We start from the raw sequence: 70073 nt of genomic DNA on the forward strand, positions 1-70073 counted from the left end.
GGAAAACAAGTGAAAAATGTGTTTTCTAAATGCGATTTCATTGGCATCAGTATTATATCTGCTACCTATACTAAACTTAAATTTAAACTTTAAAATCTACTTCCTGAAGGTTCTCCAGCAGTACTAATCGTCCCCATACCCGGAGTGACGTCCCAGACGTGAAGACAGTCTGTCCTCTCTGTCCCTGGCTTGTTTCAGGTTTTAAAAAGTGTGTTGCTCCAACCAGCCAATCAGAAATCAAACCCTATATAGTGTCATCGGGGGTTCAGCCAATCCCAATCAAGGTAGGCCCTCACTTTGACTCTTCCCACAATTAGACAGCTCTGCTCTGGCACATGGCACCACGAGAGGAAGTACTTCCTCCTCTTCCCAAGATGGGCATGTGTGGGCGGAGCCAGTCCAGCTCACACAGACACAGCAGATTCTGAATGCAGCTCCTATGATTCAATATTCAAATAGAAACTAGGTTAGAAAGCTAGAGTTACTAAGATAGAAACTTTGAAAGGACCAACTGGAGCAAGAGGAGGAGATAAAACTGGAGAATATGACTCCTTTAAAGTTTTTCTTTATTGTGGCACAGAGTATACGTGATGGAAATCTCAATATTTTCACAGAACCAAACAAATACGAGATAAAATGACTACAATCTCAATATGAAGGTAACTTTAGTGAAACTTGGTTCAAAATACAGTCCAACTGTCCCAGAAAAGTTCTATAACTGTGGCATTATGGGTGTTTTTACAAACGTGCGTGGCTTTGAGGCTACTTTCTGTAGAGATAGGTCGCCCGTGTGGTAGGAACTATGTACCGAGGTGTTCGGGGGACCCATAATAACGGACGGACGTGCTATAAGAATGGCTGGTCTCCTGACTGTTTATCTTTGTACCTAAACAATAGAACAGTTTCAGTCTGACATGAACAAGGGGCGAGCGCTAAAGACGAGCGTGAACGGTCGCCAAAGTGGCCATACACGGGCTTTGTAGTGAGAACGATATGCGTCCCGGACGGTGACGTGGCAGAATACAGAGTGTACACGTCATCAGTACGCGCCGTGTTTACATTTCAGAGAATGCTCCGGTCTGAGTTTCAGGTGTACCCGCAAAAGTTTCTTCACTTTTGGGGGTCTGTTTACACGACATCCGTGACTTTTTAATTCCGAATCCCAAAATGGGACTTCTGCAGGCGACGGAGCGCTGTTAATGCGCAAGCGCATCCCCCCCCCCCCCCGCGCCGTCGTAAATAATTCCTTCTGCTCATGCGCGTGTAAACAAACATGGCGACCTCGTATCGGTTTGACGCGCTGGTTTTATCGTCCATATCGTTAGTTTAATAGTTAAGACTCACCCCTGATAGCATACGAGTCGTTATCAGCCCATACGAATGTCGGCTTTCCTCCATTTTGTTCACCTGTTTTGTTCTCTGCACACGTCTGGGTGGTTTCATTAGAAAAACAAGCAACAGCGCCCTCCTGTGTCTCGACAGACTAACTACATCATTGTCAGTGTGTCTACTGCTGCAGACGCAACTCTTTATTATTTTTTAACGGATTAGGTGTTGTCACATAAAACGTTGTTGTGTAAACGGGGCCTGTGTTTCCAACCTGAGCGTTCGTCCCGGAGGTCTGCAGAGACACGGTGGATTATCACGGCCTGATCAGAGGATCCAGTCTCACTTGTACGGAATGACTTCCACTTGTTTATTCCATGAATCAAATCCAAATGAGGATTTACCCAATTAACTCCGCATGCCTGAGGCTCTCAGTGGCATTATTATCGATTGTTGACTGTGAGATCGGCAAGAACAATTGAAACATCACGACTTAACAAAAGCAGCTTCTGAAGAACGCGGCAGTCGTGTGATTTGATTGGTTTCTCCTCCAAAATTTTAATTGAACATCATCCTGAGAGGTTTATAGAAGCTTGTAACCTCGAGGGTACACACTGAAAGAAATGTCAAAAATCAAAGCAGGCAAGGAAGAAGTGCAGTTTGAGGTGAAGTCGGCGGGAAAACATGATTAATGCGTTAACATTGCTTTCAAACTTGATGAAGAAAAGTACAAAATTATTAGAAAATACTCAAGTACAGATACCTGAAACAAATAATAACCTTTTCCTCATATTTTATTCGCTTGGGAGGAAATTTGATCATTCTGATGTGGTTTCATTGAAGACAATCTGTATTAAATCTGATAATACAACAGAAAACATAAATACACTGATGGACCACGGATCACAAATGTTTGTAAGAATAAAAAATACACTTCAAAGATCATTTATAAGAAAAACATGTAGGAACGTAGAAATTAAACACAAAACTATTGTAATATAATAAATTATAACGGAGAGGAAGATGGGAACAGTTGAAAATAGCTTCAGACATCATTATCATCAATAAAAATTTTTTTTAAAAAAAGTATGGAGTTGAACTAAACATGTCAGGATTGGAATAACAATCTTATTGATTCATCAATCCAAGTTCATAAACTCACTGTTGTGCCGTGTTGTGCTGCCCTCTGGTGGCCACGCTCAGGTATGACAGGTGTATCATATACACATACTGTATGTTCACTCATTTAAAACAACGTTTTGTGGAGAAACAACAACAAAACTGGACATAAGCTGATGAAAATTCTTAATAGAGGCATTTATTAAATATCAAAAAACACATTATAGTTACAAATCAAAACTGACCTTTACTTGTTTAAACATTCCGTTGAAGTGGTGAGATCAGAGTTCAGTGGAAACGATGAAAACACCGAGACGTTTCATGTGTGAACAACCCTGAGAACGAGTTTGAACCGATTCACAAACATCTGCACAGCAGGACACACGTTAAAATCCACAGTGCAAAAAGTACAAAAAGAAGTGAGTTTAAAAAGCGTCTGCTCCGGTGGAGAACCGGAGAAAGACTCGCGGCGGCGATTGTGACGCTGTAGAAGTGTAGTGCTTTGTGACTTCAGTGCAAACGGATCGAAGGCGACTGATGGTTAAAAAGAAAAGTCTTAAACGTTTAGTAAAAGTGTCGTTCATCGTCGTCCCGGGTTCTCAGAGCAGCAGCGGCGTGTGTTCGCCCACCGGCTCGGCCCGCCGGGTCAGCTGCCGCGCCCGGGCCAGCACGCGGCCGGGCAGCGAGGGGAAGTGGTGGCTCGGGTCCAGGACGTTGGTCTTGCGGCGCTCGCGCTCCTGCAGCCACATGAGGTACGGGCTGGGCGGGAAGAACGGCCGCGAGCGCTCGCGGTACAGCTGCAGCACCACGCCGCACACGCCCAGCACCACCCACACCGTGATCAGGGCGTAGTCTGGGGGGGGGGGGGGGGGGGTTAGTAAGTGTGTGTTTAAACCTTCACTTAATGATACACTTTGACTTTATTCACTGTAATGACTTTCTTAAAGTGGTTAAAGGATATTTCAGGTCATTAATATACAACAAAATCAGTTTTTAAGTGTAAATCTGACAAAAAAAACACAAATTTTAAACATTTATAGGTGAAAAATGAGATCAAATTGACACAAAGTTCAACAATTTAACCTGATTGAACATTTTATAAATCGTTTTCATTATTTTTCATATTTTAAAGCAATTTTAAAACACATTAGTCAGAGAAAATGAGCAAAATACAGCAGTGTCTGTGTGTAACGGGTATGTAAGAGAAATTGTCTTCAGAATATTTGTACATACAGGATAAATTCTTTCTTTATTTTTTTTTTTACATATTTATTGTATTTAAAATATATTTTTCTAATTTAATTTAATAACTAAATAATCAAATTATATTTCTTTTACATATTTATTGTATTTAAAAATAGATTTTATAATTTAATTTGATAACTAAATAATTTAATTATTAATTTAAATTACTTAAATTGTTTTTAATTATTACCTAATTTAATTTAACAATGAAATAATTTTAAAATAACTGAAGTTTTATCATATCTAGCAGCTTCAATGTTAATCTAATGTGTTTACATGAACTTTTAAAGTCCAGTTCTCAATGTGTGGATGTATGTTTAACTTCTAAAAACTTCCTCACACTGTAAAGTATTTGTTTCAGGCTTCGGCTGGCTGAATCCCGGGAGCAGTGCAGTTCATTTCTCACCGATGGCTTGGAAGGGCACGTCGGTGAACACCAGGCTGAAGTTGTCGTTGAGTAATCGCTTGAGGACGTTGAGCGTGATGTAGGAGAGGCTGGTGTAAACGTAGGCGTTGACGGCCAGGATGAAGGCGTACGCTCCGACCACGCCGCACGTGATGATGTTCCCCTAAGACACAAACGGCACATGGACATCTTTTTAATGTCGTTAAGGGAGCAGAGGTGTTTTATATAAATAATAATACATCAAGAAAGCATCGTTTGAATGTGTCTTGGTGTGTATGGAGAGTAAAAACCAGCCTTTAATGTGATTTAGTGGCCTAAACGTCACTGCTTTTATATTTCTGTGTTGGAACGAGCATTTAACTTTAAACCACCAGAGGGCGCCACTATTATTCATTAAACTGGCTAAAAACCAAGAAGAAAAGTAGACTTCTTTCTGCATTTAGAGAGACGGGAGTAATGTGAACTAATGGCATTAACAGAGGAGGTAGTACTAATATATTCATATAGATTATATTTATTGAGTTGATATTGAGAAATACACACAAATAGAGGCAGGTAGATGTTGTTAAACGCTTTACAACAGCGCCCCCCGAGGCTACTGGTGGTACTTCAATTCATCAGTATCTGTCAGCTTCCAGGAGAAAGAATAAACACTCATGATACTGAGGACCGATCCCTTTTCTGGTCCCCCATCTCACCTGGTGTCAAAGTGACGCTCACAGTGTGAAAAACAAATGAAGTGTTTCTTCCTAGATTGTAGAAGATTCTACAAGTTCTCCCTGTGCCTGTCGGGCTTTGTTGAGTTCCGTCCCACAGGTCAGACACATTTCTACTCGTTAAAAGAGTGTGTGGTACGTCGTCACCTCTCTGGGCCAGCGAACAAACAGCAGCGGCACGACGACCATGATGCAGCAGAACGTCACCCAGAAAACGACGTTGGAGCGCCGGAGGAGGTCGAGTTCTCCTGCAGAAACACACCGGCTCGTCTCAGAACAGTGACGGGGAGCGAGAAGTTCTACAGCCCGTTCACACCACAACGCTGAAAACAAACACGCTGACCGAAACGCTGAAAACGACGGAGCTGGCATGTTGTTTTAACGGAACCACACACACACACACACACACACACACACACACACACACACACACACACACACACACACACACACACACACACACACACACACACACACACACACACACGCACACAGAGAAAAATGCGCTTGAAAATTTGCCCCCGTTTCCAGAGATGGACTGTTTTTCAAAAAGCTTCCCCCCGTTTCCACGGAGACAGAGTCCTACCATTTTTTAAAAACTTGTGTTTCCACGGAGACGGAGTGTTTCCACCTTAGGAGGCGTTTTCAAAAAGTTTCGTTTTCAGTGACTCTAAGCACCGTTGCTGTGGAAACGGACCCTCGGAACCTGACGAGTGTTTTGCCGTTTGACTTGAAACGAAAAAGGGAAAAAACAAAAACAAAAAGGAAAAAGAAGAAAAAAAGAAGAAAAAGATAAAAGATTTAAAAACGGGAAAAAAGTAGAAAAGATAAAAGAATAGAAAGTGAAGCTGGACTGACCGAGAGGCGTGAAGAGGACGGTGGAGGCGATCAGGAAGCCGAGCATCAGGCCGATCACGACCACGCAGGCCATGACGGAGCCGAAGCGCCACCAGCTCAGCACCAGGAAGACTCCGCCCACCACGCCCACCACGCCCGACACCGCCAGGCGCACTGCGGAGCAGAGCGAGGCGTCACTCAGACGCCACCGCACGGCGGAGGTCAGAGCGCCGCACGCTACTCACCATTATAGTCCAGCTCCGTGGTTCTGGTGACGAGGACGAAGAAGAAGAACATGGTGAAACTAAATCCCATGCAGAACAGCTCTGGTGACACAGAGAGAGAGAAGAAGAAGAAGAAGACGAAGGTCAGCTGGTGACATCACGGCGAGTCAGGGTTCAGTCCCACTGTGGCTCCTCCCATCAGAACCAGACGACACCAGCTGCTCACCACATTTGAAGAATCGATGTCCGAAGAAGCAGACGAAGAGTCCCGCCAGTCCGGCGACGGTGAAGAAGACCTTGGTGGAAATCTTCCCTGTAATCACAAGGAGCACCAAACTGTCAGTGGCGCGTTTCCATGACAACCGGAGAAGACGCCACGGGGAGGAACCGGTGTAGTTTATGTCAGGGGTGGTTAAACGGAGCGGTTGAAGTTCATGATGTTGTCAGACCAGATGTCTGAGAGGCGGTGAGTCTGGACCGTGTGTTTAAACGCTCTGCTGGTTTCCCACAATGCATTGCTCGCCGGGCAGCAGGAGCCTCGTCTGCTCCCCAACGCAGCGCTTCCACCGTCTCGCTTCAGAAAAGTTTCACGGTTTTCAAAACGACTCACACAGAAAGAAACCCTGGAAGTGAAGCCGCCAGCGTGTAGGAACCCTGGTTCTGTCAGTGTTTATCCATCTGAAACATAAATTCCCGCTCTGCTCTCACGCCGGCGCCGACGTGAAGCAGGAGCCGACATGGCGCTCTCCCTCACCGAGCGTCCGGCAGCCGTCCAGCGTGGAGGCGAAGCTGCAGGCGTACGTGTGAACTGGAACGTAGGAGGCCGACGTGTTGAGCAGCGGGTCTCTGACCACCACCGAGTAGACCACGCCCCGGCCGGGGGCGGAGCTAAACACCACCGTGCCGAGGTCTGACGACTGCTGAGTCATCACCTGAAACACCAAGTCACTGTCATCAGTCTCATTACACACACACACACACACACACACACACACACACACACACACACACACACACACACACACATATATATACACATGTATTCACATGTATTCACATATATACTATAAGTTTTTTTGCTCTTGTAGACAGTTTGAGTCATTTCTTTTTCCAGCTTGAGCCATTTTAAATAGTTTTGATATTTCAGATATTTATAGCTGCCGTGTATTTACTAGATCTATTTTAGTCAAATTAACAATTTTAACTTTTCCTGAATGTTTAAAATTTCACTGTTGCAATATTTAGCAGGTATTTTTCGGTTTGTTTTAGAGTATAGTAAAGTGTTTTAGAGTAGTTTTAGCTGTTTTATCACATTTTTTTAAGCGATTCAGGCTGTTTTTAGATCATTATGTAGAAATATAGTGTCGGGTGCACATAAAAAAACTACTTACATTGCATTTTCTAAACGCGTCATATATAATACATATATGTATGCATACAAACACACACACAATGCTTTTGTCTGGAACTGAAATCAACACAATAAAGACTTTCCGAGTGGCATCTTCTCTACACTCCTGATGTTTTTCATTTTAATTTTTATTTATTTTAACTTTTATTTAACCAGAAAAACCTCGAGGAGATTAAAAATCTCTTTTTCAAGAGCGTCCTGGCAGCAGAACATTAAGCTTCCAGATTTGCTTAAAGAAATGTAACTTGAGTTACAATCCAGGTTGATTTGATTCCAGCCGCTCGGCTGCAGTTTCCCACTAAACACGCCGGTTCCTTCCTGTTCCCACCGGTCTGCCGTGCTGCGTCACGCCGCGGGCGTCCGCCACCGTCTGGATGGCGAGGAAGAGGCTGCGCTCTGACAGGTCGCTCTCGGGCAGGAAGTACCGGTAGACGTCGTACTGCAGCCGCCAGCGCGAGGCGGCGCCCGTCGACTGGTCACAAGGGGGAGGAGCTTCTCCTCTGGGAAGACAAGAGATCAGTGTTTGGATCTGAACTGGGAAAAACAATCTTGTGTCATTTGTTAGTAACTTCTTCTGAAGTCAGGAGCTTCTATGTTTTCATGTTTTCTTCCTCATTTTCATTCGACTGAACTGATTCAACCTCTGATCTTATTTCTTCTGATGCTTTGCTGAGTTCCATGTGACCTCAGGCTGATCAGACCAAACTCACGTTGCTTTTCACAGTTTGAACTCTCGTTCATTATCCATCAGGCAGCAGTAGAACTATTTCCTCTCTGTTATCTGGGCCTGTTTCGTCTCACTTTGATTTCAGTGGAGCCACAGTCTTTAGATGGACGCTGAGATTTGTGATTAAAATAAAATAAAAAAAATAAAAAAACACTCTCTCTCGCTCTACTTGCATAAAATGTTAGAAGAGGTTTGACCTGGAAAGATCTGTCCCACATTGTTAAAATTCCCCGAGAAGCCTGATAATGATCTTTTTATTAGAATCAGACGAGGTAAAGCGGCGAGGCTTCAACAACAAGATGGGTTAGTTAAGGACCTGGAGAGAGAGAGAGAGAGAGAGAGAGAGAGAGAGAGAGAGAGAGAGAGAGAGAGAGAGAGAGAGAGAGGGCTTCCATTCATGATCTAATATAGAAATGAGTGAGTGAGTGAGGTCTGATTTCCCACTGTGTCTCCCAGAGCAGAGCAGAGCAGCTCAGTCCAGCTTCCCTCCTGATAAAAAGGCAGAATCTACTTTTCTCTCTCGACGCCGATCAGACGAGCGAAACCCGATCGATGGATAATTAAATGTGAAGGTGGTTTCGGGTCGCTGCCTCACCTCTCATGTCCCAGGTTGGCCGGCGCAAAGCGGAGGGTGGTCTGGTACAGGTTGTAGTGGAGGTAAATGTTGGGGTCTGTCTCCAGGGTGAACTCGGTGTTGCAGGCTCCGGGAAGCGGGTCTGAAACCACAAGGGGGCGATATCAGGGGGCGCCTCGGGACACGGCGCTGTGGCGACACTCACATGCAGTTCCACCCAATCAGTGCCAGCGCTCAGTCATTCTGCACGGGTTTCCTCCTGACAAACATCCCCACGCCTTCACACCGTCAGGCTGTGGTGAGAGTTTGCAGAACCCGTCTCAAAGGGTGCGTGACTTCCCCTTTTGGGATTCCTCAAGCAAGCAAGAAGGGAGAGGTTGTGTAACGGCGAGTGAGGGGAGGTACCGGTGCTGGAGTAGGGGAGGATGACGGCGGTGCCCGCCACCGTCTCGTTGTCGGGGGCGGACAGGTAGAGGGCGAGGGAGGTCTGCTCCGGGAGGAGAGCCGAGAGGAGACCAGAGTCCACCGCCGTCAGAGACAGACCCGGGCCCGGATCCTGAGCAGAACACAGCTTCCATTTAATGTTCCTTTAGTTCACATACTGATGCAGTTTATCGATACCTTCCCTCTGAAACACCGATCTGAACCTTTTTATATGAAGCAATTGTTACTCGTCCTTTTGGCTGTGAGGCCAGAGTGCGAACCAGTGCGAACCACTGCTCCACTGTGCCGCCTTTTTCATATCCAACAGCTGAAGGTGGTTTAACTCTTTTTCAACATCTACTGCTTCTTCTTCCACCAATACAGAGACTTTATTACGGTCAACTGCTTAGATATCCCCAATATCTATACTTCTACTCTAAGTGTAATATATTTAGTCTATTATTACATATATTCCAATAAATGTCAATAAATTCAACCATATATAGTGAAGTGCAATATATTAGGTATATCTTTACATATATTCCAATCTCTGTCAATATATTCATCCATATATATTCTGAAGTGTATTAAATACATTATTACATATAGTAATTAATTGCGATTAATCGTATTGATTTATGGTGAAATGTTGACTCTAAGTTGCCTTGAAATTAAAATCCAGCTCCCTTTGACCGTGAGGTGCCAAAACCAGAAACGTTTTAAAAGAATTGGATTGAACTTTTGTTGTTTTCCTGGATATTTTTCCCCCCAAAACAATGAATATCTGTGGAAAATGAACCGGAATGATGAAGAGACACACCAGAGGAGCCAAGCAAACATTTGCTCTTGTTAAAAGTGTCTCAGAACAAAACACTGGCTCCTTTGTTTCACGGCGGAGCGGCTCACTGACGTGCTGCAGATTAAGATGTGAAAATAAATCAATAGAGATTATAAGAAACTGTATTTCACTTATGCTGTGTCATGAGCTTAATTACATTTGTTTTGTAGTGAGTTGGAGGGTCGTCTAAGTTTACGAGGATAAATATTTGAGTCCCTGAAGAAAGAATGTGGGAAACTACTGACATAGAAGAAGTATGGAACCATCATCATCATCATCATCATCATATCTGCAGTGATAAACAGCTTCTCGTTATCTGGACTCATAAATATTCTTTCTAGAAACATCTGAATTCTTCCATTTCTCACCATGAATAAGTCCAGAACGACCCCCCCAGCTCCCCCTGAGCCTCACCACAGTTTGAAATGGGTATTGTGTGCTACATGACGGAGGAAGACCATGAAAAGAAATCCCGTCCTGATGACGACAGGATGTGTTGATGTGACTCAGACAGACTGAAGACAGCAGAAAACCTTCTCAAGCTGCATTTATAGATTCATAGTAGATTCACCACCATGTAGGAGGGCTCCGACGCCACCCACACTTCTTTTATCACATTATTTGGACATTTGACTGTATTTTGCACCGGAAGGTTTCATTAGAATTAACTTTATGCTGAAATTATACTTATTTTTAGTAGTAATTGTTTTGGTTTTTGTGAAAACTACGTAAACTCTTCCTCACAACAGAGAAAAACTTTAAATCTAAAGGTTATTATGGCGCTATTTAACTATTTAACCCGTCCAGCCCAGTCAAGATGAACCTGGATCGCATGTGGCCCCTGAAGTAAAGTGACTTTGACACCGCCGGTGTAAAGGAATCGATATGTAGGACAGACGACGGTTGCTGGTTGCATATTCACTTTTCATTTTCCTCCAAGTTTCAGCAGGAAAGCCCACTTCCTCTTTTCCTCTGAACTTCTTTTGCAGATCGGTTTCTCACCGGTGCTCTGCCACATTTAACCTTTGCTTCCTCGCGTCAACGAGCAGGAATATTTCCTGATGTCAAAAAAAAAAAAAAAAAAAAGCCTTATGATGTTTCTTTAACCCTGAACTGAACGGTCGTGTGCGGCGCTCAGACCCAAACCGGACCGACCGCCTGAGACTGCTGGGACCGACGCCAGAAGATTTTTTCCCCCGTCTGCCGCTCATGACCGGCGAATCAGCTGACTGCGACTTCTCTCAGAGGGTCAGACGACCTCGCTCACAAAGCCTCATTCATTACCCCGAAGCAGAAGCAAGTTCTTGTTCATACACTGTGAAACATGCCTGTAATATCAGGTTTTAGTTTGCAGCTTTACTGCTTCACGCAGCTCGATCACAGAAAAACTCTCAATTACAGAGACCAAGGGAATCCCACAAAGTCATTTAAACCATCTGATTTCCTAGAACAGACTCTCGTTCCTCTTTGATGCAAACGGAGGCCACTTACATGCTCAGTGTGAACCGTGACTGACGCCGCAAAGCAGCGGTGAAATCAATGTGTGTATTAAAAACCGCGACATTCCTGTAGTTTGTTCAGCGAGTTTAAACGCAGCGGCAGAACGACGACACTGGATCACTGCTTAAAAACAACAAAGTGCACTTATTGACGCTGTTCCAGTTACATCAGACACTGAAACCCTGAGATCCTCCAGAAAACCCTCCAGGTCTCGTTTACACGACAACGTTTCAAGTGGAAATGCTTCGTTTTGAAAGCGACGTCAGTCTATAACAGCAGAAACACTGAACGCCGTGTAGTTAGCATGTTTCACCACTAGTGGGAGTGGTTGGTTGTTTTTTGTAATGAAACCACAAACACATGAACGCAGAGAACCAAATCCTATAAACATTAACAACGTTCGTACACCGACATTCTAGTGGACAGACAAACCAAGTAGGATTGTTACTACGGTGACTGTCAAAATAAAAGTCCAGGAGCACATGGACTGGGAGTCATGACATCACAGAGGAAACTTTGTTTACTGTTTATCTACTGAGCATGTGCAGAAGAACAATTTCAAAGGGCCGTGGTGCACATGCCCAGTAGAAGCGTTTCAACCCATTTACACGGAGACGAAGCCCAAGCGTATTCATAAAGTTGCGTAAAGTAGAGTTTTGCGTTTTCACTTGAAGAGGTTGTTGTGTAAACGGGGCCTCAGCGGCGTCACGCTCTTGCATCATAGGAAGCACGTCCTTGGTTCTGTGTTGGACTTTGAGTGTTTTCATTGGAACAGCAGCTTCAAACGACAGCAAAACAGTTGGAACACAAATATAAACAGACGAGTCGGGAATCAAAAGGGTTAAATGGCTCCAGCTCAGTTCCATAAAAAAATTTTTTTTTAAAAGTTTGAATCTATTAGAAATAAACACGACCAGCCGTTCAGTCAGCGTGCCATCGCACCATGATTCAGTTTTCTTTCTGTACGAGACGTGACTGTGAGGCCAGTCGGTGTCTTTAAATAGTCCGTAGGTGTGAATATGTGTGTAACCTGCTTTCACCCATAGTCATCCGACATCAGAGACCCTGAGCAGGTCTTCTCTCTATCCCCTCTGACCGTGGTGGCATGAACCAGTTCTGAACAGCTTTTTCCAAGTATTTCCCTTTGGCTTTGGTACAAGGAAGCTCTGAGAAACTCAAGTTCTGCCAGATGAAGGTCCTCACAAACAAAGAAAAAGCTTCGTCCTGCCTTCCTGCACGATTTCAGAAACCACGTTAAACTGTGTAAATCTTGGACAAAGTTTCCTAACTTCACCTCCAACCTCGGTTTGTGCAGCTCGAGAACTGTGGCATAACAAGAGAGGAGAAGTTCTGCCGTCTCAAACGCTGCCTCACACCTTGTTTTTAACGCAGAGGAAACTAACATCAACAGTTTAGAGCAGAGCAGCGTGGAAAACAGACGAGTCGGCGGAGCGGCTCTCATTACGGATCGCTTCAATTCTGACTTAAGTGAGAATCCAGTTTGTCTTCCACATGACAGGAACAACAAAATGTGATGCTGAAGTACAAAGCGCCTTTCAGCAGCGGGATGAGCGTGAAAAGTGTGAAAATTACTGGAATTTTTCCATAAAAGTAACTCCCAAGGCGAATGGATTTACTGGAGATTAAAGTGTTTGAGTAACACAAGAGTGAAACCGTGAAAACATTTGCTCCTTATTACCAGCGAAGCATCATGAGCTTCAGAGCCACACTGACTTCATACAAACAGGATTAAGACTGAGGAACGTTGCATATTGAATTTCACAGTTTCTTCCCCCCGTGAAGCTTCTTTTAAAATAACTGCTATTAAAAATGATGTTAGTTTTCTTTCAAATGTGTTCAGGGTGATTAAAGATATTTAATTAAATAGAAAGGTGGTTTCATTAATACAAAAATAACTTTGGCAATGTCCCAAAATTTTAATAAAATGTTTATTTCTGCACTTTTCCCTAAATATTTACAGCGTTCAGTTATAGTTTTTAAGTGTAACACGGAGGTGAAGTGCAGTATTAATAAAGAGGGTGGGGTTCAACAGGTTAGGGTTTCCTCCATTCATTTTTGAAAATGTTCATATTTCATTTTCATGTTTATATTCAAATTAATATCTGTTTGTGACTGTCTCCATTATCAAATTGTGGGCGAGGGTGGGCGGACGCGTTCTCGCTCACCCTGGTGTACGACAGCGTGGCGTTGCGGTGCTGCGTGTGGAACTGCAGCGTGATGAAGGCCACGGCGGCGGGGATCCTGGACACCACGGCCTGAACCGTCTCATTCTGCCAGACGCTCACGTTCTGGAACGTCCCCGGCAGAAAAATCACCCGGTCTGAGACAGAAAAGTACGAGTGTGACCCGCTGTGGTCTGCTGCTGAGGTCCAGACAAACATTAATATCCGTTTCCTGCAACGTGGCCTGACACAGTCGTAAAAAAACAGGAAAACCACACAAAGATAATTTTGCTCTCCAGAGTGTCATCATCCTAGATGACTGATAGTTGATATACAGCAGCTGTTACATGAAACACTGAAGATTGTCTGCAGCGTGAAAATGCACAAGCAATAGTGCAACTGTCCTCACAGACAGTAAAAGGAGTCAGACGACCTGATTAAATGGTTTGAATACATGTATTTGAGTGAAATGTAATATTTCCAGGTATGAGAGTAAATTCTGTGTAAATCTGTTACATCTGTTGTGTTGATCCTCGCAGCAGGTTGCAGGTCAGATTCCAGCCCAGACGACCTGCTGCCGGGGTTTTTACTGATAAAGCAGCTCTTGTACAAAGGTGAACCAGTGGAAACCAGAACCTGAGACTTTATTCAGTGGTGTATTGATTTATAGCACTCACATTGGCACCCTGCTGAACCTTGATGGATGGTTACTGATAGTGTAGGGTGGGGAGATCTGTCTGGATATCAGTAGATTGGCACAGTAAATTTTAATTCCATTATAATCTGTCAAATAAGCTTGAGCTTTTCCATTTAACTTTCCTCAAATAGTTCAACTGAAAATCAATGCAAACAATTAATGACGTCAATAGAACAAGGTCCTACCACAAATTGAAAATAACGTATGAGTTTGTATAATAATTTAAAGAGATTAAATATAATGAGTAAACTGGCCGAAGCAACACAAAAGAACCTAACTTCAATATCTGATGATCATAAGCCTATAATTAACAAACATGCTCCAGTAACAGCCACTATACACTGTGTATGTATTAATCTGATAGTTTCAGTTTAGTAACAATAACCCAGATTAAATTAAAAAGGGGCAAATGCTTCAATAATAAAGTAAAGTACTCACTTTCCTCCTGAGCTTTGGCTTGATGCCCGGAGCCGAGCAGCAGCAGCAGCGGACACCAAACCCAACCAGACATCCTCAATGAGCTACGACTCGCTTCTCTCTTCAGCTGATAAAATCATCGTTAACCTCGAAAACTTCCGTTTCTGAGCAAGAGCAGTGACATCAGGAGAGAAAACGACATGCTGGACTGAAGTGAAGTTCTCCCTCTCTCTCTTTCCCCTCCTCCTCCTCCTCCTCCTCCTCCTCCGCTCAAATCTCGTCATAAATCTCGCGATACTTCCTATCGCGCCTCAAATCAAAGCTCCGTATCCGAGCAACAGCAGAGACTCTGACTCCGCCCCCTTATTTGTTCTGACAACTCATAATTAAATGTTTGTTATGGTGAAATAAGATAACTCTAACACAGATTATTGATTGATTGATTGATTGATTGATTGATTGTTTGCTTGATTGATTGATGAACATGTTCCAAAAAAAAGAAATAAACTGAAGAATTAAAATAAAAAAGTGTTTTGTGATAAGAGAAATGTAAAATTCCACCTTTTTCTTTTTTTACCTTTACCAACCAAAGTTGGTTGGTTATGTGTTCGTCTGCTTGTATTCATTTATTGACTGGTTGTCTTTTACTTTGATTAAAAACTACTCCCTCGAATTACATGAAATTGTCAGGGATGATTTGTCATCATCCAAGGACCAGTCGATTAGATTTTGGGACGTCAAAGACAATCTGTTTTCGAATAAATCCCAAAAAACTGTGAAAACATGTCTAAGTATAACTTATCAAAAACAATGCATGATTCATTCACTGACTTCACATATTCTGATAATTCTACAGCCAAAAAAATCTAAATAATCTCATTTAATTTTGTACAAAAGTGGTTGATCTGAAGAGTTCCTCCAGGACTGGCTGCAGCAGAAGGCCGTGGCTGGTGAAACAGATCCTCTGTGTTGAAAGCTGCTCACTTCCTGCTTTGCGAACTTGGAGCAACAACATAAACAGTGAAACCGAGAAAATAGGAAGTTCCTGCACACAGGCCGCCCAGACAGAAGTGAAAGACGCCACTGGAGTGGGTGTAGGTGTATTTATTATTTCATCTGGAGCCCTTCTTTTCACTCATTCACACACTTCAAAATCTTTGCAGGCACCGCAGGCTCTCATGCACGCTGGTAAAATAAGCAAACATTACATTTACACCAGCGAACCAAAAACCAAAGACGAGAGAGAGAGAGAGAGAGAGAGAGAGAGAGAGAGAGAGACACACACACACACACACACACAGCTCTGGAGAGGTGGTGAGTGGCAACAGACTGAACAGGCTGTAAACTATAGTGGCAGCAGTCGGGACAGTAGTGGGGCCGGGGGGGTCCGGGGGGGTCCAGGTTTAACTCTTTCGCAAACTGACGTCGGCGCTGGTGAGGAGGGGCGACAGCGACGTGCTCTCTGATGGGTCGTCTCTCTTCAGGACCAGGAACGCCTCTCGGCTGATTCCCAGCAGCTCTCGGAGGCCGCTGTTCTCCAGCTGGAAAACACAAACAGAAAGAGTTCAGTCTTCACTAGAATCTAGAAACATTTCAAGATGCAAGATGCTAGAACGACACTGACAGGATGAGTATTACAATAGCAGATATATGATGGAAGTAAAGGATGAAATCAAAACAAAGCACCGATATGAACCAGTTTAAAAAGCTTTTAAAATCATATATCATTAGTAAGTATAAGGATGGCAATAATATATAATATATTATTACTTAATATATTAATAAAAGGTATATATTGTGATAGCACGGAAGCGTATTGCATTCACATGAAAACATTTGGAATAACACACCACTGTCCCATTAATGCAGAACAACAGAGCCATGTTTTATTAATTTATTTCTTCTCATAATTCTGAGATCATTAACCCTTCGGTATGACAGAGAATAATATTATTGATTTAAACATTGCCACCCTGTATTTTGTATTTAAAATGTAATTGATGAAATTTTAATAGTATAAAATAAAATTATTATTATTAATATTATGTACATGTCGTGTTTGTGTATATGTGTGTACGTCTGTTCATATGTTTGATGTGCATGTAGAAACTGTATATATAAAACTTGTGTACAGTATATCTTGAATGTGTATAGTAAAAATAGTAATACTGGTTAAAAAACTGTAATTTGTGTGACATTATCTAGAGATCTTGTTTATTTTTTTGTGACGGGGTGAAGGTGTGAAGGTGCTTCTGCTTCAACCGACCCTTTTGGCTGATTAGTTGGACAATTGAGTGTTTGTTCGGTTTTGTTTTCTAAAGACCGCCAAAATAAAAATTCTAATTCAAATTCAACTACCAAATAGAATTTTGTTGAGTCAATTGACTCTATTTTTACCTCGAGTTGCTTGATCCTCTCCTCGTCTTCACATATCCGCCCCTCGTCCACCTCGATCGCCTTCCTCATCACAGACGCCATCTCGTTGATCTTGTCTATGTGCGCTTGCATTTCCTGCCACGAGAACAACGAAAGAGTCAGAACAAAGCAGTTTTGAGTCTTTTAAAGAAAAAGAGTCTGACGGACCGTGGTGTGCTGCTCCTTCAGCTGGGTGACGATGGCCGGGTCGTCCCTCTTGCTGGTCATGAGGAGTCTGAACACCTGCTCCCTGTATTTGGTCATGATGAGCTCTAACGCAGACTGATGCTCCTCCAGCGACGTTCGTAACTCTGCAGAGGGAAACAAGAAAGACACTCTGGACCCTCAATTTTATTTATTTCAGTTGTTTTGTTCATGTATGTTTTATTTACCGCTCTGTCTCTTAGCTGTTACTCCCCTGTTTTTTATTAATATATAGACTTATTGATTTAATTTTTTCTGCTTTTGTTGATGTAAACCACTTAATAATAATAACAACAACAACAAGAATAATAATAATAATAATAATAATAATAATAATAATAATAATAATAATAATAATAATAATAATAATAATAATAATAATAATAATAACATAATTTATTTATAATGCACTTTACATTTTAAACAATCTCAAAATGCTACAAAAAAACAGATAAAATTTAAAAGGTCAGTAAAATAACTGTAAAACATTTAAGGGTTATTGGGTTCAAAAGAAACACCATAAAATGATAATTCATAAAAAGCTTTTTTAAATAAGGTAGGTGATCGTGGTGCTCTTTACCTGCAAGAGGTGCTCTATATATTAACTTCACTTATTTATTGCACACTTCAGTTTAACTTCTACTTTAAATTCTAGTTGCACTCTTTTTCTTGCCTATATATTTTTTCTTATTTTTATTCTAATTTGGGTGATATATTTTCTCAATGATCTCTATCTTTTAATTTTGGATGATATATGTTGGCACCAGAGATGAACTTTAGATTCCAATGTGCGTCTTGTATGTAGAGCAGAACTGAGACTGGGTCTGTGGTGGAGCAGCTACATTTCTGGTGAAAATCACGTGGGATTATTCTGTGCTGCTGTCGTGTTCCGTAATGTCTGATTCTACTTGGTACTGTTGTGTTATGTCTTCCTGTAGAATCTATAGAGTGTTATTCCATCCTGTTTGTTTATTTTCACACCTTATCCACTTCTAGAATAAAAAGTAAAAGAAAATAGTGACGATCACTTGTAACTCTCAATTATTTACATGCATATTTAATAATAAACCCCCAAAAGGATAGACTAGTATACCTTTGTTTTCCTGCTGCAGCTCTCTGATCTGACGGTTCTCCTGCTGGATTCCCAGGACCAGACTGGACCGCGGCCGATGCCTCGCCACCTGGTTTAACGTGTCGATCTCCTCTTGGTACTGCAGAGAAGAAATGATTCACCATCTTTAAAGGAAACACCTCAATCTGAGATGTAACAGGCAGAAACTGGAGTCTGTACTCAACCTGTGACGAGGCTTTTTGTGAATTTCAAATTCACTCAAACGATGATAAATCTGTGTTGTTGTTTTTTAATTAAATCTCTATTACTGCCTTATATTTCTAACTTCAACTTCCAAGTTGATGTGATGATACAGTACCTGTTTCATGGCATCCACCCGTTTGTTGAGAGACGTCGTCTGCTCGATCAACATCTCGGCTGCGTTGTCATGGTTACGCAGCCTCTCCACTAAAGACTTGGCGTCTGCCAGGACCTTCTCAAGGGTGCAGTTCATACCTGAAACAAAATGCAAGTTGTTATTAGGGGAAACTACAAAAACATTTGAAAACTATGCGTGCAACGTCAGCCCTAAAATGATGCATCAGCAAGTCTGAAACTAGATTTCTATTAATATGACAAAGTATTAAAATTATGTTTTATTAATATGCTTATTCTACTTAAAGTGAAACATGAGGTTCTCAGCTATTGACTAAACAAAATTGAAATTTAATAATATGTCAAATCAGCAATCAGCGGCAACATTCAATAAATACTAGATGATGCAAACGACTAAGTGGCAAGTTAGTCCATTAGGAAATGCATAATGCCAATGCTGTACAAAGGTTAGTCTCCTGTCTCTCTAGATAAACTTATGGCAGATCACATAATGAAGAAAGTAACTAGCAACATCAATATAGAAAAGAAATCCATCCATCCTTCCATCTTCTCCTTCAATTTTGCATAGCCAATTAACCTCAAACTCGTGTTTTTTAGACTATGGGGGGAAACCAGGCAGAGAAATGCAAACTCCACATAGAAAGGACCCCAAACCCAAACTGGGAGGAGCGAGTTCTAACCACTACACCACCCACATGGTGATGTTTCTCATCAGCCTCGACTCCTGCTATCAGGTCCGTTACATATTTTGATTATATTGTGATCAGTTAGCCGCACGGTGGCACAGTGGTTAGCGTGCTCACCTCACGGCGAGAAGTCCAGGTTCAAAATCCCGACCAGCGCCTTTCTGTGTGGCGCTTACATGTTCTTTTTACTTCTGAGTACTTCGCTTTTCTTCATGGTCCCAAAACATGCATGTGAGGTTAATTGGTGATGATTAATTATCCCTTGGTGTGAATGTGAGAGGTTGTCTGTCTCTCTGTGTTTGTCCTGTGATGGACTGATGATATATATCCCTTTATCCTGGTGTGAACAGAATGAAGGGGTATAGAAGATGGATAGACTTAATCAGTTAATTGAAAGAAGAATATTCCTCACCGAAGTCGTCACCTCCCCACTTTTTGACCTCGAACGAAGGGTGATTTTCCCCTGGATGGAGACAAAGGTTAAAAAAAACAAAACATGGTTTATTAGACCATTAACCAAAAGAAATCACACATTTAACCTGTTAGACAATAAACTAGACTGGGTGAAAAACACTGAAGCTTTTCACAGGAAGAGCCAAACTGTATATTGTTTCATAGGGCCGAGGTCCTTTAACATCTGCTGCACTATGCTGAAGGTCTTTTAAGAGTCTGTGGTGTCCAGCGCTGTCCTCTTTGGAGGACCGCCTTCAGCAAGAGATTCACTCCACCAACATGCAGCAGAGTCACAGGAAATCCTTCATTACTGTGGCCATTAGACCTTATAAGTCCTCATAAAGAGTGCTTGTTGTGTTTTTAACTAATTTTGTTCTTCTATGCTTACATGAGTCATTGTATAGCCTGTACATATTATTACCTATTCAATGTTTTACCGTGTCTCATTATGTGAATGCTGCAAGACATTCATACATAATGATCAAAATCTTGATAATTATTATTAAAGGTGATCCCTTCTCACTTTCTTCATTTAATCAGTATTAGAGTTCAGCTTTATTCAGCTTCAGCATTCACACTGTAATTTTCTTCTGGAAATCTCCAGTTTGATATTTAACTTTCCATTCTGTTTATTCTGTGTGAAGCAACGCTGTGAAAGACTTTCTCTCTGGGATTAATGAAGTACTTCTATTCTATTACTAATAACTCTCTTCATAAATCTGGATGACAGGGGCTGTGTCAGTAAACATGGGGGCAATAAATAACAACCACATCTTGTTCAAATGGATCAGCAGATTAAATTCACGTTAAAGAGTATTTATTCTCTAATTTATAAACTTGTTAACTCATCACAACCAGGCCGCCGTGCAGAACGACTCTAATCCCACACGGAGAGATAAATTAGTACATCTAGTTGACGACCATCTGAAGCGTTTTCACCTGTAAGTTGAAGAACTGAGGGATAAATGTTCCTACCTGGAGAACTCAAAGTACAAGAAGACATTGAAAAGGACTAGGTTGTTACTTCCTGTTGATGTTTGGAAGCTAACATTAGCCACAAGCTAACTCAAGACCCCATCGAGGGGCGACAATAAGTCCCCGAGGCGGCTGCGTTCCTTTTATAAGAAAATCCAAACAAATATAAAAAAATAAACTGTCGCTTCAAACACTGCTGTAGTTTGCTGTGGAGTGAGTTGTTTGTTGGGTAAAGTAGCTGACAGGTTAGCATAGAAGCGACTTAAAGCTTCCCAACTGCCGCCAAACTCTCGCGAGAGCACGTGATCTCTCGCGAGAGTTGATCGAGGAAATATGGCGGACCGGCTGACACAGCTTCAGGACGCCGTGAATTCAGTAAGTTAATGGTTTAAAAGGGCCTCTAACGTGCTATTAGAGCAATGAATGTCAATTAAATAAAATCGGAAGTGTTATGGAATATGTTCTTGGTATTTACTTGAAAGTCGAAACCCTATTGTACTGAGGAAACGGTGTGACATGGCTGCGTAGCTAACCAGATAGTGGCGAACAAACTAGAAAGGCCTGTAAGCTAGATCAGCTCAAATACAGATTGTTCCGATAAAAAGTACCTCTTTCGTCGATACCCTGTCTCTCTGTGTTCAGCTAGCCGATCAGTTCTGTAATGCCATCGGCGTCCTGCAGCAGTGTGCTCCGCCTGCATCCTTCAACAACATCCAGACGGCCATCAACAAGGACCAGCCTGCAAACCCCACTGAAGGTCTGTCTGTCCTGTGTGATATATTAAATACAAACCATTAAAATCACTGTATTCCCTGTTAACCCTGACCTCTCTGATCCCATCCATCTTTCCTCTCAGCACAAGTGGTCTCACATAAACAACACTCAGCAGTGTAATAATGTGTACTTCTCAATATAATGTAAACAACATAACTTAATACTGTACTTAAGATGTTTCCTTTATTTACAAATATAAGCACATTTTAACCCTTTGTAACATTCAATGGAGTATTTGAGATCTAAAACAGCCTACTCAAGGATTTTATGAAAAAGAGAAACACAAATGTACAGTACAATATCAATATATTACATTATTCAACAGAAATTGTGTTGGAAATTGCAAAACTGACCAACTTGAATGTTTTAACTTAAAAATTTGCTTTTCTGCAAAGAGTTCTAAGATCTCGTTTTCACATCCTCCACATTACTTTGTGCTACTGCCCTACAATAGTGTATTATTTGTTATCCAAAGTCTTGTAAATGTGATTAATAAGTTAGGTAGTGTGTATTATCGGACTGTTGTCATTGCTTAGAGGAAATGGTGGTAATCTGCTTAAAACAAGGTAATTATCTGATAGCAGCTGAATATCTCAAAACAAGCTGAGACAGCACTGTTATGTTTAATCCTCTATGCTTTTATTATCTTTTCATTTATAGTTTTTAACTTGTTGATTATAACTTGTTAAAGGTTTACTTGATCAAGCGTATTTTGCTCAGTTTCAGTTCTTTTTTCACTTTTATTGTCATTCCTTGTTTTGGCTAATCTCTCCGTCGCTCTTCTTGAAAAGGTCCGATCTGCTTGAAATAAATGTTTATAAGAGCAATATGATGATATTTGGTACATGAGAAGGGTAAATAGTGTATTTTGGGGGGGGGGGTGTTGTCCCAGTCCTGTCTGATGTGGGATTTAAGCTGCTTAACAGCCTTTTGTCTTCTCTGTGTGTTTTGTGTAATAAAACTAATGTTCCCATAGATACAGTCACGTTCTTTGAATTGTTGATTCTAATATGAACACTAAGTAAAGGGTTCATGACCGTCTTGAAAATCTGACATTGAGGAGTGATTTTGTTAAAGGATTCTACAATTTTAGACTTATTGATTAATATTAATATTTGCAAACGGGTTAAATACCGTACTTTATTTCTAACTGATGATTTGCTAAATCACCATTTGCTTGAAAGATTCTTGTCCCACTGGTTTATATTTCACCCAGTAACCACTGACTGTCATCTTGTACAGCTTGCCATTGGTATTATCTGTGGTTTATCTCCTGTTATCTTTTCATCTTAATCTTCTTTTTCCCCGACACCACCCAGAGTACGCCCAGCTCTTCGCAGCTCTCATAGCCAGAACGGCCAAAGATGTGGACGTGCTGATCGACTCTCTCCCCAGCGAAGAGTCCACAGCGACTCTGCAGGTCAGCACCTTTTATCACAAACTGCACTCACGGCTCCAGACATGCATATCGGTTCTACATTCCTTCATCTGATGGCAGATAACCGAACAAACTGGCACAGAGAAGCTCAATCAGAAGTTTTAGCTTTCGTCCAGCAGAGGGAGCCAGAGGAACACTTGACACTTTTACTACTATCAGCTCAAGACCTGGAAATGTTTTCTGCTGATTGGTATGAAACAGGGCTGTCAAACACATTTTAGTTCAGGGGCCATACACAGACCAATTTCTTTTCTTTTAATTGATATTTTTTACATGGTTCACATAATTCTCAACATAATATTTTGCCTTTGACATTCATCTGAACATTACTGCTGAATCGCCACAAAACATCCAAACCTATATAAATAGTACACAGATAAATTATATGATTCACCATATTATAACACACACTCTTACTAAAACCTTACTACTAAATTACTACACTCCTTAGAACAGGAAAACATGACTACACCTTTGTGAAATAAAAAAAAATAATAATCTTTAAACATGAAGTAAGTTTGGGAATGAACCTGTAAAAAGAACCATATCCTTTAACATTATTATGGCCTCACTGATTTTACATACTGGCCTCTTGTATCAAGCAAGTTGAATTATCTAATAGGATCAAAGTTCTGATCAAAGTCAATGTAACGTATGATGTACGAGCGCTGAAGTTTCAAAGAGCATTTCTGATTTTAACTTGTTTTCTGGAGTCGTTTTGTTCATTTAAGCAGCCTCCAGGAAGGATATTTTTGACATTTATTCCTGGATGAAAGATGATGCGTTTAGGAGGAAATGCAAAAGCCCCCCACCCCCACTGTAGGGGGAAAAAAAAAAATACAAGTCATATGAGCAGGTGCACTATGGAATTGTCTTTGCAGTCGCATGCCTCCTCCCAGCTATCAGGCGGCTCCCATATGAAATAACTATTAGCAAAGCTAAATAAATCAAAGGGGAACTTCATGTTCGGGCGAAACGTTTGACTGATTGATGTAAATTTGCATTATTCAGAATTACTTTTTCTGGCTTTAGTGATTCACGTTGCTGCTCTAGACGAGAGGTGGACGAAGTGGGTTTCTTTTAAAAGGCCTTAAACTTAACGTTTGTAGAAAATGATGATTAAAAAATCCACAGATCAGCTGTTTTGACACATCTGACCTCCCGTTAGGCGGCCAGTCTGCGGCAGCTGGAGGAGGAGAACCACGACGCGGCGGCCCGGCTGGAGGAGGTGGTTTACCGCGGCGACATGCTGCTGGAGAAGATCCAGAGCGCGCTGGCCGACATCGCCCAGTCTCAGCTCCGCACCCGCAACGGCGCCCCCAGCCAGCCCTCGCCCTCCGAGTCCTGACCTCTGCAGCACACGGGACTCCTCTGGACTTTTCGGTTCTTCGCTTTTGGCGTCGCTAAAGATCACAGGGCTGCTTTTTGTGAGAAAAAGAGTTGCCGTGACGCCTCAAGGATTCATCGTGGAGAAACAGAAACACCCTGGTCTGCTTTTATCTGGAGACAGAAAACGACGTCTTGTCGTCTCTGCAGGCCTTTAGCAAAAATATTTCTTCAGCCCCGAAGCGCCTCTTCTGTCCTGTTTTGTAAGTTTGATGTACAGTTTATGTTGTTTACTGACGCGGTCAGTTTTTGTAAATATTTATGATCATTACTCGTTTCTTTTCCTCATCAGTGTTTCGAAAAGCGACTTTCTGTACAGCTAATGAGTCATTTTTTATAATAAACCTTCAATACTTCTGTGATTTCATTCGCTCAAATTCATTCACTTACAATTCATCACGCACTTGTTTTGTATGTGTGGTCACAAGTGTTGAAAACTGTTCATGTCACTTTGTCAAACTGAAAACAAATCAACCACCACGTGGTTTTCATCCTCCTGAGGTCATGTGGCTTTTAAAGGTTCCAGTGAGAAACATGCATCTCTGAATTTGAGGAAATGATCTCAGTATTTTCTGTATTTCATCATGTCCTCGGAGGCAAAAATAGCTTGAGAAAAACGCCGGAGAGCGAAATAGAGAACACAAAATGAGACAAGTGTGCATTTATATCAAAAACTAACATTCTCGTCTGGGAATTTCTTTTTATTTTAAGGATTGCTTGATCAAATCCGTGGTTTAGTGGACGACGGTCACCGAGCGACTACGCTTTCAGGTGTCGTCTCAGTTTTTTTTTTATCAAAATGTGGCTCGGTCGTCTAAATCCATCCCGGGCTGAAGTTTACGTATCTCGGGCTGTAGGCCAGAGAGTTTATAGCCCAAAGCCTAATAATAGGCGCCGTGTCACAGCTCAGTGGGCCCCATTGATGTGAGAAATATAAAAACAGCCTTGTCTGCTGGACACCACACCCAGAAGTGTTTGCAGGGTACACCCACCTCTGCACGTTGACATCATTTCTCCAACAGTAAAAGCACTTATCCCCTCCAAATAAGGAGATTCACAACCAGGGAACCTAACCGTCTTGTTTGAGCTGAACTTTGCCAAGTTTGGCCAAACAAAAGCTTTGTGGTGACTTGTTGTGTTAAAAGTGGGCCGAGGGTTTCCGCTGCCTCCACCTGTTCTTTGTCCTGTGGACTGTCGGGATGTGGAGTCTATCAGGAAATGAAAGATTACAGATACAATTCTGAGCTCCGCTGATGGGATTATTGGAGTCAATTTCCTTCGTGGTTGTTTTTCTGTTGTGCCAACATGTTGCGCGTTGTTTAAACAAACACCTTCTCGTGGTTAAAAGAGCTGATGTTCTAAACAAATGCCAAATCTAAGCTGATTTTAGTGTAAAAACAGGGCTCTCTGTCTGAGGGACTCTTATCACACTTTATGGCGTTTTATCTGGTTTATTGTCTGCAGGTCGACACAGTTAAGCGTTCATGGTGTTAAGACATTTCCTTAAGAAAATATTTGTTTTGACCAGTGACAAATGCTGGAAATGGCGAGACAGAAACAGGAATGGTCATGCGGGTGATTTGGGAATATAGAATTTTTAATCATTTCTGGTAAAAATCATAGAATCTACATGGGTGGATTTGCACGTACACGCTTCCCCAAGACTATGTCTACGAGGAGATCAAACAGAATTGCTTTGATTTGACTGTAGTAAAGGTGGGAACAGTCACAGCTGCCAGGATGGTCCTTTGGTTGTAGAAAAGTTCATCAAACATGGAGAGAAGGTTTTCTACGAACGGTATCATGAACAAATGTTGGCCAGGATCAATGATGACATGGAGAATTTTGGCAGGTATTTTTTCTTAGACAACACCAATGTGACACAGTGAAGAATTGCCTTAAATTAGACTGTGATCTTATGGAGAAACACTCGCCGAGGGCCTCATACTGCTGTTACTGTTGTTGCCGTGTTTGAATTATTGCTGAAAACGTTCAATAAAATCCAAATATCAGCAAAAACATTTTTTTAGGAATTACATTTTGTCATAAGTTATTGCTGCCGTCATAACTGTGGTCAAAAACATTAATGATTAATCTGCATTGTGTATTTTGATCACAATATGACCTTTCATTGACCTCTCTTGAAATTAGCCGTATTTTGTATTCTTATTGTACATTTAGGTACTGAAATTCAAAGTAGCACTAATACCAATTATTTTCTATCAAAGATTTGCATGATGCACAACCACTTAAATTATATAATCGGGATTACAACTCCCGTAGGTACACTTTATTCTTCATAGCCGCAATCCCTGCATCCTGGACCACAACCCCCTGCGGGGCTGTGCGGCTCTCCTGATTGTCTCACGAAGATGTCAATCATGTGAGTGCAACATCTGATTGGTCACAGCCAAGCAGAGGTCCTCCCTAGTCTTCGCTGATTGGCCGGAAGACACGTCACTCAGGTGCTGCGCGGTTGCGTTTGCCATAGCGTCTGATGAGCCCGACGGTGTCAGGAAGCAGCGCTGCCGATTTCTTCTTTTCTGGCGAAAAACACGTTAAAGACGCGGGGATTTTCTAAGTCTGCGACGTGAATGAAGGCATCGGAATATTTTCAAATGATTCCCGACGAGGTTGCCGCCACCGTTGGAGGACTTTGGTCATGATTTGGCTTCGATATCGGTGATGTTTACTGTGTAGGTTCCTCCAATAATTGGAGCCTCGAGCCCTCAGCAGCCTAAATATCAGGCGCAAACGAGCCCATTTTCTCTATTTTTCTACTTGTTTGTGGTCTGGCGGCGAGCCAACAGTTGACTCTGGAGCAGGACACGGAGGTAGGTGACATTACAGGAGACGAACTGTGGGTTTTATTGTTGTTCTGACTTGTATCTCATCCGGCATCAAATCGGTGTTTCGGTTTAACTGGTTCCGCTGTTCACTGGTGACCGACTTCTGCCACCAGCTGCTGGTAACAGCAGATGTTAAAATAAGACCCGCAAACGATACGATACTTACTTGCGCGGTTAAACGGCCGTTCGCCCGGACAGCTACGGATTTCGGTTTTTAACATCTGCTGCGACAAGGGGACTCGAGAGGAAGTCGGTCATCATTTAACAGGGAAACCAGATAAGCCGAAACATCGGCCTAGCAGTCATCCACAAAGACCTGGTATTATCTAAAGTCATCTCACTGGTTAACATGCAGAGACAGATTGCAAATCTCTGACACTTTTCTGATGTAGAAAAGCTGATTAAAGCAGACCTTGAATGTACCATCCGAACCCACAAGATCACAAATACCTCACGTCAGTGTTTTACCTGAAACAAACTAAGACAGGACGTTTCATATCATTGTGCCCCAATAATTTACAACACCTTCACTTCCTTAACCTAATGATTGGAATTTGTTTGATTTATCAATTATATTGTTCATGCCTTTACTTTTTAAATCTTCAAATGAAAATAAATACAACTCCTGACCAGAAACAGTCAAGTACAGTATACAGCATTTTTCACATCGTGGATTCATTTCTGTAGTATTTAGACCGATTACAAGCACATATACATCACAATATTAGGAGCAAGTATTCAGATTTATGTAAAGCATATGCACATTTTGAATGGTGATGTTGTGGTTAGCATTTCTGCCTTATAAGAAGATCCCCATAGCTGCCTAATTGTGGGAGGAGTCAAAGGGAGGGCCTACCTTGATTGGGATTGGCTAAACCCCCGATGACACTATATAGGGTTTGATTTCTGATTGGCTGGTTGGAGCAACACACTTTTTTTTAAAACCTGAAAGAAGCCAGGGAGAGAGAGGACAGACTGTCTAAACTTCACTTCCAGGAATGGGGACGCTTATTACTGTTGGAAAACCTTTAGAAAGTGAAGTTTGCATAATATGAGTCGTTTCAAAACACATTTGTTTCCTGCCCGATACACTCTGATTTGAAGCTACACTCTTGAGCCAAATCAGCTCCAATAAATCATTCCAGTCAATCAGTAAGGAGTTCACATGTTCTCCCTGGGCGTGGGTCTGATCTGGATACTCTTAAAATCCCATACGTGAGTGTGAGTTGTATAAAGCAGGAGATGAGTGGATCTTTGCAGGAATTTATCCTCTCATGCCAAAGCTAATGGAATGCAGGGAGAAGCCTCCAGGAGCAGCCAGCTTGTCTTAAGATATGAAGCTGCTGGCGTCCAGAATCAAGTGGTTTACAAATACAATTTGTGGGTGAAACAAAGCCTCCGTGACAATTGCAGTTAACTTAGAGTGGTGAATTACACAAACGACTGTTGTATGAATACTTATGATGCCTCTTTACTGTGAGCACACAATAAAATGTGATTAGTTATTGACCTCTCTTCAACCTGCTTCGTCACACCGGCGGGATCTCTGATTCAAACGGTTAATGGATAACTGAACGTCCCCCTTATTCCCGCTGAAACTGGTGGATGACTGGACAGTTGGACGGGTGCACTTCACTTTATATGTACAATTTGAGGTTTTATTTCACTGGCGTAATAAAGGAAAACACAAAGCGTCCCTTGTTTCACAAATTCTCCTTTGTTATCTGGCACCGGTTGAGAAAAGATCCGGTGTTGGACGCTGCCACAGTTTCAGGTGGACTGTGTGTTTTCAGCCTGTTGGCGTGTTTTCAGCCTGTTGGCGTGTACAGTCTGCGACGGTGACGCGTTGTGAGCACACATCACCCATTCCTCTCGCCGGCGTCATGACTGAGGTCTTTCATTCAGGACGGAAAGGCTTTCCTGTGCACTCGCTTAACGGCTCCTAAAGGGCGGAGTGCGTCTGTGTGGGACTCGCTCGCGCAAGAATTCCTACACCAAACTGAGATTTCCACCTACCGAGAGGAAAGAGTGACTCGGTGGATGTGTTGCCTGGGTTTTTCTCTCATTCCAACCCCGCTTGCTCCGTACACATGACGCTGTACGAGTGTGAGCTCGTCATCTGCTGTCTGAAGAGAAACTGGTCGACTGGAGGCTTTCCGCTTCAGTAAACTCAGAAAAATCTATGAATCTTTTTATATGTTTAAGTCGTTTACCACCAAGATGAGTGGATTTCTTCAGAGTGTGTGGCTTTAACAGTGAATAATGTCACTGAATGAGGGATTCTGGATTCGGTGAATCTTGTCTGTTATTGGTTAATTGTACTGCTGAAGTCCTGTAAGCCTCTGTGATGACCACCAAATGATCATAGTGTTTTATTTCTCTAGTTTCTGGTAGTTGTCAAACCCTCCCAGTATCTTAAGCCGCTGAATTTAAGTCTTTTCAGGACAGTTGAATTTGTCGAATTGGATTTTTTTTCCAGTGTGACCTTGGTCCCTTTACCAGTTTGCGTCAGACGCTGAGCTCTACGACCAAACGTTTCCTGAAGCCGTGCCTGGACTTCCGTGCTGAAGTCCTGTTTCAGGCCGCATGCTTCAGCGTGAAAATAGCCAACCTGCTTTTTATACTGCCTTCCTTATAAGTGCCCGAGTGGCGCGGCGCTGTTTGTTTGGCCAGAGGGTGGATCTGGGTATCCTCATGCTGCCGGGCAAAGCTGAAGGTCCGGCTCTCTCCCCGCTGTGATGCAACTGTTTAAATGTTGGTGAGAAAACAAGCACGACACTCATCCAGCTCCTTGGCAGCGAGCCCAAGTGGGGGCTTTTATTTGATTTTCTCTCCTCAGAGGATACTGTGACGTAGAGGACTTTGGGTAAAATGTTAGTCTTGAGATGACGGTTGTATTTGGAGGTTTCGTTGGTTTTGTTCGGAGCTGAGTTGAACTCATCATGATACCGTCACAGAATCAAAACAAGGAATTGCCGTATTTGTTTCTGCATAACGGGCAGGGCTCTTAAACGATCAATAGCCTGTTAGTGGAAAGTATACAGCTATATTTAGAATATTTTTACAGCTTCACTTTGCTATTAGTCTTTTCTGATTGGGAACTGGAGCACATGGCTCTTTTCTTTAAAACGAGTGTCGAGCATAAGACCGGTCGGCCAAAACTGGCCAAACCACTAACGGTAAAAATTTGAAAGAAAACATTGATTTTTCAATGTTTTTTTTAAACATATTTCTTGAGAGTAGCGAACATAACTGAGATGTCAGTGATGAAACTGGGACTGTATAGCCCCTGAACTATAAAGTTATTTAAAACATTCAGACTTTGGATTCCAAAGAAACACAACCGTTGCAGTTGTACCAACAAATTAAATGATCTGATGCATTTTTTTCAGGATAAACAGCAGCAGCCCGGCGGAGCAAAGGTTTAAAGCACAGTGTATTTGCTCTACCGTAATTTCCAGACTATTCCGCACCCACCGAATTTAAAAAGGAAAAAAGAGAGAGCTCCGAGTTACGTGATGAACCTGAACGAATCGGCGGCATGAAGCTCGTTAACCCGTAAAAATCCATAAATTACCCGCGTTGTTGTTTAAAGCGTGTGAAAAAAGTAGAGGCTTATAGTCTGGAAATTACGGTAATTTCTTTCGTCTTTCATTGTGATTTCCATCCACTGTCTTCTATACTAGAAGATGCCACACTGAGTTTTACCATGACAGCATCGGGCAGCGTTTCTAGTATTTTATTGGATTTTATACAAATCCTCTTTCACACCGAGGTCGGTTCTTTGGCAGCTTTATGTTTTATAAACTGTCCGGTGATTCAGAGTAATGAAGCAGCTCAGGGATTCATGGCCGAAGCATCAGAGCTGTAACAGTCTGCTCTTGTGCTGCTCCGGGTGTTTTACTGCTGATCACCGTCCAGCTGAATTCGCCTCGATAAGTCACGGCCTGGTCATTTCCTCTTGGTTTCTTCCCAAACTAAACCGCTCGCAGCAGCGATTCCCCTCAGAAGTCGGGCGTCAGGAAGCGTCCTGTTGTTGTGGAACTGTCGCGGCCGAAACGGGAAACGGACCGGTGACTAGACGAAACACGGGCCGTATCTCCAGGCTGCAGGGCTGTTTTATCTCTGAGTGAGCTAATCAAGCCCACTCGCTCTCTCCCGAAGAAATCCAGGCTGCTCCCAATCTGACCTTGTGACCTTTCTCTTAATTTAAACCAAACTTCTACATTTAGTGCTCACTCTTTGCTTTTATTACGCCACGTGATGTGACCTGGAATTAAAAAAAAAAAAGACGCTTAATATCATTTCTAAATATGTGACGACATGAACTCTTTTCTCATTTTCAGTCTTAATTTCAGGAAAACTTCTGATTTGATGCTTTGACCTCAGTCAGCGTTGAGTTTCTCCTAATCACCTCCAGGATCTGGGAGCTTTCCTTTGCTTTTGATCCAGAGTCGGCAGTTTGATCCAGGACTGTACCCGTATTAGTTCCTAGAATAAAACCTGCAGGTCATGAGCCTCTCACATGACCGGACTCAATATAAAATACATTCTTGTATCAGGGATCTGACTTGGTCGTCTCCTCCTGCACACGGCGACAACAGATTGTCTCACCTGGTTTTGTCCCGAATGTCACAAACGTGTTGGTTGTAAGTTGTTGAAAATTTGTTTATGTGTGAAAGATAAGGTGATTAACTGTTTGTCTTTCTAACCCAGGGGAGTTAAACTCTTTACTTCAGGATCATGTACGTTCTATTTGAGACTGTGATCTCTCTCTCCCCTCTCAGGATAGTGTGGCCATGACGGGAGGGACTGCCACCGCCCTGCCCATGAGCAACCACACCAGAGAGCGGGTGACTGTGGCCAAGCTGACGCTGGAAAACTTCTACAGCACGCTGCTCACCCAGCATGAGGAGCGCGAGATGAGGTGAACACACCTGGACGACCCCGGGTCTTTACTCACTCACTCACTCACTCACTCACTCACTCACTCACTCACTCACTCACTCACTCGTTGCAGTTGTTGTAGAGTTTGACCTCAGTTGCTCTCTGCATCTAAGTTGAGCTCCCGTTCGAGGCATCGCGTGTCGGTCAGGTAACCAAGGCGAGGCGTTTCGGCCCAGGTGTGAACACAATATATCAGGTGTCCTCGCCTTACCTGAGAGCCGACCTCCGGTCCTGCTGACGCGGCTCAGTGGCTTCTGGCAAAGACGCCGAGTCACCGTTTACACCTCTGAGCCATGACGGCCGTTTTCAAGATCTCTTGCGTCTTCTTGATTCCCCTCAGGCAGAAGAAGCTGGAGAAAGCGATGGAAGACGAGGGATTACCTGACGAGGAGGTGCAGTATAAAAACCTGCCGTTTGCTGCGGTCAGTCTCTTCTTTTTGTCCTCGACTTGCCGGAGCAGCTCGGTGTTTTTACGTCTTGCAGAAGGTGATGCGGCGCTCTCAGCACGCTCGTAAGGAGACGGAGTTTCTGCGGCTGAAGAGGACTCGGCTCGGCTTGGACGATTTCGAGTCCCTGAAGGTCATCGGGCGAGGCGCTTTTGGAGAGGTACTTTAAAAAAAATTTGTTTAATTCCAGATTATACTCCACATGTGTCCCTTCTGGTGTTGATGAGATGTCGCCTCCTGCAGGTGCGTTTGGTCCAGAAGAAAGACACGGGACACATCTACGCCATGAAGATCTTGAGGAAGGCAGACATGCTGGAGAAGGAACAGGTGGAGTGTTTTCATCAGGACAGTCTTTAAAGATTAATCATTTTGTGCTCTAATCCGACCCTCCGCCCGCAGGTCGCACACATCCGAGCAGAGCGGGACATTCTGGTGGAGGCGGACGGGGCCTGGGTGGTCAAGATGTTCTACAGCTTCCAGGACAAGAGGAACCTCTACCTCATCATGGAGTTCCTGCCCGGAGGTTTGTACCACAGGGAAGCCATTGCTCTCTGTTTTTCATCACGTGTATCATTTCATTATCAATGGCATCACTTTAGAAAGAAAACGAGTTTACAGACATGAGGCCGGTGTCAAATTACGTGCTCTTAATGATCAAGGTGTCCCCGAAAATGAAACCTGGGGATTAAATTCAATGTAACGTATGAAATTTGTTTTATAAAAGCGCAACAACTAAAGTGTGAAACTAACATATTGAATCTCTGAAGCTGTTGCATTGTGGGTGTTTTTACAATCTCCCCCTGACAGCGTGGATCTGAGACTAATGCTAGTTTTCTATGTTTCATGTCGGCATCACTGAAATCTCAGTTTGGGTCTCGGTTTGTTTTTGTCTGCTACTCTTTATATATTATATATAAGTTAACTCCTCCACTGCCGGATGTATTTGTTGTTTTTCTGCTTGGCAGGCGACATGATGACACTGCTGATGAAGAAGGACACTCTGTCAGAAGAAGCCACGCAGTTCTACATCGCAGAGACGGTCCTGGCCATCGACTCCATCCACCAGCTGGGCTTCATCCACCGGGACATCAAGCCGGACAACCTGCTGCTGGACTCCAGAGTGAGAACGCCAACGCACAGGAGTGGGGGTGCTTTGCATGGCCGCCCGCACCGGGTCTGACCAACGCTCATTTTCCCGCAGGGACACGTGAAGCTGTCGGATTTCGGCTTGTGTACGGGCCTGAAGAAGGCTCATCGGACCGAGTTTTATAGGAACCTGACGCACAACCCTCCCAGTGATTTCTGTGAGTCGCTAAACTCATGTTTACTGGATAATTGAGAACAGGATATACACAAATATATACGTACTGGGCCTGATAAAAGACGACAACACACAAAAAAAGCATTGAATATTCATCCAAATACTTTGTTTATTTTTTACATACAAGCAAAATCTCATGTTTCATTGATACATTTCTCTTCTTTAGCCTTTCAAAATATGAACTCCAAGAGGAAAGCAGAAACCTGGAAGAAGAACCGGAGACAGCTGGTACGTATTTAACGTTCCACTGAATGATCTGCTGTCATTAGTGATGGAGTAAAACTGAATTAACATGGAGTTGAAATGGAAAGAGTATTTTAAAGGAAAAGGAGGGATTGTAGCTGGAAGCCTCATATAGTAATACCTGTTTCAGTCCTGTATAAAACTCAGGATCTGAAGCTTGAATATTTCTATTTTTCCACTTCTCGTGCCTCCAATGTGCTAATGTGTCAATTTGAATGATGTGTTTATATTCGCTTCACCCGCCGACATGTCTCTTTCAGGCGTATTCCACGGTGGGAACGCCCGACTACATCGCCCCCGAGGTCTTCATGCAGACGGGCTACAACAAGCTGTGTGACTGGTGGAGTCTGGGCGTCATCATGTACGAGATGCTCATCGGTGAGGAAAGAACAGTGGAAGTATCGGAGGGTTTAAAACCTTTGGGCTGCTTGTAGTCGGATGTAAACTTTGTCAAAACTCGTGAAATGAAAGGAAGAAGCGCTATTCTTGTTTGTTTGTTTGTTTGTTTGTTTAGGCTACCCGCCGTTCTGCTCAGAGACGCCACAGGAGACGTACAGGAAGGTCATGAACTGGAAAGAAACTCTCGTCTTCCCTCCTGAAGTCCCCATTTCAGAGAGGGCCAAAGACTTGATATTGAAGTAATTAGAGACACACACACACACACACACACACACACACACACACACACACACACACACACACACACACACACACACTCACTCTAGCAGTTTGACAGGTAAACTCATGTTGGAACCAGAATCTTTCTCTTCTTTTAGAAAACTTTGTATTTCTGTGGAAAAAATAAACAATCACACACGGAAGAAAAGCGTTTTTTGGCAACGATGATCTTCAATGAACCCCAAAAACACAACTATATATATATATATATATATATATATATATGTGTGTGTGTTTTCTTAATATGAAGTTATGTCATTGTGCCCCCTGGTGCCCATGTGCACTAAATGCACGTGAATAAAGAATCAGAATTTAAGAAAATGGATTTTTCCTGGTCGTTGTTGCTGGTTGTTTACTGCAGTCTGTCTGTTTCAGGTATTGCACAGACGCAGAGAACCGGGTCGGCGCGGTGAGCGTGGACGAGATAAAGGGCCACGCCTTCTTTGAATCGGTGGACTGGGAGCACATCAGGTACTGAACACTTCACACACAGTCTGCACAAGTCGTTCTGCCTTTTTCACAATGGAAGGAAACTCGTGCTGATCATGTGACCGCGCCGCTCCTCCTGTCCGTGTGACCAGGGAGCGTCCAGCCGCCATCTCCATCGAGATCAAGAGCATCGACGACACGTCCAACTTTGACGACTTCCCTGAATCGGACATCCTACAGCCAGGTGTGTTTTATCGGTTTTATTTCTATGTCAAATACTCCGAAGGTGCTTCAACAGGAAGCAGCGTTCATGTAAAGTGCAAGTCATGCCTGTGGTTGTTGGTTCATATCAGCATATCAAAAAAACGGCTCCACTATTTTGTAGCCCAGCGCTTCAGACTTTAAGTCAATTTTAAAAACTAAACTTTACTTTGGAGCTTTGGGGAGAAATGTAGGCGTGTTAGATCAATTGCTAATGTCTTTTTGCTTTTTGTTCTTTTATATCTGCTCATTAAGTCACTGAAAACCGCCAATGTTCATCAACTCTCACAGTAGAACAGCTGAAATAAGAAATAACAGAGAGCTTGACTCTTCAATGACCAAAGAAATGTAATCATGTCCAGGTTGGGGTTTTTTTCTGATTGAACTTTTGATGTACACGTAAATGTGTAAAACTTTGGTTCTTAATAAGACTCACAGAGGAACAAGGTAGAATTATTAAATGAGTCAAAAACTCAAAACATCCTGATCACATTCAATGGAAAATGAGAAAAAAAAGAAAAAAACCCTCTTAAGTGTGTTTGTGTTTGTTTAACTTTTCCCTTAACGATACACTTAAGCTTTATTCCACCTAATGACATTTAAACTCAGTTAAATGCTTTTTTAGAGCATTAAAATACACTAAAATCAGGTTTAAAGTGTAAATATGACAACAAAATACACAAGTCCCTCTGGCTGGCAAAAGATCCTTCGTTCTTACTGGAAGAACTGAACAAAATGAAATGAACTGGACTCTGCGCACACACACACACAGACACACACACACACACACACACACACACACACACACACACACACACACACACACACACACACACACACACACGCACGCGTATATATACTTTTATCAGCTACTTTCCTGTTAACACTTCCTTTTTGTGGGTACTTAAGCATACTTTGAATATTTGTTGTTTTATTGTTTGTGGCAGACAATAAAGTTTATCTTATCTAATTAAAGTTTGTAGGTAAGAAATACATGGAGAATACTCAGTTCAACCATTTAATGTGTCATTGTACTAGAATATAAATATGAGTTAATGTCATTAAGTAAAATTAGGTCCAACAATAATAGTAATGTTGAGTTGTTGTTGTTGTTGTTGTTGTTTTCCAAGCAGCCAACTCCACGGAGCCGGACTTCAAGTCGAAGGACTGGGTTTTCCTCAACTACACGTACAAACGCTTCGAGGGTCTGACCCAGCGAGGCACCATCCCCACCTACATGAAGGCAGGGAAGGCCTGAGCGCCGAGCGCCGAGCCAACCAAACACACTGTAGACGTTTACGGACACAGGGTCAGGCCCCTCCCCCCTCCCCACACCCCCACCCCCCACCCCGGGGCCCCACTGGTGCTGGAGGCCGCCGCCGGCCTCACACTCTAAATTTAAACCCTCATCACATTATTTCGTTTCGCGTCGACGCCAAGAGCTGGGAAACGCCGGGCCGCTTCACCTCGGTTGTTCATCTCGTACTCGTGCCGTCGTCTTCGCAGCTCTCAGGCCACGCCCACTAACTAGGACACCTCTCGGCATATCTGCATGTTCGGCGGCGTTTTAAACCTCCTGCCTGACGGGCGGCTGAAGCTTCAACACGGAGGTCTGACCTGAAGATGAACTGTAGTGAAGCTCGTGGTCGTTTCTTCCAGCAGGATTCCAGTGTTTCTCTCAGCCGAGAACCTCCTGAGCAAAGTGTTTCTTTCTTTGGCGTCGATGAAGGAAAATATAGATATTTAGATTTTCACAATTTAAGTCCTGTCGTCGTTCAAGAGCAGCAGGACCGTCCCAGTTGTTTCATACGTCCTGCAGATGATCTAAAACCGAACCAGCAGCTGGTGGGTAAAAGTTTCAGCTTCAGGATTTCCCTCCATTAAAATTCAGGTTTGACACAGCGATTCTCCTCAATCATCATTTTTAGAGAATTAAAAGTCTCAACTCGTTGATTTTTATGTCTTTTTTATTTATGGAAATTTAAGATTTGCACAAAATATTGAACCCGACACATTTTTGAATTGTTAATGCTGAAGCACGTCTGAAAAAGAGAGTTTTGAGTTATAAAGCATGAAAATAAATGTTCTGACTTTGTGACGGTCTCAAAATGTATAAAATAGAAAGTCACAGCGATTAATTTATGATGACACGCCGACGTCGCGGTGACCATGCTCTGTGGAGATCCTCTGAGTTCTGTTGTACGTTATTTTGCAAAACTCTAGTATTTTTGAATGCGGCGTTTGTTTGTTTGTTTGTTTTGAATCCTGTTGTCCTCCACTGCTTCCTTTGGTGGAAATAAAACAGAAGAAACACTGGAATCGTCGCTGTTGAAACACTGAACAACCAGAAAACCTGTAAATACAGTCTCTCCTCCTCGAACGTGCAAAGTGCCTTTTTGTTTTGTTTTTTTCAGCAGATCAATATTTAACCGGGCGCTCAGACGTATTTCAGTGGAAAGAAAATCAGATTAACAAAATAGAAGTTTTGTAAGTAAACCTGGAAAGTTTGTTTTAACCTCTGGAGGTCATGACAGAAACAACGAGGGGGAAAAACTCCACAATAAGAGTCTTAAGATACTAAAATAAAGTAGTAGTTTTTGCTGCAGAAACGGTTTGATTTTTACTTTTTTCGCTAGAATCTGGAAAGTAAACAAATATAAGGAGTCAGAGTTTAGACTTTACGATTCTTTATCTAGTAGATGCATTTTTTGTGTAATTTGACTCTTAAAGACGTGATAGTATAGTTACACCTCCTCCTGGTCTGGTCGGTCCAGAAAACTTCAGTATTCTAAGTTTATTTCCTCATTTGAATATTGGATCATAGGAGCTGCATTCAGAATCTGCTGTGTCTGTGTGAGCTGGACTGGCTCCGCCCACACATGCCCATCTTGGGAAGAGGAGGAAGTACTTCCTCTCGTGGTGCCATATGCCAGAGCAGAGCTGCCTACTTGTGGGAGGAGTCAAAGGGAGGGCCTACCTTGATTGGGATTGGCTAAACCCCCGATGACACTATATAGGGTTTGATTCTGATTGGCTGGTTGGAGCAACACACTTTTTAAAACCTGAAACAAGCCAGGGAGAGAGAGGACAGACTGTCTTCACTTCTGGGACGTCAGTCCAGGTATGGGGACGAGTAGTACTGCTGGAGAACCTTTAGGAAGTGGATTTTACATAATATGACCCTTTAAGAAAAATCTTGAGGAATTCTGTTTCCACGACAACGTTTTCAAGTGAAAACAGAAAAAGTGGTCGTGTTTTCAGTGTCTTGTTTACACGACGACGACGACGATGCTCGGCGCCACTGAAAACATGCACAAGCGTGTGTTTGGTGTCGTTACAATACAAACAGCACCCTCTAGTGGCCCTTCAGGAAAACTACACCATTTTCATTATTTCTAGTTTCCAAACGTTCAATAAACTTTGTTTTCAAAACGTTGTCGTGTAAACATGAAACTTTTCTGAAACAAAAATAAAGCCTTTTCACTTGAAACGTGTAAGCAGGGTGTAAAGAAGTTTAGTTTTTTTTCTCCTTGAAAATCCAGATTGTTCTCGCCTCCATTTATTTCTACTTTTGGTGAGAACGAAGGCTTTGATTCACGACGGAACGGGAAGGAACTCGTTTTTCTCCTCCGGGCTGGAGGAGAAAAACGACGCCTCAAAACGACACAATGAGTCAGAAAAGAACAACGAGCGTGTCGATTATGGAGGAAATGAATCTACGAACGCGCGTCTCCGTTAGTGTCGGATTTTCCTCCCGTTTTAAACCTGGTCTGCTCAGAGTGGCGACTCCGCTGGAAACCAAAGAACACTGGAACTCATTGAGCTCTGAACACGCTTCAGATGTAGCTGTCGCTTACTGCACTTACTTCAAAACTACCTTTTTAAAAACACAAAAAACATGTTTTCCAGAGCTGCTCGCAGAATATTTAACTTTTCTTTTCCCTTGTGTGAAAGTGGAGGAGGTTTGTGGCTGTCGCCATCACAGGAATCCCATAATAAACCGTTAGAGGTGCGACTTAGGGGCTGATAAGACTTTAATCACTTAACAAGTCATTATTTTATTTTTATTTTAACTTTCAGTGTCCGTACCGGCACACATCCAACGCAAGAAATGTCTAAAGAGGGAACCTGAAGTCGGATGCATGTGTAGTTTTTATTTTATTTTTTATATATATGTTTATTTAAATATTCAGATTATTTTCTTCCACTCACAATTCAAACAGGGTCGCTGTTGCTGCATTCCAGTCGTCTCGGGTCCCGTGGTTCCAGACTGGATCAAGTTCAGGTTCAAGGATTTTTACATTCACTTCTAGTTCAGGGGCCACGAGCGGTCCAGCTTCGTCTCTGGAGGGCCGCACCGCTAAAATAGTGCCATGATAACCGCTGAATTCAAGGATTTTCTTCATTGTGGGGCCGAGCACACCTGATGAGAATGTCTATTTCCATGAAAACCAAAACATTAGTACAGGAAATGACTCCAATCTCAACAAATAAACCTTCTGGTGCAAAAATCTGTTGCGTTATAAAAGTTGTATACTAGTTTGCTCTCGGTCTCAGTGTTGTATCCTGCACTTACAATTTTAGAATTTTTTTAACTGTTTACTTAAGATTTGTTTCCAGTTTTCTTGGCGGTTTGCGGCCTCGTGTTTGACTCCCCCGGTGCATCAGTGATAAAGTGTGAAAGGAAAACAGACGGATGATTTTTTAACGACACCGAGCTGCGAGGCGACTGGAACGCAGCGGGAGACGTTTAATCTGGCCACAAAACCCACGAGTCCCACATTTCCTTTCGTATTCCAACGAATACTCGCGTCGGAAAAGTTTTTACAAAATTAGTGGAGTGGCCCTTTAAATTAAAACCGCTTAAGCTGAACTTCAGATAGAAAACCTGATAAATACTTAAAGTCATATGGAACGTCACAGTTTAGCCGTGTGTGTGTGTGTGTGTGTGTGTGTGTGTGTGTGTGTGTGTGTGTGTGTGTGTGTGTGTGTGTGTGTGTGTGTGTGTGTGTGTGTGTGTGTGTGTGTGTGTGTGTGTGTGTGTGTGTGTGTGTGTGTGTGTGTGTGTGTGTGTGTGTGTGTGTGTGTGTGTGTGTGTGTGTGTGTGTGTGTGTGTGTGTGTGTGTGTGTGTGTGTGTGTGTGTGTCATTTTCAGTTTCCTTAATCTTCGATGTCAAATTCTTTTTTTCTTCAGTCTGAATCACAGCAGATGAAGTTGGAGGGTAAAACTGTCTGGATCCAGACAATTCATTTTCTCTCTCTCTCTCTCTCTCTCTCTCTCGCTCTCGCTCTCGCTCTCGCTCTCGCTCTCGCTCTCGCTCTCGCTCTCGCTCTCGCTCTCGCTCTCGCTCTCGCTCTCTGGATATAAACATACAAGACGACTTGAAATCCATTAACTGCGTCACTTTAACTGAAAAGAGGGAATTTATTGCCACGAGGTAAAAGAAAAAGTTTTTTTAGTTGTTTTTTTTTTTTTAAATCACGTCTGAAGCTCGACAATTCACGTAGTGGTGGACCAAACGGTGTGTGTTGGTACTCGGATTACTGTCGCAGAATACTCAAACAGGGAAATCTGTGTGTACGTGTGTGTATATAAAAACAGCAAATAAAGAAATTGAGTAAAAGAATGTAGTCGTAGGAAAATGTCACTGATGTTGTGTGATGTGTTTCCCCTGGAAGTGAGGATCCCAGCTCCTGGTTCACACACACACACACACACACACACACACACACACACACACTGAGGTCGCTGGTGTCATCACGTGTACATATTGTTGTCGACACTCGAAGGAAAACCACAGATTATCATTAATATATTCATTCATGTCGGAGAGTTTTTATGTTGAGAAAATGCTTAAGAAAATAAAATCCAACATTTAAAGTCGTCTGGTGTGATTCGTGTTGCGCCCGGCGGAATACGTCACGTCAGAGTTCTGCAGAGTCTTGATGACCAGAAGAGGTGTTTTCTTTACATTTTCCACCAAATTAAATTTGTCTCGGGACACAAAACATCCAAATGATCTGGAATGAAGGAAAAACACCCAAAAATATAATTCATACAAAAATGGGTTGCATTTATTAAGTAGATCATTTAGATGTATTTTGTTATATTTTTACCTTTTAGAGCTTTTATTTTGTCTCTAGTTATTTATAGCCACTGTCCATTTTCTATTTTTTAAAATATACCCCATGCTTTAATTTTTAATTTAATTTTTTTACGATTGTTTTCTTAATTTTTTTATATTTCTTCAATATCTTTTATCCTATTTATTTATTTCATGCCTTATTCTTTCTTATTTTTGTCTGCCTTTTCTTCATTTTCTTTTTCTTCACTTGAATTTTTTCTAAATTTGTAATTTTTCAGCTTTTTTCTATATTTTATTCTTTTCTCTAATTCCCCTCTTGTTTCTTTCCCTAAGAAAACAACAAATACAATATAAGCAATATTATCCCCCCCCCCCCTCCATTTTGTCTATATTTTAACAGTTTAATTTATATATATGTTACCTTCTTGATCTGGTTTTAATCCTGGAGATTAGATAATTTTTTAAAATCAGTGTGGAATCCAAATAAAAATATTTTTTCTATTGAATTTTGTGAAAGCGTCTGTTTTAATAAACTGTACATGTACCACGTACACTTCTATTTACAGTGTTGGAGACCCCCATATAAAGTAATTGACCTGTTAATGTAGATTATTCATGGAAAACAGAATTATTATAATGGTTTTAACAAGTGAATGTAAAGTCGGGGTCAAAAAATATTTAAATTGGGTAATTTGTGGGCACATATTAAACTAAAATGTATGTTTTTAGACCTTCTCACATCCCTAAAACATTTCCTTCAACTTGTAAAGGTATCTGTTCACTTTCTTTGTTGTAAATGTTGAATATCTCAGTTTTGTGTAGTTTGATGCGGCGCAGCTTGCTGCTGTGACTCTCTGCGGCCACTAGAGGGAGCCACGTGCATTACTTATAAACCATTTGAATTTGTGTCATGTAAAAACACGTAACTCTTTTTTTTTTTTTTTTTTTTTTTTAATGGTGAATACTTTCCATTGCTGATTTATGGCCACGTCACACTGATTTCTAACTTAATTTATATATTTATTAAAAACCCATCAGTTTCCAAGGGTAACACCAACACTAGTATTTAAGTGTGTTGTACCTTTGGAGGTTTTACTGGATGTGTGTGTGGGTTTGTGTTTAGATGATGAATCACCACGTGTTTCCTCTGCAGCATATATTATTTATTGTGACTGAAGAATTTGATGAGTCACATGTTTCCGCTCCGACTTTTCCCACTTCTGTCAGTTTACAAGCTGCATGAGGAAAAACACGCCACAGATTGGGACTGAAGCGATTGATGGACCAAAACAGGGGAATCTTATAATCTTATAATCACAGATAAAACTCGTTCTCCAGGACATAGCCACGTTTCAGTTCAAGTTATTAATATCTGTACTAAATGTACATGAGTAGGTTATTATAGGTGATAAATTAGTTGCAGTGAAACAATTAAAGCAGCTCACAGAAATACTTCCATCTATTATAAAGCAGCAGATCTGAGAGTCTTCAATGTATTTCATTATTGGATTAATGGATTAAAGGTTAATATCTTGTTATTTTTTTAATCTTTATCACTGTTATTGTTTTTATTCATATTTATTATTGTCCATATTTATTTGTCACTCTTTTATTGCAGTCCATTCTGCTGTTGTAACGGTGACAATATCTACATTTATGGACAAATAAAGGATTATCTTATTTTACCGTATTGTGTTTTATCTAATCTTATTGCTGTGACGACGTAACCATAAATAAAAGAATATCTTATCAACTACGACACAAATTGGATGAAGACGTGTTTTAATAGATTAAAAAAAAAAATCCATACTTTATTACACAAGTATCACCACTTCTATTAAGTAAAGAATAAAAGTACTTCTACCACTTTTGCTTACTTTGTGACATGCTACCATCTCATCATGATCAAGACGGCAGGAAAGCTTTTTTATATTATTATATATCACTATATGTTACTATATATAGCTTAATATTACTATATATTACTATATATCACTATATGTTACTATATATGACTTAATATTACTATATATCACCATATGTTACTATATATAACTTTATATTACTATATATGACTTAATATTACTATATATCACCATATGTTACTATATATAACTTTATATTACTATATATCACTATATATCACTATATATCCCCATATGTTACTATATATAACTTTATATTACGATATATCACTTTATATCACTTCATGTCACTATATGTTACTATATATCACTTTATATTACAATATATCATTTTATATTACTATTTATCACTTTGTATCACTATAGGTTACTATATATCACTATATATCACTATATATTACTATAGGTTACTATATATCACTATATGTTATTTATCACTATATATTACTATAGGTTACTATATATCACTATATGTTATTTATCACTATATATTACTATAGGTTACTATATATCACTATATATTATTAATTATCACAATATATTATTATTTATCACTATATATTATTATATATCACTATATATTATTTATCACTATATATTACTATAGGTTACTATATATCACTATATGTTATTTATCACTATATATTACTATAGGTTACTATATATCACTATATGTTATTTATCACTATATATCACTACATGATATTTATTACTATATATTACTATACATTACTGTATCTCAAAAAGGAAACTAACTTTCCTCTGCTTATCTTTATGACCTCTCAGCAGCTGCCTTTACCTCCCAGTGTTCTTCCCTTCGCCGAGCGTCAACAGACCAGCTGTGGTTCACTATCAGTCCGTTGTGACGGTAAACAGACACAAGCAGCTTCTACACATGGAACCTGAGCCGCGCTGTTTGCACGTTCTATTTTTAACACTGGACAGTGGCTTTATCTTTAATTTACCTAACATTGATCAGCGCGTGAGTTCAGACTGACCTGGATAACAACTCTGACTCTTGACTTTGAGACTATTGAATGAAGCTCACAGTTGCGACTGCTTCAGGACTCTGGACCGTTTTCTGCTGAGGCTGCTGTAGGTTGGACCGCTGGAGGACCGACACTGACATTCCTTCCTCTCTCACCATGTTTCACCTAAAAGTCACTGACATTTAGTCTCTGAGCCTCCTGCTCCCATCAAGTCTGTGTGTCTATATCGGCTAACCCCAACGAGAACGGTAGAACGTCTCCACCTCTGAGGGGTCGTCATGACAACGCGGTTTCAGGTAAATGCATCGTTATTGGCCGATCGTTCACACGATGCAGCGTTTTAGGCGCCTGAAAACGGGTCTTTTGTAAAACGGGTTCCAGAGTGGAGAAATCTGAAAACGCTGCCTCTGCTTTGAGTGGTGCCATGTGCCAGAGCAGAGCTGCCTAATTGTGGGAGGAGTCAAAGGGAGGGCCTACCTTGATTGGGATTGGCTAAACCCCCGATGACACTATATAGGGTTTGAGTTCTGATTGGCTGCTTGGAGCAACACACTTTTTAAAACCTGAAACAAGCCAGGGACAGAGAGGACAGACTGTCTTCACTTCTGGGACGTCAGTCCAGGTATGGGGACGAGTAGTACTGCTGGAGAACCTCTAGGGAGTGGATTTAGCAGAATATGACCCTTCAACAACAACAGCATGGCGGACTACCGGCTCCAGGTGGAGCTGCAGACGCAACAGATGCTCGTCACTTTAATAAGTCAATACGTCAGATTTCTTGAATATGAGGACGAGCAGGATGATTCTTTGTGTTTTCTCAGTTTTTGGTGTATTTTTGTGTCAGAGTTACAGCGCCACCTAAAGGCCTTGCACATGTACTGCTGTTCTACACAGTTTTCATTGTGTTCATTGTGACATGTGGATGGAATTATTTTTAGGAACAACGGGGAGAAAAAGATAGTTAAATGAAAGTATTTCCTTTCCACTGTCAAGCGTGGTAATACTTGCTCGTGCAGAATTGTTCCCGTGAAACGGCTGTGTTGCATTTGGCACAATAGAATTAAAGTAAAATCATAAATCAGTTAATAAAATGTAAAATCAGAAGTCTGCTGGGTGTGAGACTGCGAGTCAGTGCAAAGTGAAAGGAGGTTCAATATTTTGCTATTCTGCTGTTATTGGAGCAGAAAACTGACAAACCTGCAGGAGAACGAGCTGCAGGCTGAACTCACACAAAACAAGACACTTTAAGTGTATAATTTCTTAAAATGTGAAACGTCCATCTAAACAGGTATTAAAAGCACCTTTCATGCATGTTGAATGGAGGCACTTCAAACTGATATAATAATAATAAAACAATTGTTGTAACTGAATATAAGAAATATATTTTTAAAACAAGGATAAGTATAGTGAAATTGAGTCAAACACGAATATAAAAGAAGCTAATTAATTAATAAAGTGAACAATTTCAATCGTTTGAATGTTTCTGTCAGTCTTATTTCCGGTGTGGCACCGCCGTGCACGTGCGCGGTACTTTCTCCACAGACTGCCTTTAAATGGGTTAACGAGCCGGCCGGCGCCACGTGACCACAAGTTATATAATATGTAGGTCAACACGTTTTCCACTGGCACGTGCAGCCTTCATTCTTACATAAAGTCTCGTGCAAAGGTCTCGAATTACACTATATAGGTGAGGACCGGAGATCGTCTGTGACGGACAGGAGGCTTCACTCGTCGCTTCATAACACGATGGGGGAATTGAGGACATGGGAATTATTCTATTGTTTAGTCTTTTTTCTGAAAAGATTCTGGATGTTTGGAACAATTCAGAAATGTTATCGAGACTCATGTTAATGTTGTATCACATATTTTACTCATTTTTATAAATTTTTGATAAATTATGTGTAAACCAGGAAGACTTATCCAAATTAACTGAAGACAAAAGCTTAAAGAACTATAATTTTGAAAACGTGTCTGAAAGCACTGCAGCTGATTTACACAAGGGTATTTTAAGTGAAAACACTTTTTTTTTTTCATTTTTGATTGAGAAAAGTTTTGCATTTACACAGCAACATCTCAGACCAACACTTGCCGCTTTGAAATGTGTAAATACCTTAAATATCAACTTTTAATCTAATTATTAGTTCTATAGATTTTGATATTGGAAGTGTTTTGTGTACCAACACTTGTTTGGCTACTAATCTGCCTTTTTTCTTTGTCTTTTTTTTCTTTTATTGCTGTATGTGATCTATCTATCTATCTATCTATCTATCTATCTATCTATCTATCTATCTATCTATCTATCTATCTATCTACCTATCTCACAAAATTAATGTTTCACAGTGAAAAAAAAGATGCTTCATGAAAAAAAAAGTTTTAATTTACTTATCTAATTCTAAATTGAGAAATATGTAATCATGATTTCCAGAAAACAGTCTTGGAAAGACTTTAACAAAAGTGATGCAGATCAAAATAAGCTCCTTTTTATCATGAGATTATTGTTTTTAAGCATTTTCATTCCCTTTGGATAAATTAGTTGGACCACAGCTGTGATAAATTATCCTCCTGCAACTGTGATTTACCTGTAACAGCCTTATTCGATATTTTAACTTACATTCTACTTATTCTGAGTGGGATTCATACAGTATGTCTGTTCTATTCTATTCGTGCGTTATTTTGTGCCCTTTCCCCAGTACATCCGAGTCGTTTTCTGCTGATCATGCTCCCAGAAATAAGCTTCTGAGTGAGACTTCTTCGCGTCGCGCATCATTGCGACAGAAGCGGAGAGAGGATCTCAGTCAGATGACGTGCAGCATTTTGTTTTGTACATTTTTTTTTTTTTTGGTCATCAAAATGAGAAACGTGCGGGGGAAGTCACATATCTGCGTCACGGACGGACCGGTGCGCATTTTAAACATGAAGATTTTAATAGATGCTGGACACGCACTTCCTGCTTTGTGTCGCTATAGGAAAATCACATCCAACATTCTGTTGACATTTTTTTTTTGAACACGTTTATATGCAACTTAAATCAAGTATTCATGACAGGAGCTGAATAAATGAATGAATTAGAGCTCCGTGGAGTGGTCATGAATAAAGCATAAAGTAGAGAAGCGTGAAATCCCTCTTGTGTTTCCTAGAAGACCCGGGCGTTCCGTCCTCACCGTCCCTCACGCCCCCCCCCCGCCTTGTACAAAGAGAAAAAAACTACAAGAGGAGGAGGGTGCGAGGGAGGGAGAGAAAAATGAAGTCAATTATACAACAGTCTCCCGAGCGCCCTCCTCTCCTCTCCTCTCGCTCCGCCGTGTTACTCCTCCAGCTGACGGCTCCACATGCGGCGCGCAGCTCCGGAGGCTTCCCGGCCGCAGAGGCTCCAGTCTGCAGGCATGTCGGCCGCCGGGGGCTCGGACGGGACGGTGGACCGCCCGGCAGGTACGCTTCTCCACCATTACTCCAAGATAACTCTGTGTTCAATTAAAGAACTACTTTGTTTTTAATGTTGGTTCATTATTACCGACTTTTTTTTTTCCCCACCACTCGACATTTTAAACAAAACTTAAAAAAAAAATGCCGGAATTTATTTTATTTTTTATTTAATGTTTAATTGTTCGCGAGTTTTTTCCCCACCATTTTAAACAAAACTTAAATTTTTTTTTAAAAAAAAGTCGGATTTTTATTTTATCATAATCCTCCACTAACTGCCGCTGAATCACCGGTGATCGGGTTCGAACCCGCGCCGCATTAATGGACGCAGCATCCCGACACCTGCCTCACCACACACCCGCCGAACCGGGAACTTTAACCGGCGACCGGCAAAAGACGCGCCGCGCGCGTACCGGCTCGAGCCGCTCCATTCATTATTCCGTTGTGCGTGCGCGTGCCCGAGTAGAAGGAGGAAGAGGGGGGGGGGGGGGAGTGAAAATACTCATGGATAAACTTCACCAAACACGTCACTGTAACCATGGCGACGGGTTTTCTCCCCGCCAAGAAAGTTGCTGTTGGTTTTGATAAACTGAAGTTGGTATTTTAGCGGGCAGCAGGCCGGAGGAGAGACGGTTTCCCGGGTCTCGTGCCGCGGTCGGTCGGTCGGTCGGTGCAAAGTGGGTCAGTGGATTAGTGGATCAGTGGAGCAGCAGTGCGCGCGCTCAGCGGCAGAGGGAGGCAGCGGCTTCCCGCCGGTTCCTCACCCGGCGAGGCGCGCGGGAATGTCCGCTATCCGCTCCTCCACAGCCCGAGGCAGAGCCTGGAGCTCCCGCGGTTCCTTTAAATCTGAATTAATCCACAAATCCTGACGACACAACGACTGAACCAGATTTCACGTTCAGATCACTGAGTGTTGAGTTTGTGTTTATTATTTCTTCATCTTGTCATTTCCTGTCAACATGTCGGGGCCAAAACTAGGAAGGAAGTTTATCTGTAAGCAGTCTGAACTCTGAAATCTTATTTTATTTTATTGTTTTATCATCAAAATCAGACTTTCACAGAATATTTAGCTTTTTTTTTTTTGAGACTGAATTTTTTCAGATGTTGACATTTTATTACACATTTATTTTTTAGGAGTTGAATTTCACAATACAATATATTTTGAGCTATTTTTACATTATTATATATACATTATACATTATTTCAATGTTGAAAATAAAAATCAGGCAAAAAGAAATTTGCTGGATTTTAAAATTCAAAGTTTGATTTCGATTGTAGAACAATTAAGGGTTGGTAATTGAATTCCAGCTATTTCTACAATCTGGATTTCTCTGGATTGGATGTGACTAATATTCACATTTTAATAAATTTCTTAGAATTTGTTGGTTCGGCTGCCGTTCTGTGAGGAGTTTGCATGTTCTCCCTGTTCCTGCTTCCATTTCCTCCCACTTCCATTTTCGTGAACTTGATTTTGAGGCTGATTTTAAAGCATCGTGGAAACCTGATAAAGCTCCGTGGGACATGTATGACTGGTTGTGTGTTGTTTTATTGAGTCTGACTGATATTGTGAAAATGTTGGTAAGCAGATCTAATATCAGGGCGAGGTCGACATGAGGTGGATTTTATATTCCCGGTCTGTTGGCTCGCTTTTTTCTTTTCTTTTCCAGGTGAAGCATTAAGCTCATCCTGCTCCTAACGTGTGATTTTCACAGTATCATTTATCACCGAGGTGCAAATATGCAGTGCTTTAAAATGTTTATGCAGGATTGTTTCAGTGATTACAAAACAATTCATCTTAATTCAGCACACCCAGACATTTCAGGAACAGAAATACACAGGAATTCGACACTCCAAAGGGTTTAATGTAAGTCATTACACCCACAAACCACCACAGACGGTGCTTTTAAAGGTGCGCTCTGCTGTATGCTCTGCCTGCTGATTCAGGAACTTTAACAAAGGGTTAAATCCTCAGACGTTCACTCTTTGTTCTACATCAAATATTTGACTTTTCTGCATCACAGATACTTCAGTGCATCTTTTATGATCATTTTTTGGGACTTTATAGTCTCTGTGTGCTGCTTGTGTGTGATTGCTATTAATTACTATTATTTTAATAAGTTTCTGCCTGTTTGGCTTCATTATTTCTCACTTTAACATAATTTATTTTGCCTGTTTGTCGAGTCACTTTCTGGTTGCCATGTATTTCTTGATTTGTGATTTTTAAGCTGCCTAGCGTATCTATGAAGTCACTTTCTGTGTCTCTTTATATTAATTCTTGTCTTTTTGTAGTTGTCTTGCGTTATTATAAATATTTCGGGTGCATATGTTATCATTTTCTTACTTTCTATGGTTATTTGTGTTTTTCTCCAGCTATTGTGTGTCTTTTTATGGTCATTTGTGTGTTTTTATAGTTACTTTATGTATTTATTGTTAATATTGTGGGGCTTTTTGTGTCTCTTTATGGTCATTTGTGTGTTTTTATAGTTACTTTATGTATTTATTGTTAATATTGTGGGGCTTTTTGTGTCTCTTTATGGTGATTTGTGTTCCTGTAGTTATTTTGTGGGGTTTGTTTTGGTCATATTGTGTTGTTTTATAGTTATTTTATGTCTTTATTGTTATTTTGTGGGGTTTTTTGGTCAATTTGTATGTTTTTATAGTTCTTTTGTGTATTTTGTTTGTATTTTGGGTCTTTTTATGTCTTTTAATTAAACATCGTTTCACAAAAATTCATTGGCATTCAGGGTAAAGCAGAAAATAGATTTCATGTGTGCCCAATCTCTGTACTTTTCTCTGTAGGTGCAAGAACTTTCAGTCGTATTAGTAATTTATAGTCTCATGAAATGTGGTAAATTTCAAAGAGAATAAAATGTAATGAATTCTGGTGTCAAGCTGCAGAATAACATGAATACAGGATCAGTTTCCTGCATTTCAAAGCGACAGTAACAGGAAATGTTGAGGACCTCTACCTGCTCTGTCCGCTCTGTCAGCTCTAATCTAAGCTGTTTGGACGCTCTGTTCAGAACTCCTCCTTCATCTTTTACGAGTCGTCCTTGTGTGTTTTTGCCCGTCAGAACTCGTCTCTCTGTCGGTGTTGAAGCTGTGGGACGTCAGATTCTATATAAACCTGCAGCTCACCATGTTCTAGCAGCTCGTCGGGGACGACAGGAGCTTGTTGGGGACTTTTCCACCATCATTAATGTAAAGTAGGCCTCTCTTTATCACCATCCAATTCCCCCGGGTCGTTCATGTGAGATTAAAAGCCACAGAACCAGCATGTAGGTCGGACGGAGCTACAGTCACGAGTCGGTTCCACTCAGGCAGCCTGCCTGCTGGCTGCTCAGACCTTTCTGACTCCTTCCTAGAAGTCAGCGTGTTTCCTGCAGCTCGGCTTCTCTCAGGTGCTCTGCACAAATATCACGACTAAACCAGGGAACAGGACAAACTGCGTCCCACTCAGTCCCACCTTCCACTCCTACGTCGGCCGTGACACACCGAACTGGATTTTCAAACGTGATGTCAGTTTTGTTAAAGTTCAGCCTCTGCTGGAACAATCTCTGATTTTAAAAGCGCGCTGCGTTCAAATGAATCAAGATTCAATTACGGAGCACTTTGCAGACTGATAATGGAGTTTACAATCGATCTAAAAATATCCTCAGACATGCTGCAGTGATAATGATAATAATACAATTTATTCATAGAGGTTTTTCAACCAAGCTTAAAGATGCCTAACAGATTATGACAATAAACAAAGAAAACTTTAAACAGTTTTAGCGTTTCAAACATAATATTAGTAATATTGTTTTATCACAATATAATTCTAATACTATTACAAGATAATTCAACACTATTTTATTTCATTATTGGCTTTATTTCATTCAAAATGGCCACAATGATGACGTTAGTTGTTGCTACAACAGGTTTAAAAAGGTGTTGACTTCTGTTATTACAGTCATGAAGTGTTTTCGGAAGCAGATTTCTGAGTGTGTGTTGTACTAAACATGGTGATGAGAAATCACCGGGTCGTCCCCAACCTTCACTGGGTGTTTCCACCCTGAACCACAACGCCCTCTAGGGGTCAGGATTGTCACTCCTTCATTTGGTTTGGTGGCGTTCACATTGACTTTAGAGTCATCAGGATCAAACCAACTGGAAAACCTCACGCAGTTACACCAGCTGCTCATTTGGGGGCGCTGTGGCCCGGAACAAACACTGACCAGAGAGGAAGTAAAGATGAAACATGGCTCATTGATTGGTCCGGATGTCCCGCCCCTTTATCCTGTGGTGGCTCGGCCAGTTAGCTCGTGGCTAATGGGTAGCCTCAAACAACCGTGATATATACCTGTAGTCTTCAGGCCAGATATCAATGAGTCTTCCTCGCTTCTTCCTCTCTACTTCTTTCTCTCTACTTCCTCTTCTCTACTTCTTCCTCTCTACTTCCTCTTCACTACTTCTTCCTCTCTATTTCCTCTTCACTACTTCTTCCTCTCTACTTCCTCTTCACTACTTCTTCCTCTCTATTTCCTCTTCACTACTTCTTCCTCTCTACTTCCTCTTCTGTACTTCTTCTTCACTACTTCTTCCTCTCTATTTCCTGTTCACTACTTCTTCCTCTCTATTTCCTCTTCACTACTTCTTCCTCTCTACTTCCTCTTCTGTACTTCCTCTTCACTACTTCTTCCTCACTACTTCCTCCTCACTACCTCTTCCTCACTACCTCTTCCTCACTACTTCTTCCTCTTTACTCTATTTTCCACCTTTTTCTTTCTGCGTCTAATTCCTCTGAATTCCCAGCATTTAAAGGGGACCAGCAATCTTGTTGGCCCAAACCAAATGTTTTTTCCCTGAAGAGACTCTGGTCTGGATCGAAGAGGATGTGAACCTGAACCGGTCCTGTCCAGCCTCTCACGCCCTGGTAGCGACGTTTCTTCAAACCTGTGGAGGGGAAACCGAGGAGAAGTTCTGGGATTTCACCCCCAAGATGTGAAGATACTTTTTCTCCACTGCAAAAACAGATGACGTTCATTAAAAACCGTTCCAGATATTCAACATTAACTTGTTCTTAAGTGCTTTATTCTCCAGCTGAGAAAACAATAGATTATCTGTTAAATTAAACCGACTTGCCGTTTCTCCTTGAGGATGTGGGTCAACAAGTCACACTGAAAGGCTTCCTGCACTTTTAGCAGCTTCCTGCCAAATGGATGTCACAATTTGAAGTGTGAGAGACCCGGGAAGGAAGTAGGTCAGCGTTGTGGTATTATATAAGCATTTAGTAAGACGATAACCCAAATCTAATTTACTCTCACATGCTTTTTTTTTTTCCAACTCATAAACTTGGGACAGCGAGTGTGTTGAATGTTTTCTTTGAAACAGATGACTACAGGGCAGAACTGTGTGTGTGTGTGTGTGTGTGTGTGTACTGTTATTTTAGCAGTGTGTGATCTCCTCCCTAACAAACCGAGGTGAGGTCCGATCTTAACCACCTCAAGAATGGACCTCCCAGTGTTTTTATGTTTTTAAAGGTTTGGATGTGGTTTAAAGCTCGTCTTCCTCATCCAGTTATGATCGGGGCTCGTATTTACGACGGCTGGTTAAAGTTTGAACGAGGCTGCTGGACGTATTAAAGGTTCCTGGTTCATTGGGTTCAAAGCACTGATGGGGTCTCGCCCACTTGTGGGTGGAAAAATGCTGAATCCTGACGAATCGTACATGTTTTTTAAGGTTGTTCAGGAGTTACGGGTACAATTAGGTCGTTTACATTTACATTTTCAAGAGAAAATGCAAAACGTTTGCTGCGTTTTTGGGGCTCTGTTTACACGACTACGGTGCTCGGAGACACCGAAAACGTGACTTTGAAAATGCTCCGACACCGTCGCCATGGAAACGGGATGAAATGCTCGCTGCTGCTGCGCATGCCCACCATGGCCGTAGTAAATAGTTCTTCTGCACATGCTCAGTAGATGGACAATAACAACAATGGCCGCCTCCAGAGCGTCATGACTCCCAGTCCAAATTCTCCAGTAACAACAATCCAACGTCATCCACGTTTATAACGTACTGTTGTATGTACACGCGTGTGTGGTTTCATTTCAAAGCAACCAACAGCGCCAACTGGTGGCCCTTCAGGAAAATGACATCATTTTCAGCACGGTTCAACGTGTTTGTTTAAATACGAAACCTTTTCCGAATGAAAAAAACAATGTTTTCAGTTGAAACGTTGGGAGTAAGAGGTGTGTGTGTGTGTGAAGAGTGTGTGTGTGAAGTGTGTGTGTGAAGTGTGTGTGGCTGAGAGGCCAGCGGGTTTTGGTCTGGCAAAAGACAAATGTGAAATTACAAGACGAAAAGGAGGAAAGTGTTTGGCCCCCGTGCTCACAGGAATGTTTTTGGGTCAGCGTTTCCCGTGGCACACTTCCACCGACGAGCACTTCTGACTGAGATTTAAGCCTTTTCACTATAATTGCCCTGCAAATTACTGCAAACAGTTTGTGAGTCAGCCGAGTGTTTTTAGGTCATACCTACATAAACCATGACAGCCGGAGTTCAGCGGGTGTAACCTAAAAACTGGACCGTATTCAACAAGTAGGGTATGACTCCACATCCTCAGCGGCGGCGCTTGTTTGCAAACTTCTGTCGGGGGGTCGCATTTAAAAAGAAAAACTAGTACTGAGGAGCTCAGTTCACTTAGCTTCAGTTCTCATCCTGCATCCGTCTTGATTTTCAGTGTTTTTTCAATCCCCACAGTGATTGGATTAACCACAACACATGGCTTTAAAGTCGCACATCCAGACTGAAATAATCACTTTTCCTACCATAAGCCTGTAAGTTGTAAATAAGTGGGAGCAAGTCGCTCTGCAAGTCAAGGCAACGTTTAACTTCATACGTTGAAAAGACATAAAGCAGGGGTTCCAGGGGTTCCAGGGATTCCAGGGGTTCCAGGGGTAATCAACGCTTTATGACCAAAAGAACCATTTTAACAATTTTCAATAAAACTAAATTTGTCTGCAGCCACAAACACATGATAATTACCTGGAATGAAAGGAAAAAAAGTTGCACATACAAAAACCAAGTTTGCGTTTATGAAAGTACAATTTAGATGTATTTTATTAAATTGTTTAGCTTTTGTGGCCATTTTTTATTTAATTTTTTCATGGATTTTCCTGCTTTAGCCATTTTATGTGTCTTTATGTGTGTTTCACAATAGTCTTTTTTCTTCTTCTTTATTTTTCTCTCCTTTTCCCCTTTCTTTTCCTTTTTCTGTTCTTTTTTCTGTTTTATAATTTTCTTTTTTTTCCCCCTTTATTATTTATTTCCTAAAAACATACTACCAATTTTAATCAATTTACTTTGACCATTTTTTTCTATAAAAAAAAAAAAAAAATCTATTTCAACTACTTTCATGATCTGTTTTTGTCCTGGAGATTAGACCACTGTTGAAAACCAGCATAGAATACAAATAGAATAAAACTGAAAACAAATTGTTTATTTACCTTCTGTTTACTGAACGCTTCATGGAGCTGCTACAGAGCAGCCGGGGGGCCACAGGTTGCACACCGCTGGTATATACACACTTCAAACCTAACTAAAACACAGTGAACATTTAAAACCAGGCTAAATATCATATTTAAAAGAAAACTTCTAAAATCCTACAACAGGATTAATTAAAGGGAAGGCCTTGAGCGTGCCATTAAGACTTTTAAAAACCATTAAAAGAACTTTAAATTTGTTCTTAAAAGACACAGGGAGACAATGTAATGGCTGAAAACACTGAGTTCCTCCTCGTTCATTCACATCAATTAAATTTGTGACAGATTTGTGTTGATCGGTGGCTTTTCGTGTTTGTTTTCACGTTCAGATGCTGCAGAAGAGGAGGAAGGGACGAGCCAGGCGGCCTCCTCGCTGCCAGCTGTCGAGCTGCCAAGAAAGAGGAAGGGCGATGTGGAGGAGAGGTCAGACACCCCCGGACAGTAAGTTATTTCTGTCATTTCACTCTCCTGGATGTTTATTCTCTGGATGACACCGTGTGCTCATTCCTGCAGGCAAAGTCTTGACTACCACATGGACGACGAGCTCAGCAGGTACTGTCCTTGGACTGTAATATCTCTCTCTCTCTCTCTCTCTCTCTCTCTCTCTCTCTCTCTCTCGCTCTCTAACGTTTGTTTTCTTTATTTGCAGATCTGAAGAGGAGGACCAGCAGATCAAAATGAAATGCTTCAGGTGATTCTATTTTCACGTCACATTACGTGTCAGGAGCTTTTAGAAAAAAAAAAACACACAACGACTTCCTTTATGCCAGAATAACTTGATTGAGGCGAGGCGCAGACCTCTTTGTGTTGAGTGGCGCAGACTGACGGCTGGTCGTACCTGCAGGGAACCCCACCGCCAGATTGAGAAGCGGCGGAGGGACAAAATGAACAACCTCATCGACGAGCTGTCGGCCATGATTCCCACCTGTCAGCCCATGGCGCGCAAACTGGACAAGCTCACCGTGCTGCGGAAGGCCGTGCAACACCTGAAAGCCCTGAAAGGTAGAGCTCAGCGACGGTGGGTCAGTAGAAGCGCAGGTGATGTTGTTGCGGTTGAGACTGAGAGCTGCTGTGTTTCCAGCTGGGACGGGCAGCGCCTTCACCGACACCACCTGTAAGCCTTCCATCCTGCCGCACGACGACCTCAGGCACCTTCTGCTCAGGGTAGGGGACCACAGTCACCTGAATGTCTCCCGTCGTTCATCCACCTGTCGGTTAACGTCGTTTCCCACCTTTTCTCAGGCGGCGGATGGATTCCTGTTAGTCGTCAGTTGTGACCGAGCAAAAATCCTCTTCATCTCTGAATCCGTCTCCAAGATCCTCAACTTCAGTCAGGTGTGTTGGATTTTAATACGTCTCACACACACTCAGGCCCCGTCCAAACGAGACAAAACCATCTTTTTTCTCCCCGACAATCTCGTAAAATAAATTCTGCCCGCACGTCACTACGAACACGGCTCAACACGATGTAGTACATATGCCAGGCCTTTAGGGGGTGCTGTGACTCACCAAATACACCAAAGAACACAGAAGAAGACACGGAGAACACAACCACTGAGAAGAGGAGAAGACTCCTGTCTGTACTGTATGTCTGTTAGCAAGATTACCTCAAAACTACTGTCACGTAATCGTTTTCCGCAAATATGTGTTTTTGTTCGTCCACACCTCAAAACCCACGTCTTAGAATTCCCCGACTCTGGAACCCGTGTTGGGAAAAAACCAACAAACACACATTTTCGGGCTCCTAAAACGCTGCACCGAGTGGCTGATCGAGTGGCTTTTATAGAAAAGCCTGAGAGCAACACCTGCTACGCATCTGAGATTTTCTCTTCCTTGACTGCCGGCAGAGAGGAACAGGGATTAACAGGGATGCAAGAGAAAAGCTGCTAAAGAAACCTGACTCCACAATGGAGGGGCAGAATGTGTTATATGGAGGCTTATCACCAAACTGTGACATGATACAGGATGCAGAGATTATCTGTCACAGTCCAGAAGCATTTCCACTGATAAGATGTACGTCCTTCATGTTTTGTCTGTTTAAAGAGAATAAACATATTTAATGTGCTCGTATTGACAGTTGGAACTGACCGGCCAGAGCTTATTTGACTTCATACACCACAAAGACATCAACAAGGTGAAAGAGCAGCTGTCGTCCTCGGAGATGTACCCACGCCAGAGACTCATCGACGCAGCAAGTCAGTCTGCCGTCCGAGTGAAACCTGAAAGAGAATAAAGACACTGTATTCCTGACGTGTTCCTCTGTGTTTGTGAGAGCAGCCGGGGTTCAGCTGCCGGTGGAGGCTCCTGTCAGGCCGTCCCACCTCTCCACCGGAGCCCGCCGCTCCTTCTTCTGCCGCATGAAGCACAGTCGAGTGGCGGGGAAGCACGAGGACAACCAGTCGCGACCCAGCATGTCGAAAAAGAAAGGTGAGTCCAGACCTGAGCACAGTGATGGATCATATTAACTAGAGATAACAAAAAACTGAATAATTCAGGGTTACAGTTCAGAATGATGTTACGTTCTCGAGATCTTTTCTTTTTTTTTGTAAAGTTACATGTTCATAAGTAACATGAAATGAAGGATTAGATTAGCAGCAGGCTTCAGCCCTTTGGCCATTTAAAGTGAACAGTAATTTATCGGTAAATAGTTTCCACTTTGCACCGTGTGAGCAGCTCGACACTGAATCACATTCACTGCACTAGGAAAGAGACAATGTAGTACATATGCCAGGCTTATAGGGGGCGCTGTAACTCTGCCATAGAATTGCATCAAAAATGGACAAGAAGGTAAAGAGCGTGCAAAAATTCTCGGATTGGATAAATCCAACATCCGGCCTCATTAAAGCAAATAGCATCAGCAGGTGGAGAGGTGGCGGCGATGACATCATCGCTCCTAAAGCGCCGCGCCGCGTGGATCATCGGCCAGGATCGATGCGGTTACAAGAAAGGGCGCTGTGGTGTGGACAGGAACTCCCTCCGAGGGAGAGTTTTCAACCGTGGGAATAAAGTTTAGCTCCTGGAAAAACCCTCACACACAAGAAGAGATTGTTTGAACAGTTCGTCCTGTTTTTATATCCGAGTTCAACAATGTTCGTCCTTTAAAATGTGTTTTTATTGCTGCTAAAAACTAAATATGATCGTTTCAACTTACCAGGTTTTATATATATATATATATATCCCTTCAACTCTTTTTGTTTATATTAAGACCATAGAAATGAGGACGGACCGGTTACACCCTGCTGAGCACGAGAGTTCACGCTACATTTTACCCGTTAGTCTTCCGATTGTTTCCAAGTGACGTCAAACATGTTGTCACCGGCCCAGACACAGTCGAGCGTGATCTCCAGCCGTGATCCAGTCATCACACCTGCTGGCACTGCTAATTTCATTCATGGGCTATTTGAAGCCCAGAGGAAACCCGAGGAGCCGGTTCACCCGGGATGCAGGCCGGCTGAGCTGCTCTCTGGTCAGAGCGCCGAGCCTTAAGCTCAGATTAGCATCAGCCGTCTCATTCACACTTTGTGGGTTGAAGATGAGCGGTGGAGGCCGGGCCGTCACGTGGACGCGTGCACAGCGCCGAGGCAAGACGTTTCCACACACAGTTTGCACACGCTCAGATGAGAGGTTGGTCTAAACTGGTTCTCCTGGTCTTCATAATTCCATATATTCAAGCGAATACTTGCAAATTAATGTCGGATCACCTTCAGTCAAAACAGAATTTGCATTGAAAGCAGTTTGACACATGATGGAAATGATCTCATGAAACTGCGATGCTCGTAGAGCTCACACACGTTTACAACCGGACTGGATAAATCAGCACTATGTCCCACCATCACACTCTGAAGTGCTCTGTGTGCGTAACGTGAGTGAATGAGTTGATTCCTGGAAAAAAAAACCCGAGACTGGCTCTTCTGTGTTGCTCAGTCACGTTCAGCCGTCTGCCTGCGGGGCGTTCTGGCACCGCCGTGCAAGGTGGAGGATAGTGGATGTGTTTCAAAGGATTAAAAACTGAAAAAGAAGTTTGGATGCGTTTCTAGGCAATGAGGTCAGTGTTTTAAGTCGCTGGTGGAAAACAAGCGAGTGCAGTGGAAAGTTTTGGACCGTCGGCTGTTGGTTGATAGATAAAGTGATCTGATAAAGATCTGGTGGGCAGGTGGAGGGCTGTGTGTGTGTGTGTGTGTGTGTGGGGGGGGGGGGTCTTGCTATTCCATTTCCCAACAATGTTTGCACAAGTTTAAAGTGTAGGATTGGAGCATGCACTTTCAAATTCCCCACTTTCTAGGCAGAAGCTGAATAAATCAAAGACAGCTGGGATAATTACTTTGCCAATTTATAAAACCACAGAAACTCTTCTTCTCCCGATGTGTGTCAGGGCCGCCGAGACATTTAACACTTCTTTTATTCCATCTCCAATTGATGTCACGCTTCAAAACGTGTTGTCCTGCACAGGAAGGAGGTCAGTGTTACAGCGTTGTATAACATCAGAGTAAGAAGCCTGTGAATAGTAGAGGAAGAGCACCACACAGTGGAAAACCTCAGCAACTGCAAGGGGGGGGGGGGGGGGGGGGGGGGGGGGGGGGGGGGGGGGGGGGGACGGGACTATTCAGTAGCAGCGGCGGCAAACTGGTTTTCATTCTTGGACCACATGTCGCCACCTTCAGTCCTTACAAATATTCATATTCATACTTCCACATTAAAAGCATCTAGCAGGAGAAGAGTTGTGCTTTTTATGGTTTTATTGTCAGTGGTGCAACAGCTATAGTGCAGGTGTGTCAAACATAAGAGGCCAAACCACCAAGGAAATTGTTAACATTTCAAAGAAAACATTGATTTTTTTCAAACAAACACTGAGCTGAGATATCGGCATGAAAGTTGTCAGGGTGAGTTTGTACACATGCATAATGCAAGAGCAACAGGAGAAGCTTTTTCTTTTTAACATTTCACTGTATTTTGTACCAGAAAGTTTCATAAAGGGGTCATACTATATAAAATCCACTTCCTAAAGGTTCTCCAACAGTACTACTCGTCCCCATACCTGGACTGACGTCCCAGAAGTGAAGACAGTCTGTCCTCTCTGTCCCTGGCTTGTTTCAGGTTATAAAAAGTGTGTTGCTCCAACCAGCCAATCAGAAATCAAACCCTATATAGTGTCATCGGGGGTTTAGCCAATCCCAATCAAGGTAGGCCCTCCCTTTGACTCCTCCCACAATTAGGCGGCTCTGCTCTGGCACATGGCACCACGAGAGGAAGTACTTCCTCCTCTTCCCAAGATGGGCATGTGTGGGCGGAGCCAGTCCAGCTCACACAGACACAGCAGATTCTGAATGCAGCTCCTATGATCCAATATTCAAATGAGGAAAATCAAGGAGGAGCTAGAAACTTAGAATACTGAAGGTTTCTGGACCGACCAGAACCAAGAAGAAGAGATGAAACGATGGAGAATATGACAACTTTATAAGTGACTTCATGTTGAGATTGTAGTGAATTCCTGTAGTAATTGTTTGACATTTTCATAGTTTATCTTTCGCTGCACAACAAAGAAAAAACGTGAAAGGTTTAATGGTTTTTATGGCACTATTTCACCCACACAGGAGGAAATCGGCCTGGATGTGGCCCCTGAACTGAAATGTCTTTGACCTTAAATGATGCGCTCTGCCCCCGCAGACTCCTACCGGTACTGCACCCTCCACTGCACTGGCTACATGCGCAGCTGGCCCAGCAGCCAGGTGGACTCGGAGAGCGACGCCGACAAGGAGCTCTCCAACCTCACCTGCCTGGTGACGGTGTGCCGCCTCCACCCTCCGGTCTCCCACCAGCCCCCCAAAGACATCCACATCAAGCCCACCGAGTTCGTCACCCGCTGTGCAATCGACGGCAAGTTCACTTTTGTAGATCAACAGTGAGTTTCTACTTTCTACCTACATCCACCCGCACTATATCACGTTCGAGCCGCGCATTGGCTGCCCCGCTGAGAAAGGAATGGCAGAGGCGGTGGTGGGAAGGCGTCTGAGCGACACAGCAGCAGTTTGATTAGTGGAACTGTCACTGGAGATAATCCTTTCTGTCTTTGCCATTGTTTCTCAGTATGGAGCCGTGCATCTTGATGGCATCTTCTCATTTGTTGGGAAGTAATTACACAACACAAGTATATGAAGCATTGATTTCTCAACCTTTCCCCAGTAAAGTGTCGGATGACAAATCTATTGAGCAGTTTATTTATTTATTTATTTATTTTCTTTACATTCATTCAATCTTCCTGTGAGGCAGCGGGAGAGACGGGGAAAGCCGGAATAGTTAACCTCCATCTCCGTCTCTTCCCAGAGCCACGACCGTCATCGGCTACCTGCCGCAGGAAGTTCTTGGCACGTCCTGTTACGAGTACTTCCACCAGGACGACCTGCAGCACCTCGCAGAGAAACACAGGCAAGGTGATGCAGCAAAACAAACGGCGCCTCGTCATGAACCGCAGAATCTAAAGTTCTGGTCAAATCTCAAGCAACCAACATAATGTAATTAAAATATTAAAATCAATATTGTCAGAGCATTTTGCTCATAATTTAATAAGGTATTTTCTTTATTTGCACAATCTATGAATACAATACAGAATTATGAGAGAAGAAACCAAACTGCAGGAGAGGAAAGAAGCTGAAGGGGCTTATATGATATATAATTATATGAAATCTTCCCAACAACAAACATGAAAATGAAAATAACAGAAACAAGGTGTTAATTAAAAACAGTCACAGCATGTCAACTCGGGATCGGTGGGATACTATTTCAACAGATTATAATAAAATGATTTATCCTTAAAAAGGGCCAAAGAGGAAAGTAATTTAAAGATTACTCTAAAGTGTTCCAGAGCTGGAAAAGTTGATGTGACAAAGTTTTTGTTCCTCGTTGGATCAGAGTGAATATCTGATGATGAGAGGAAACGTTGTGAAACGTGTCTTTCATTTCAGGGTTGTCGTGTTGTAAAAGAGCAGTTATTATTATTATTAGTAGTATCATTATTATTATTATTATTATTATTATTATTATTATTATTATTATTAGTAGTAGTATCATTATTATTATTATTATTATTATTATTATTATTATTAGTAGTAGTAGTAGTAGTAGTAGTAGTAGTAGTATTATCATCATCATCATCATCATCATCATCATCATCATCATCATCATCATCATCATCATTATTATTAGTAGTAGTAGTAGTAGTAGTAGTAGTAGTAGTAGTAGTAGTAGTAGTAGTAGTAGTAGTAGTAGTATTAGTATTATTATCATCATCATCATTATTATTATTATTATTAGTAGTAGTAGTAGTAGTAGTAGTAGTAGTAGTAGTATTAGTATTATTATCATCATCATCATCATTATTATTATTATTATTATTATTAGTAGTAGTAGTAGTAGTATTATTAGTATTATTATTAGTAGTGGTAGTAGTATTATTAGTATTATCATCATCATTATTTTTTATTATTATTATTAGTAACAGTAGTAGTGGTAGTAGTAGTATTAGTATTATTATCATCATTATTATTACCATTGTTATTATTATTATTGTTGTTGTTGTTGCTGTTGTTAATAATACATCAAATCTTTATAGCCCTATTTTGTTCACTCAAAGATGCTTTACGTAGCAGAAACCCCCCAAACTAAAGTAAGAGTTAAGAAAAGCAAGTTTGAAGTTCAATAAATATGAAGTTCTTAATAATATATTAATTCTCTGTTGCACTAAAACGGGCCACTGGCTCATTCGTAGAGGCTCCCTGAAGCTTTCAGAAGATTATACCTAATTAAACATTTAAAATTATTCTTTATTTTATTCACACACCAGTCATTTTTAACATTGGATTAAAAAAATAAAAGGCTTTAAATGAAAGGCAGAATAACGAAGGTGGAAAAAAATGCTGAAATGACAAGATTTTCTAAAAGGGAAAAAAGATCAAAAATGAATAAAGACAAACTTAGAAAAGAGGTAAAATGTTAAAATGGCTATAATGTCCTTCCTTCCTGTGGCCATAAGACTCTATAACTTCTCCCTGTAAATAATGTTTCACTGTGTTCGGGTTCATTTCTTCCTTTTCTTATCGTCGCTGTTAAGACGTCTTTATCTTATTTAAAATTACTTATTTGATTTTTAGTGTGTGATATTTGATATTTACTTTTCTTTGTATTTATTCTGTGTGGAGCAATACTTAAAGGAATTTCTACTCTATTCTATTCTACTCTATTCTATTCTACTCTATTCTACTCTATTCTATTCTATAATGTCTGAAAAATGCTGGAAAAGAAGATGAAACCACTAAAATCAGGTACAAAAGCAGCTGAAAGTGTAATGAAATGTTTTCCATTCTAAATTTTGTAATTGAAGCTTCTTAAAACGCAAAGTTCAGTTTTTGTACAACTTTCAAAACTATATGAAACATTAGAAGCGTCTCGGCCTCATTTTGAAGGTTAAACGTGTTTTGCAGAGCCCAGCACTAAAACAAAGAAGAGATTAAGAGTTCTAGTTACTCATCTATTACAAAGCTATTATTAACCAGTCCACTCTCACCAGGTTTGTTAAAATGAGCTGACACAGCAGAAGCACATGCTCCTTTCTGGAGTCACATTAAATCAACTGGAAATAATCAACCGAGTTCAGAACTCAGCGGCTCGTCTTCTTGCAGGTTTTAACTCATTTCAGAATTAATTCAAACGTTAACCTGTAACTATTTAATCTGGATTTCGCCCTCAGCGTCATTATTAAGACCCTGATTCTAAATGAACACAGCTTCAGGACAACTTATGTTCCTTCCTATAAAGATTTCTTTAAAATTCCGCCTGAAAATTGAATGTTTTTACAACTTTGAAAGAGTTTCAATGATTTGTACCTTTGGGATCTTCAAGAATTGTGTTATTTTAGCTATGGAGGAGCTTGTTATAAACCATAGAGCTGTGCTCTGTCGTGATATCGCTGTCTGGTCTCTTGGCAGTTCTCCACAGCAAAGAGAAGATCGAGACGCAGTGCTACAAGTTCAAGACGAAACACGGCTCCTACGTTTGCCTCCAAAGTCAGTGGTTTAGTTTCACAAACCCGTGGACCAAAGAAGTGGAGTTCATCGTGTCTTTAAGCAGAGTTGTCCCGTGAGTAACAGACAGGAAGGAGCTGTTTGAGGTGCATCTCTTCATTCCGTTGGAAACCTTGGGTGTAATACTCGTTTCTGTCAACAGGGGGCAGGGTCACACAAGAGATGAGGAGAGAGGCAGTTTCAAAGCCCTTCAGGGTAAGAGATGCACAGAGTGGCCTGTTGTGGACTCGTGCAGGAACCGGTGTGATATTTATATTATATCTTTCTTCTCCAGCCGAGGACACAAAGCAGATCCCTGTAATTCCCGGCCTCTCCAGCGGCGTGGGCACCATGATCTACGCCGGCAGCATCGGCACTCAAATCGCAAACGAGCTCATGGACTTGAGCAGGTACCAGACTGTGATCCACCAAGTAGAACTGGAGCAGAACCTTTCTTTCTGACATTCGTTCTCGGTTGTTGATGTTTTTAGTTTAGGCTCATTGTTGTTTTTTAACATCAACATCTGCAGTAATACTGAAGATAATTCCTTTTATTGATCACTATTAAAACATATTGGGGCTAAGCTGATGTTATCTCATCTTTCAACTACTTTAATTCAACTGTAATTCAAAAGTGTTCCGTTAAATTGACTTTTCTTCATTCGGATGTCCTTCAGCTGTTTGAAGTTTCATGTGCTTCTGTCCAGGATCAACTCGTCTCCATCCAGTGGAGCTTCCAGTCCGTTCGGGCCGGTTCAGGAGAAATCCCCCCTGCTTTCCCCTCAAGCCAACAAGAGTGTGAGTAACTCAGTTACAGGATTAAAACAAAACAGACTTTTACTATGAAGTACCGGCTGTAGGCAGCTGATTGTGGCTGAACTGAACCTGCCGAGTCGAGAGCTGAGACGTGCATCGCTGTGTCTTCCTGTCCGTCTGCAGGCGCCCGGCAGAGACGAAGCAGCAGGAAATTCGTCACAGACGCAGTCGGACTCGCGCACGACGACGGGCACGAGCAGCGGCGCCTCGGAAAGTTCAGGTACTCTCATCTGGATGTCGAGAAACACGGCGTGCAGATTCTGTATCTGCAATGATTTTGAAGCTGGGTTGTTACTGTCAAAATAAAACCACCAAGTTGGATTGTTAGTACGGTGGCTGTCAAAATAAAACCACCAAGTTGGATTGTTAGTACGGTGGCTGTCAAAATAAAACCACCAAGTCCAGGAGGATCTGGACTGGGAGTTGTGACACGACGGAGGAAACTTTGTTCTGATTGGCTCTACTGAGCATGTGCAGAAGAACGCGCAGTGGCAGCGGCGGACACGATGGATGCAGAGTGTTTTAAAATCAATGATATTTCCAGTGACTCAGATCACCGTTGTCACGTAAACAACACAACGAAAGCTGTGCGTTTTACCTCGATTAGGTGACTGAGCGTGTTAAATGTTGCGACGCTGATAGAAAGCGATGAGTCATTTCAACAGAATCGGTGCTTGTCTTCCCCAGGCGAGCCGTCCCAGCTGGACCTGGACATCATGGTGCCGGGCCTGAGCAGCTTCAGCAGCGACGAGGCCGCCATGGCGGTCATCATGAGCCTGCTGGAGACGGACGTGAACATGAGTCAGTCGGGGGACTTCGACGAATTACACTGGCCTTTCTGAGGAGCCCCCCCCCCCCCCCGCCCCCCCACCCCCACTCCCCCCAGGCCTGGCCTCGCACAACCACACCACTCGTACCAAAGGCCCTGACAGTCGTACTTGATCACTGCTGGATGGATGGAGTTTAAACTGATAGGAAACGTTTTGGCCTAATGGGACATGCTTGAAAGGAAGTGAGGTTAGCGTTGCCAGACTTTCCGCGGCAGAGCGACGCCTTTGCTCGGCCGCCCTCAGTGACCACGGTCTGGAAGAGCGGGATTCTGGTTCATGTCCAGTGCTGCTAGAGAAACTCTTGAAACTCTTTAAACTGTGCTCTTTCACACCGTGGCGTCGGGACACGTCTTTCATGATTCTTTTTCTAGGGATCCCCCAACGTTTTTATGAAAAATACCCAGAAAAGATAAAAGGAAAAGAAACAACTGTCTACCTTTGAAAGTAAATTCTGCAGTTTTGTTAAGGCCCCCAAAGGTTGCACTGCCACTACATTCCACTTTGGAAAGCTCATCGCAGCTCCTCAAACCACCAACAGAGGGCGACAAACATGAGAGCGACACACGAATAACTTATTTTTTAAGTGAATTCTTTTCCAGGGCGAAATCAATCCACCATTTTAAAACCTTTAGGCCCCAGTGCCACCGCTATTGTCCTCCCCCCCCCCAAAAAAGGCAATTCCTGGATTTAATGACTTGAACTTTTAGCTTTGAATGACAGTTTTATTTTGTCAGTGCTGACAACGGAACAGCAACGTTTAAAATCTTATCAGCCAGTCTCAGCTTTGCCTTACACGTGGAGGGATTCGGCGCTTCGCTGCAGGCGAAGCACTCTTAACGCATTTTAACGTCTGTAATGATTTCAAGCTTGTGAAACCAGGACGCCTGAGGAAACCGCGCCACACCTGCTGTACCTTTAACGGGGACCTGCTTCGCATCGTTTGCTGTTCTTCGTGAATGTGGCTGAAGTGGTGACGGCGTTCATTTGCACCAGGCACAGCGCATATCAAGAGAGAGACAATGAGCCCGGTGTCAAATTACCCACACTCAGTGTTGTCAGGCGCAGTGCTCGTTGCGTGAAAGGAGCTTTTGAGAGGCCGGGCGCTCGCCAGACAATGGGCGTTCAGAAAGACGGGGTCCTTGACGAGACAGAGCGGGGTTTGTTCAGACGGGGTCGGTCACGCTGCCGTTTAATAAGGATGTTGTTGTGAGCTGCTTGTTGTTGGTGTAGTGGTTAGCACCGTCGCCCACAGAGAGAACAGCCCCCCCGGTTTGAGCCCGGACCTGGAGTTTGTTCCTCCAGGATTCCTCCCACAGTCCAAAAACATGCTTTAAAGGTTAATATTGGGGACTTCAAACTTCTTATATGTGTTAAAAGAATCTAATAAATCTGAGTAAGTCCCCTTAGAGAAAGATCAAAACAATTCGGAATCCTTCACAACATGAATATCAATGTGCTGTCGTGATCAAGTAGTGATACTGAGGGAATGTACTTTACTCCAGGATTGTTTTTAAAGTGATTACTTGAATAATGACTCCAGTGTTGAAACCTTGAAACTGAGTCTGGTGTCATGGAAGGAGGAAAGCTGAATCAATATATTGCCATAGTTTGTTCATCCTCACTCTCATGAGCACACTTCTATCACCATCGAAAAGTAAAGGACCGTTGGAGTATTTAGACGGGAGGTGTGACATGAATCCTCCATGTTGAATGTGCACTGCCTGATGGTTTTCCAGTGTTAACACCAGACAAGTCGGCTTGTTTTCAAGAGGATCTACTGTAGGAGCCCGTTTACACGACAACGCATCATCTTCCTGTTTACACCGCAACATTTGCAAAACTATGTCCGTCGGCAGAAACGCTGGAAACGATGTAGCTTTGCTGTTTGGCCACTCGTGGGCGCTGTTGGTTGTTTTTATAATGAAAACACACATGAGAACGATACGCTATAAACGTTAACAATGTTCGTACACAGACATTCGTAAAAATACGGACTGGGAGTCATGACCGCCATGGTTGTTATTGTCGCTCTACTGAGCATGTGCAGAAGAAGTATGTACGGGGGTCGTACTGCACATGCCCAGTGGCCATTTACACAGAGATTGTTTTCGAAAAGTTTCCATGGAGACTGAGAATGATCAGGCCTGTTAGCACTGCGACAGAATCGGAGCGTTTTTCAAAAAGTTCGACCTTTCAAAAAGTTGTGTTTTCAGTGACTCCAGGCACCGTTGCTGTGTAAACAGACGAGTCCAAACGAGGTGAAAGTTTTTGTGTTTTCACTAAACGTTGTCGTGGTAAACGGGACCCAAGCCGTTGCCGTATCGTGTTTTTCTGCCCGTCCTGAATCCGAGTAATCGAGTTACCAGGGAGGTAATCTGATTGTTCACAGCCTTCTGAAAGGAAACCTCACCTTCATGATCTTTGATCCCTGATCTCCGTCGTCATTGTTGAAAAGCTGTTCTGAAATATTTACTGATCACATTGATCCCAGACGCCTGGAGTCGACCAGCTGTAGGAAGAAAAAAAAAGAGACGCCACCTAGAATACTGGTAGTTCCTGTCCTCATCGCAGCGCTCATGAACTCTGGTGTATCACTGGTTTCCTTCAATCTTGAAAGTGTCATGTGAGCCGCTGCCTTGACTTTCCTTGTTTCTGACAAGTTTCTGACTGTAGAAATATAATCAGCCGTTTGTTTCTCAACCTTTAAAGCCAAGCCGACAATAACTGTCATTTGCGCCATTTGGAAGTAGAGGATAACGAACATCCAAAAGCAACGCCATGTTTGATATTTGTCCGTGTCGTGTGTTGTTGGTGTCTCTGCTGTAACAATGAATGAAGGCTGAAGTCTTTCACAGTAAAATACTTTTTTTTTCAGGAATTGTCGGAGTTTCTGTCGTCATTTTTGAATGTTCACTGAATTTGGTATTCTTGGCAATACTTCTGATTACAATAGTATGAAAACAGGGTGAAAAGGTCCACATAGCTGTATTGATCTCACAGCTGTTAAGATACATACAATCAAAATAAAAACTCTTTATCGAGGCTTTTAATTTAAAAAATATCTGGAAAGTTCTTCAATATAAGCAGCTGCAATAGTAGTTTCACTTCATCGTCATTACAACTACAAAAAAAATAAAAAATCACCAGTAAAAATGTGTTTTTCATTAAAAGTAATCATAGTTTTGCACTCCTATGATGTTTTTATCAGGATTTCTGTTTTGATGATGAGACTCAATTTCAAGTTTAAATATAAAATGTATATACGTGTTATATAAATACAAAAATGTATATGAATTGTATATAAATATAAAAATAACAGATTTCACCGATATGAACGTAGACTGAGAATGGCGTCATGATTGGACCAATGGCCTGTCAATCATGCTCTATGCATGCTGCAGCCAATCAGACTACGGGATTTTGTCACACAGCCAATCAGAGGAGAGGAAGGCGGGTCATTAAACCAGGAAACGACAGGACGATAGATAATTTTCTCAGCTCCGTGACGGAGTTAATTCTTTAATGTGGTTAAAAATACAACTTGCAATGAATGTTACCTAAATCTTCGTCTCTGCTGCTGCTAATTTAATAATGATTGTACGGAATCTAATCCACCTGCGGTAATGAGGCGTTCACGAACTCTGCCGCTCTCTGATTGGACAATCCTTCACACACCTGCAGCAGGACACTATGGACGAGCTGCAAACTTTTATTTACTGGACTTTCAATCAGAGCAGGAGGTAATAACTAAAGGTTTTTTTTGTCCAGGAGTATCTGCAGATGAACTTCATTAACAACTAAAGGTAAGAGTGCACGAGTCAGTCCGGCAGTATGCA

At 42.0% G+C, this 70073-nt stretch overlaps 6 protein-coding genes across 7 annotated transcripts in view; 3 read left to right on the top strand and 3 right to left on the bottom strand.

Moving 5' to 3' along the window:
* Nucleotides 1–1857: 1857 nt before the first annotated feature.
* tm7sf3 (transmembrane 7 superfamily member 3) lies at nt 1858–14922 on the bottom strand. The gene is made up of 12 exons (XM_080492533.1): nt 14665–14922; nt 13533–13687; nt 8991–9141; nt 8607–8727; nt 7613–7784; nt 6628–6805; nt 6100–6186; nt 5895–5975; nt 5671–5823; nt 4960–5060; nt 4097–4259; nt 1858–3298 (listed from the first exon to the last, which is right to left on the bottom strand). Exons 1-12 carry the CDS (start codon nt 14735–14737, stop codon nt 3045–3047), a joined length of 1689 nt encoding a protein of 562 aa, XP_080348659.1. The 5' UTR covers nt 14738–14922; the 3' UTR covers nt 1858–3044.
* Nucleotides 14923–15728: 806 nt separating this feature from the next.
* fgfr1op2 (FGFR1 oncogene partner 2) lies at nt 15729–21135 on the bottom strand. Its single transcript, XM_080492408.1, has 7 exons — nt 20824–21135; nt 19808–19858; nt 18693–18829; nt 18356–18473; nt 17227–17369; nt 17041–17154; nt 15729–16184 (listed from the first exon to the last, which is right to left on the bottom strand). The coding sequence occupies exons 1-7, from the start codon at nt 20849–20851 to the stop codon at nt 16047–16049; spliced, it is 729 nt and encodes a 242-aa protein (XP_080348534.1). The 5' UTR covers nt 20852–21135; the 3' UTR covers nt 15729–16046.
* med21 (mediator complex subunit 21) lies at nt 21134–26435 on the top strand. The gene is made up of 4 exons (XM_080492409.1): nt 21134–21198; nt 21466–21580; nt 22917–23017; nt 24204–26435. Exons 1-4 carry the CDS (start codon nt 21157–21159, stop codon nt 24381–24383), a joined length of 438 nt encoding a protein of 145 aa, XP_080348535.1. The 5' UTR covers nt 21134–21156; the 3' UTR covers nt 24384–26435.
* Nucleotides 26436–26880: 445 nt separating this feature from the next.
* Nucleotides 26881–39090, top strand: LOC308127244 (serine/threonine-protein kinase 38-like). 2 transcript variants are annotated; one of them, XM_080492150.1, is made up of 14 exons: nt 26881–27255; nt 32058–32197; nt 32558–32609; nt 32701–32823; nt 32907–32990; nt 33063–33186; nt 33629–33783; nt 33865–33967; nt 34151–34212; nt 34488–34605; nt 34742–34865; nt 35281–35376; nt 35487–35578; nt 36729–39090. In XM_080492150.1, exons 2-14 carry the CDS (start codon nt 32070–32072, stop codon nt 36851–36853), a joined length of 1386 nt encoding a protein of 461 aa, XP_080348276.1. In that variant the 5' UTR covers nt 26881–27255; nt 32058–32069; the 3' UTR covers nt 36854–39090. The 2 variants fall into 2 exon arrangements, with proteins under 2 accessions (XP_080348276.1, XP_080348275.1); XM_080492149.1 differs by lacking the exon at nt 36729–39090 and having other exon boundaries at nt 35487–36103.
* An 8689-nt stretch (nt 39091–47779) lies between these two features.
* LOC308127129 (basic helix-loop-helix ARNT-like protein 2) lies at nt 47780–69113 on the top strand. Its single transcript, XM_080491936.1, has 17 exons — nt 47780–48024; nt 55868–55979; nt 56052–56090; nt 56188–56229; nt 56383–56540; nt 56620–56702; nt 56781–56873; nt 57616–57733; nt 57816–57965; nt 61203–61437; nt 61860–61966; nt 64517–64667; nt 64755–64807; nt 64887–65001; nt 65299–65389; nt 65531–65627; nt 66095–69113. The coding sequence occupies exons 1-17, from the start codon at nt 47925–47927 to the stop codon at nt 66247–66249; spliced, it is 1899 nt and encodes a 632-aa protein (XP_080348062.1). The 5' UTR covers nt 47780–47924; the 3' UTR covers nt 66250–69113.
* A 617-nt stretch (nt 69114–69730) lies between these two features.
* Nucleotides 69731–70073, bottom strand: part of LOC308127447 (P2Y purinoceptor 1) — a 4137-nt gene continuing 3794 nt past the window's right edge. The window contains exon 5 of the mRNA XM_080492500.1: nt 69731–70073. This exon is cut by the window's right edge and continues 1172 nt beyond it. The gene's annotated coding sequence lies outside the window, so the exon portion shown is untranslated.

This window comes from Lipophrys pholis (assembly GCF_963383615.2).
Source record: "Lipophrys pholis genome assembly, chromosome: 22".
Lineage (NCBI taxonomy): Eukaryota > Metazoa > Chordata > Actinopteri > Blenniiformes > Blenniidae > Lipophrys > Lipophrys pholis.

What these genes read in the sequence shown, in the direction of transcription:
- LOC308127244 (XM_080492149.1), top strand. Translation starts at nt 32,070, where the DNA reads ATGACGGGAGGGACTGCCACCGCCCTGCCCATGAGCAACCACACCAGA. An exon ending in GGCGAGGCGCTTTTGGAGAG is followed by an intron (nt 32,824 to 32,906) that starts GTACTTTAAAAA and finishes CGCCTCCTGCAG; the next exon opens with GTGCGTTTGGTCCAGAAGAA. An exon ending in CATGTACGAGATGCTCATCG is followed by an intron (nt 34,606 to 34,741) that starts GTGAGGAAAGAA and finishes TTGTTTGTTTAG; the next exon opens with GCTACCCGCCGTTCTGCTCA.
- med21 (XM_080492409.1), top strand. Translation starts at nt 21,157, where the DNA reads ATGGCGGACCGGCTGACACAGCTTCAGGACGCCGTGAATTCA. An exon ending in TTCAGGACGCCGTGAATTCA is followed by an intron (nt 21,199 to 21,465) that starts GTAAGTTAATGG and finishes CTCTGTGTTCAG; the next exon opens with CTAGCCGATCAGTTCTGTAA. An exon ending in AGTCCACAGCGACTCTGCAG is followed by an intron (nt 23,018 to 24,203) that starts GTCAGCACCTTT and finishes ACCTCCCGTTAG; the next exon opens with GCGGCCAGTCTGCGGCAGCT.
- tm7sf3 (XM_080492533.1), bottom strand. Translation starts at nt 14,737, where the DNA reads ATGTCTGGTTGGGTTTGGTGTCCGCTGCTGCTGCTGCTCGGCTCCGGG. An exon ending in CCACGCTGTCGTACACCAGG is followed by an intron (nt 9,142 to 13,532) that starts GTGAGCGAGAAC and finishes TGTTCTGCTCAG; the next exon opens with GATCCGGGCCCGGGTCTGTC. An exon ending in CACGGAGCTGGACTATAATG is followed by an intron (nt 5,824 to 5,894) that starts GTGAGTAGCGTG and finishes TCTGCTCCGCAG; the next exon opens with TGCGCCTGGCGGTGTCGGGC.
- fgfr1op2 (XM_080492408.1), bottom strand. Translation starts at nt 20,851, where the DNA reads ATGTCTTCTTGTACTTTGAGTTCTCCAG. An exon ending in GTGGGGAGGTGACGACTTCG is followed by an intron (nt 18,830 to 19,807) that starts GTGAGGAATATT and finishes ATTTTGTTTCAG; the next exon opens with GTATGAACTGCACCCTTGAG. An exon ending in GCTGCAGCAGGAAAACAAAG is followed by an intron (nt 17,370 to 18,355) that starts GTATACTAGTCT and finishes TTCCCTCTGCAG; the next exon opens with AGTTACGAACGTCGCTGGAG.
- LOC308127129 (XM_080491936.1), top strand. Translation starts at nt 47,925, where the DNA reads ATGCGGCGCGCAGCTCCGGAGGCTTCCCGGCCGCAGAGGCTCCAGTCT. An exon ending in TTCACTTTTGTAGATCAACA is followed by an intron (nt 61,438 to 61,859) that starts GTGAGTTTCTAC and finishes GTCTCTTCCCAG; the next exon opens with AGCCACGACCGTCATCGGCT. An exon ending in TCTTTAAGCAGAGTTGTCCC is followed by an intron (nt 64,668 to 64,754) that starts GTGAGTAACAGA and finishes TTCTGTCAACAG; the next exon opens with GGGGCAGGGTCACACAAGAG.